Source organism: Neofelis nebulosa, chromosome 6, assembly GCF_028018385.1.
Source record: "Neofelis nebulosa isolate mNeoNeb1 chromosome 6, mNeoNeb1.pri, whole genome shotgun sequence".
NCBI classification, from domain to species: domain Eukaryota; kingdom Metazoa; phylum Chordata; class Mammalia; order Carnivora; family Felidae; genus Neofelis; species Neofelis nebulosa.
In genome coordinates, this window is record NC_080787.1 from 118,092,723 (window position 1) to 118,164,811 (window position 72,089).

The following is a 72,089-nucleotide window of genomic DNA, read 5'->3' on the forward strand; positions in this document are numbered from 1 at the left end:
ACAAAAAACACTGGAGTATCTAAAATAAAATTAATAATATTGCAAGTTTGGAGTGCAAGTAAGTTCTAAACCTCACTACTTTTCTATATATATAAAATATATATACATACTCTTTTTACTTTTACAACTTATTAAGGGGGTAGAACCTATGCCATATCACTATTGTGCACATAGCACTTAGCATACCCACTGCCATGATACAGGAGTTCAATAGACATTATATTAATTAGTTAATCAACCTGTATTGCATTCCTAGTCTGTGCCTGAAACTACTATGTACAAGCAGCAACTAAAGTTATGAGACATTTCCCATTGTCTTCAAAGAGCTTACAGTTAAATAGGGGTGACAAGGCCTCTCCCATAAAGCTATTAAGATTCCATTAGAGAATAAATATCTTGAGATAACAATGCAAGATGATAAATATGAGGTTAGGTGTGAACAACTGCACTTAATAAAAGAATCAGATAATGGTGTTATGTTTCACAAACTGTAGCATCAGAACAGCTCTCTTCCTCCTGTATCCAAAACAGAAGTGTCCATATTACATAGCTATTAGCACAGTTAGGGCAATTCCAACCTTGAAGTAGAGATGACTGAACCTCCACTCAAGCCACAACATGCTTCTTTGCTAATGATACCCAAAGTCTTGATTGAGACAAACAGGTGTCACAGTACTTTTAGTTACTGTCTGCCTCATCTATGAGGTTAAAATGCCTTCTGATATCTTTAATACTGACATAATAGCTAATAATATAAGCAAACTGAAAGACTATCCCATTGTCCTTGCATGGTATTGAGCAGAATTTAGTGAGCCATACAGCTGGCTATCAAGGTCTTTTTCTAAAAAGGGTCAAAGGTTCTCAAAAGCATATAATACAGAAACTACCCAATTTCCATGAGAAGTTTTATAAAAAAATTAAAGAACACATTAATTTAAAATTTGGTGAAACCATAGTAATTAAAGATAAAACAAGAACAGGCAATAGCATGGAGAATATAAGTTTTATATTCAAATGAAATTGCTTTGTATCCAAAATAGTTTTGCTGAAAGCAAAGTGCCTTGAAGAGTTCCCTTTGTTTAATCTAAACCAGTAGTTTTCCATAGAAGCCTATGGAGAAGCTTCAACAGTCACACAAATGTTTGATAGAAATAAAATTTCAAATCCTATTTTGAGTATTATTTTTTACATTTTCTTTTTTTAATGTTTGTTTATTTTTGAGAGAGTGCAAGCAGGGGTGGGGCAGAGAGAGGGGACAGAGGATCCAAAGTGAGTTCTTCACTGACATCAGTGAACCTAATGTAGGGCTTTAACTCATGAACTGTAAGATCAAGACCTGAGCCATAGCTGGACACTCAACCGAGGCATCCATTTTAACACACTGGAGAAACGGTGATACTAATCTTGAATTTTAGGCTAACATCATTTTCATGCAGATTTTGGTACAAAACTTCTTCTATCTCGATGTATATTTTGAACTTCTAGCAAATGTGGCCTTGACTAGAAAGTTTATAACTCTGCATTGGTCTTTTTAGATGTTCAGAACTATGCATATCTATTTCTAGAACACTGGCCAAGTGGAGAGAACATCACAATACAGTGCAATCAAAACAAACTATTGAGCGGCTCCTGGGTGGCTCAGTGGGTTAAGCGCCTGACTTGATTTCAGCTCAGGTCATGATCTCACAGTTTGTGGCATTGAGCCCCACATTAGGCTCTCTGTTGACAGCTTGAGTCTGTGTGGGATTCTCTCCCTCTCTGCCCCTCCCCACTTATGTGCATATGCTCTCTCTCTCTCTCTCTAAAAATAAATAAACATTAAAAAAACAAACTATTCAAATAAATGGCTAATGATGATATAAAACAGTAACCATTAATTTGAACCACAAATTCAAATTTCAAATTTTTATTTTCTTTAAAATTGTCTTATTCTTCTTGCATATTTTATTTAGAAGTTCTGTAAATTTAAATGTATCAGATAAATTTACACATATATTTTATAACATAAAACAAATTCACTTTACTTACAAATTTTATCATTTATAAAATAAATTTCTGTTAGTAAAACACACATTAGATTTTTGTTCCTTTTGCTTTTAAAAGGGTTTGAACATTGGTGTTAATAGTCCAAAGTACTATAATCCTACTAAACATGTACCCAAACCTAATCTCATTATTGGTCCAATTTAGTTTCAATATTTACTCTAATAAAATTGCTCTCTAGGGGCCCCTGGGTGGCTCAGTCCATTAAGCACCCGACTTCAGCTCAGGTCATGATCTCACAGTTCATGGCTTCAAGCTCTGCATAGGGCTGTGTGCTGACAGCTCAGAGCCAGGAAACTGTTTCGGATTCTGTGTCTCCCTCTCTCTCTCTGCCTCTCCCCTGCATGCACTCTGTCTCTCTCTCTCAAAAATAAAATAGAACATTAAAAAATAAATAAAATTTCTCTATACAAAATCATTATTAATCTCAACAAAATGAATTATCTTCACTGAACTTGTTCTGTCTGCTGCACATATTATTCCCACTGCCCCTTTTAATATCTTGCACTTGAGTGGTAAAACATTTCTTAGTTTAATTCTGGTTTCTCTGACTGTTCTGTTGCCTTCTCAATATCTGGGGTATTTTCCCCCTAACCATTCATTCATACTGGTATGTCTCAACCTCAGACCTTGACTTCTGTATTTTCTAAACTTTACCTTCAGGAACCTCACTTGGTCACCTGACTTTGATTGTATACTTCCAATATTTTAGAATATCACCTCAGATGGATGGCATATGTGACAGGAATCTTGCATTGACAAACTGTTCCCAAAACTACACAATGGCATAAAACAACCATTTTATTTGGTTTATAATTTGGAGCTAAGGTGTCCAAGAAGGGCTCAGCTAGATGTTTCTTCTTTAATCTTCTTGACATCAGCTTGGATAGCTAGAGTAGCTGGAGAATACACTTCTTAAAAAATGTCTTTGCTCATATGTTTTCACCTAACTGCTCCTTGTGTGTATGATGTCCCTCTCCCTCTCTTTGGGGTCTCTCCATGTGGCTTGGACTTCTCATAGCATGAAGGTTTCTGGGTAGTTGCAGTTCTTACATGGAAGCTGGCATCCAAGAGGCAGAAAATAGAGGCTTCCAGGATATTCAAAGGTCTGGAACAGCATTACTTCCTTCATATAATACTGTATTGCCATCTGCCCATCTTTATTCCTCTGACTTGACTATCTTCTTCCTCCCACTCCTTCAATTCATGTGTCTCTTCCTTTAGAAAATATTTTTCTGTGACTTCTTTCAAGATTAACTTCGTATCTGTGACTACCTCTCCCTCAGAATTTAGACACTATCTTCATATATTATTATGTGTAATGGACATTTCTTACTTTTTGAGTGTTCATCATTAAGGTCTTTCTTTCCTATTAGTGATCCAAATTTATTTAGGTAATCCCTCCTTTTGTAGAAATCTGAATGTTTCAGCCACCTCCTACAAAATAAGCTGTGTTAGGGTTCTCCAGAGAACTAGAACCAATAGATGTGTCTGTGCGTGGGGGGCGGGGGGGGGAGGGAGGAAAAGCAAGAGACAGAGAGAGAGAGAGAAGATTTTTTAAAGGAATTGGCTCATGTTATTATGTGGTTTGGGACTCCAAAACCTAACAGGGTAGGCTAGCAAGCTGAAGACTCAGGGAAAAGTTCACTTCAAGTCCAAAGCAGTCTGCTAGCAGAATTCCTTCTTGCTGGGATAGGCTCAGTCTTCATTCCAGGAAGGCCTTCAATTAATTGAATGAGGGTCATCTACATTATGGAGAGTAATCTATTTCATTCAAAGTTTACTGATTTAAATGTTAATTTCATCTAAAAACACCTTCATAGAAATATCCAGAATAACATTTGACCAAATATCAGGGCGCTGTGGCCTGGCCAAGGTGATGCATAAAATTAACCATCACAGACACCAAACAGACTTATTCCTCCCTTGCTTCTCCATAGAGTGGACACCTAATATAAATTCAGTAAATCAGATGCTTTTTCTTGGTTGTTGAATCTTAAGCAACTAATGCAATGATACCAGGAAAGCAGGAGGTCATATTCATTATAGCATCAGGAGTGGCAGTGCCATGGCATCAGATTTTTTCTGAGGTATGACTACAGCTATATTTCTGTTGCCCAGTCTCCTATAGCTCCCTTGGTTTCTTCTAATTGATAAGCCTGGTCCTTTGTACTCCCACAGAGGCCAGAGACTCTAGATATATTTCCAATAAACTCATTGTTTTCCTGCAGATAATTAGGGCTGGTTTCTGCTGCTTAGGACCATGTTACACTTGTGTTACACTTGATACTACATTATGAACATAAATTGAGAAGAAATGAGTTAATAAATGAGAACCATAATGAAATTCATAACACAGTAGGATGATCAATAAATTATATTAATATCTTTCCTCATCACCATCATTTTATTTTTCCTGTTCTTCATTATTATTCAAATTATTAAAATAATTATTATTGAACTTTCTATATATATGTTTTGAACAAGAAACATGACTCCTAGCATAATACTCTGGACAATGTAGTGCCCAATTCAATTCATGAGTATGCTTGGCTCATATGCAATAAAACAAAAACTTAGAGATGCTAACAGACTTAGGTAGTTCATACAAAAAGCTATCCAGTTCAGTACTGAACTCTCTAAACTACTACATTTCGCTGCATACTTGAAATATTTTTGTTATCTACAGAAAAAAAATCTTAATAGCATGGAAATTGGAGATGCAAAAAATATCAAAGTTGACTTTTCATAACTACAAATGAACCTTTATTCAAATTGAAAGTTAGAAAGTACTAGTTTCCTGAAGTTTCCATCAGTAAATTCCACAAAAGACTGCTAATAAGTACAGTGTTTCTTTTTGAGGCAATGAAAATGTTCTAGAATTAGGGGTGACTGTCTGGCTCAGTCAGTAGAGCATGCAACTCTTGATCCCAAAGTTGTAAGTTTGAGCCCTGCATAGGGTGTAGAGATTACTTAATGTTCTGGAATTAGAAAGAAATGATGGTTGCACAACTTTGTGAACAGACTAAAAACGACTTAAATTGTACATTTGAAAATATTGAATTTTATGGTAAGTGAATTGTATATCTCAGTACCATAAATATTAAAAAGAAAAGTTTTTTAAAGCAATTAATATGCTGTAAATATCTAATTAGTGATTCAAGTTATAGGTGTCCACTTTTTAGAAATCTATTCTTTATTGCACAACCAGGATTCCTGTATTACTAGAGGAAATTTCTAAGTCACTGTTATTTATTTCTTGGGCAGTTTTTAAACCTGTCAACCTATGTATTCACTTTAAATGAAAACTTCATCATTCAGATTTCAGGTGAAATCTACTTGTGGAATTCAGTCATTCCTAATGGACACATATTTTATCATATCTGGAGATTTATCTGGCAGGTACTTAGTAAAGTAAGGAAATGGATTGATTCCAACAATATTTGAAGTAGTGCGGTGGGCCAAAGCATCCAACACACATGAATAAATCAATAACACCTTTCCATTTCTTCGTCATAGCTGAAACATTCAAGCATGCTTAGGAGTGGTTGCATCTAAACATGTTTAAGAAGAAATATTCATCATTCTTTTGTTTTACTTCCAAGTACATAACTGGACAAATAAAGTTTGCATGATAATACTACTGATGGCTACACATAGCACATCAGGACCACACCAACTACATATTATTTGCCCATATTGCTTTGAGGAACAGATAGGGAAATACTTCAAAGTCCTCAACTCCTTCTCAAGAAGAAACATTTTACAATAATTCACCTGCTTCCATTCAAGGAATCGATGTATCTCCCAAGACAGTTCAATAGAGAATATCTGAAATCTCACTGTAACATGCATGACAAGAAAAGAAAGGAGGGGGTGGGGAGAAGAAATAGTTGTTAAAACTGGCAACATACCAAGATTCATGTTTAGTTCTCCACTATATGAACCATTTTATCTTCTGAGGCGTGCTCGCTCTCTCTCTCTCTCTCTCTCTCTCTCTCTCTCTCTCTCACTCTCTCCCACCCTCCCTCCCTCCCTCACTCCCTCTCCCCCTCCCTCATTCTCTCTCTCATCGGACACCCTCACCCCTGCCACCACCACACCCCACCTCTCCCTCTCAAGCAATCTACTTATCATTGTGCCCAGGCTTGATTAGATTTATAGTTTGTTTATCTGAGAGCTCAATGCTTTATTGCATCCAGAAGCCAAAATACGTGCACCTCCACAACCCAGCTGAATAAAACAAACTCATTTTGATCTTTGTGTACAAAGCCATCAGCACTGGTTCAAAGTGTAGTGCAGCCAGTTCTGGACGGCAGATGCAGAGTTCAGCTCTTCTCCTGGGCCCTTGGTTTCAATTAGGCCGTCTGCCAAGTGGCCCATGTGCCTCTGTGTGCTGAAACATTTCTTTGAGGCAGCTTTTTTAAATTAGGAAATAAAGACTTCCCATGTGATTTGCTATATATACAATTTATGACAATTGATTTTTATAGTTAAAATACATACATTTTTAACATAGTTTTCTTTCTGCAAAATAGCAGCTTTCTAACAAGAGAAGAAAATTAGCAAAATGTAAATATTGCATTTCATTTACTCTTCCTACTCTAAAATTAACTCAAACATACATCGAAATTATACTAAAGACCATTGGATTTCTAAAATAAATGACTTCTTTGTCTTAAGGTGGTGAGGGGGGACAGTGGGATATAGGCAAGCACTTTCTAAGTTCTAGGAACTGTAAATAGGGGAAAAAATAAATATGAACAAAAAAGAATGTATAATTACTTGAGATTGACCAGTTCCTCAGCCAGAGTAAATGATATTTTCCTTGCTTTTATTACCATTTGGGCCTTTTACCTCCTGAACTTTCAAACACAAGTTTGACCTGGCACTAGATATAACAAATTCCAAAGCCAACTTCCAATGTCTAGCTGATTCCTGGTAAAAGCGTGAGCTAAATGCACAGCAAATGTCTATGATTCACAGACCCAAATGCACACATATGTATGCAAATATAATTCTCACCAAGGACAGCCTCACGTGGCAAAAATCTAGAAACTTTTGAAAGCAGTTATCTAGTTGCCCCAAGCTATTAATAATACCCTCCTGTTGCTACTTAGAGGAGGCGACCAAATCCTACCAGCCCTGGAGGAGCCTGGAGGGGCAGCTACCATCACAAAAGGAAGGTCCAGGCTATGTAAAACCCAGGAAACCATGACAGCTTGCAACCTTTTGCAAGGATTCAGGTCAACTTTGAAGAAGCTCCCATACAGGCCTAGATTGCCCTTTTAAATTCAGGGGCATTTAAATCCTAAAGACCTGGATCCACAAATTGAGCCATCACTTAGCAGATGTTAGCCACTGTCAGTGCCAAGCCAAACCTAAAATAACTGGGCACCAACAATAGCAACTGAATGGTAACCAGCTGTTAGTGGTGATTTTAAGCAGGCCCCATACCATGCTAGGCCACTCATACAACAGGGACACATAAGTGTGGCATACGCTTTTTTTTTTTTTTTTTTTTTAGTGACCAGATGGTTTTATTGAGTCATTTTCCTGTTTTCCATAAAGCTGAATTACTACATTCCTAAAAATCTTCTCTATTTCTATTTCTAAATTAGAACATTGCCCATTGCCTCAATGCTTGATTTTGAAAATGTACTGAAAACGATGGTACGATGCCTGCTTGATACAGGAAACTTCAATAACAGAGAAAAAAGTAACTGAAAAACATTGTTGAAGAATTCTTTGGTAATTTTTTAAATAATCAAAGATGGAAATATATGATTCATGTCAGTGTTAAAGATATTTTGATTTATTTTCCCGTTCTTAAGGTGTCATCACAATCAGAAGCTTATAAATTTTCTGTATATATCTTGCTATGTTCAGTGTAGTACCAAGAAAATGAGATAATCTTTCCTCTTTAGCACTTACTATAAAACATACACAGACTTAATGCAGCTGAACTAACATTTACCAGGTATCTACAGCATTGGCCTGTTTTCTTTTTTCTTTTTATTTATTTATTTTTTTTTAGTGTTTGACTCCCTGAACCCATTTCTCCCATCTCCCATTTCTCCATCCTCCACCCCATGCCTGTGGCAACCACCAATCTATTCTCTGTATCTGTGAGCTTGGTATTCTGTTTTTTATTTTTATTTTTTTGTTTTTTAGATTCCATGTATAAAAGATATTGTATAATACTTGTCTTTCTCTGTCTGACTTATTTCACTTAGCACAATGGAGCCCTCAAGCTCCATCCATGTTGTTGCAAATGGCAAAAATTCATTCATTTTTATAGTTGAGTAATATTCCATTATATATATCTAATATATATACATATATATACATATGTACATATATATGAATAAAGAAATTGTGTTATATATACATATATATACATATGTACATACAAATATATGTATATACATATATGTACATATATGTACATATATATACATATATATACATATGTATGTACATATATGTATATATATGTATAACACAATTTCTTTATTCATTCATCTACTAATGGACACTTAGGTTGCTTCCATATCTTGGTTATTGTAAATAATGCTGCAACAAACATGTCGGTTCATATATCTTCTTTTTTATTTTCAAGTTAGTGTTATCCTCTTCACATATGTACCCAGAAGTGAAATTCCTGGATCGTATGGTAGTGCTGTTTTTAACTTTTTAAAAATCCTCCATACTATTTTCCATAGTGGCATCACCAATTTACATTTCCACCAACAGCACACACAGGTTCCCTTTTCTCCACATCCTTGCCAACACTTGTTATTTCTTGTCTTTTTGATAATAGCCATTCTAACAGATGGGAGGTGATGTCTCACTGTGGTTTTGATATGTAACTCCCTGATAATTAATGATGTTGTACATCTTTTCATGTATTTGTGGTCATCTGTATGTCTTCTTTGGAAAAAAATGTCTATTCAGGTCCTCTGCCCAATTTTTAACCAGATTGGTTTTCTGCTATTGAGTTGCATGAGATCTTTACGTATTTTGGATATTAGCTCCTTATCATATATAGTATTTGCAAATACTCCTTTCAGTAAGTTACCTTTTCACTTTGTTGATGGTTTCCTTTGCTGTGCAGAAGTTTTTTAGTGTGATGCAGTCCCACTTGTTTATTTTTGCTTTTGTTTCTTTTATTTTTTTAGTGTCAGATTAAAAAAAAAAATCATCACCAAGACCAATGACACAGAGCTTACTCTCTATTTTTTCTTCTAGGTCTTGTATGGTTTCAGGTCTCACATTCAAGTCTGTAATCTATTTTGAGTTTATTCTCATATATGGCTTAGGATGTGGTTGCATTTCATTGTTTTGCATATGACTGTCCAGTTTTCCCAGCACCATTTATTGAAGAGACTGTCCTTTCCTCATTGTATACTATTGGCTCCTTTACCATATATAAATTTATTCTACATTCATGGATTTATTTCTGTTACATTGATCTAAGTGTCTATTTTTATGCCAATATTGTTTTAATTACTATAGCTTTGTAATAAAGTTTGAAATCAGGAAGCATGATGCCTCCAGCTTTATTCTTTCTCAGGGTTGCTGTGGCTACTCAGGGGTTTTAATGATTCCATGAAAATTTTAGAATTGTTCATTCCAATTCTATAAAAACTGTCATTGGAATTTCGATAGGGATTGCATTAAGTCTGCAGATTGCTTTGGATAGTATCAGCATTTTGTTGATTTTTCCAATCCATGAGCATGGAATATCTTTCCATTTATTTGTGTCTCGAATTGATTTAGTTAATGTCTTATAGATTTCGATATGCAGGTATTTCACCTCCTTGGTTAAATACGGTCTTGGGTATCTTATTCTTTTCGATGCAGGTGTAAATGGATAGTTTTTTTTATTTTCTCTTTCTGGTAGTTTGTTATTAATGTATAGAATCACAACAGATTTTTGTATATTTATTTTGTACCTTACAACTTTACTGAATTTATAAGTTCTAATAGTTTTTTTGATGGAGTCTCTAGGATTTTCTATGTATAATATCATATCATCTGCAAATAGTGACAGTTTTACTTCTTTCTTTACAATTTGGATGCCCTTTATTTTTATTTTCACTTATTCATTTACTTTGCCTAATTGCTATTCCAATACTATATTGAATAGGGGTGCCTGGGTGACTCAGTTGGTTCAGCATCCAATTCTTGGTTTCAGCTCAGGTCATGATCTTACAGTTAATGAGATGGAGCCCTCACAGGCCTCTGTACTGTCAACATGGAGCCTTCTTGGGATTCTCTCTCACCCTCTCTCCCTCTACCTTGCTCTCTCCCTCTACCCTGCTCATGCTGAAATACAAGCTCTCTCTCAACATAGATAAATAAACTTTAAATAAAATACTCTGTTGAATAAAAGTGGCAAGAGCAGGCATCATTGTCTCGTTCCTGATCTTAGAGAAAAGGCTTCTCATCTTTGAGTACAATGTTAGCTGTGGACTTACCATACAGCTTTTATTATTTTCAGGTACATTCTCTTTATACTCACTTTGTTGAGAATTTTTATCGTAAATGGATGCTAAATTTTGTCAAATGTTTTTTTCTGTATCTACGAGATAAGCATGTGACATTTATCCTTCATTTTGCTAACGTGGTGCATTATATTGATTGATTTGTGAATGTTGACCCATCCTTGCATTCTGGAAATAAATCCCACTTGATCATGGTATATGATGCTTTGAATATATGGTTGAATTTATTGGCTACTATTTTGCTCAGGATTTTTATATCTATGTTCATTAGGGATAGTGGCCTGTAAATTTCTTTTCTTGTGGTGTCCTTGTCTGGTTCTGGTATCAGGATACTGCTGGCCTCATAAAATGACTTTGGAAGAGTTCCCTCCTCTTCTATTTTTTGGAAGAGTTTAATAAGGCTTGGTATTAACTTACTTTTGAATGTTTGGTGGAATTTGCCAGTAAAGCAGTCTGGTCCCAGACTCATATTGGAAAGTTTTGGATTACTGATTCAATCTCTTTGCTAGTAATTGGTCTGCTCATATTTTCTTTTTTTTTTTTATTTTTTTTTTAATGTTTATTTATTTTTGAGACAGAGAGAGACAGAGCATGAACAGGGGAGGAGCAGAGAGAGAGGGAGACACAGAATCTGAAACAGGCTCCAGGCTCTGAGCTGTCAGCACAGAGCCCGACGCGGGGCTCGAACTCACGGACCGTGAGATCATGACCTGAGCCGAAGTCGGACGCTTAACCGACGAGCCACCCAGGCGCCCCTGTTCATATTTTCTTTTTATCATTATTCAGTCTTGATAGGTTATTTCCAGAAATATATCCATTTATTCTAGATTGTCCAATTTGGTAGCATATAATTGTTCATTAGTTTCTTATGATCCTTTGTATTTCTTTGATATCAGTTGTGATTTCTCTTTCTTTTTTTATTTTATTTATTTGATCTTTCTCTTTTTTTTTTCCTGGTGAGTTTAGCTAAAGGCCTGAAAATTTTGTTTCTATTTTCAAAGAACAAGTTTTTTGTTTAATTTATTTTCTCTATTGTCTTTTTAGTCTCTATTTCTCTCTTTTTTTAGTCTTTATTTATCCTCTAATCATTGTTATTTCTTTACTTTTACTAACTTGGGACTTTGTTCTTTTTCTACTTCTTGAGGTGTAAAGTTAGGTTGTTTATTGGAGACTTTTCTTGTTTCTTGAGGTAAGCATTTATCACTATGAGCTTTCCTCTTCAAACTGCTTTTGCTGCATCACACAAATTTTGGCATGTGACATTTCCATTTTTGCTTGTCTCCAGGTATTTGTTTTATTTCTATTCTGACTTCTTTGACCCACTGATTGTTCAATAGCATTTTTTAATCTTCATATATTTGTGAATTTTCCAGTTTTATTTGTGTAATTAAATTCTAGTTTCATGCCATTCATAAAAGATGCTTGATGTGATTTCAATTATTTTAAGTTTATTAAGACTTGCTTGTGGCTTAACATATAATCTATCTTGGAAAATATTCCATGTGTACTTGAGAAGAATGTATATTTTGCTGCTTTTGGATGGAATGTTTCGTATGTATCTATTAAATCCACCTGGTCCAATGTGTTATTTAGGTCAATGTTCCCTCTTTGGTTTTCTGTCTGGATGATCTATCCATTGATACGAGTGGGGTATTAAACACCCTTACTATTATTGTATTGCCATCAATTTCTCCCTTTAGGTATATTAATATTTGCTTTACATATTTTGATTGTTCTATGTTGGGTGCCTAAATATTTACAAATATTATATATTCTTATTGGATTGACCCCTTTATCATTATGCAATGCCCTTATTTGTCTCTTATTTTAGTCTTTGTTTGAAAGTCTATTTTGTCTGATATAAGTATTGCCACTGTAGCTTTCTTTTCATTTCTATTTGTATAGAATATCTCTTTCCATCCTTTCACTTTCAGTCTCTATGTGTCCTTACATCAAAAGTATCTATATGTTACCTACAAGATAAGTGTTATTTTAATTAATTAAACCACTTCTTATCTTTTGACTGGAGAATTTAGTTCATTCACATTTAAAGCAATTATTGATAGGTAGGTTCTTACTGACATTTTGTTAATTGTTTTCTGGCTATTTTTGTAAATCCTCTGTTTCTTTCTTCCTCTCCTACTCTTTTCTTTGGTGGTTTGATGACTTTCTTTGGTGATATGCTTATATTGTTTTTTTCTTGTCTTTTATGTATGTACTATAGATTTTTGCTTTGTAGTTAACACGAGGCTTATATAAAACAACTTAGGTCTATAACAGTCTATTTTAAGTTTATAACTTAAGCTTAATCCCATTCTAAAGTTCAACATTTTTACTGTCCCCCAACCCACATTTTATGTTTCTAATGTCACATTTTACATCTTTTTGACTTATGTATCCCTTAACTAATTATTATAATCCTAGTTATTTTTACTGTTTTTGTCCTTTAAACTTAATAGTAGCTTTAGAAGTGATATATATATATAGATATATATATAGATATATATATATATATCACTTTATAATATAGCTTTATACATGATTAATGCACTATATTTACTATATTAATTTTTATAGTGAGATTTATTCTTTCACATGTTTTCTTGTTACTAATAGCACCCTGAATTTTCAGCTTAAAGAAATACCTTTAATATTTTTTGGCAGGCCAGTTTAGTGGTGATGAACTCCATTAGCTTTTATTTGCCTGGAAATCTTTTTTTCTATCCTTCACTTCTGAATGATAACTTTACCAGGTAGAGTATTCTTGATCAGAAGTTTTTTCTTTCAGCATTTTTAATATTTCATGTCACTCCCTTCTGGCATGCAAAATTTCTGCTGAAAAATGTGCTGATAGTCTTATAAGGGATTCCCTTGTGTGTGACAAGTTGTTTTTCTTCTTGCTGCTTTTAAGATTCTTTCTTTTATCTTTGACTTTTGACATTTTAATTATATTGTGTCTTGGTGTGGGTCTCTTTGGGTTAATTTTTTTTGGAACCCTCTTGGCTTCCTGGATCTGGATGTCTCCTTCCCTCCCCGGATTAGGGAAGTTTTCAGCCATTATTTCCTCAAACAAGATTTCTACCCCTTTCTCTCTCTCCTGGGACCCCAATAATGCAAATGTTAGTTTGATGTCCTATAAGCTCCTCAAGCTATCTTCATTTTTTTTTTCATTCTTTGCTTTCTCTTGCTCTGATTGGTGAGTTCACTGTCTTTGAATTGACTAATATTTTCCTTTGTTTAATTTAGTCTGCTGTTGGACCCTCTAGTGTATTTTTCAGTTCTAATTTTGTATTGTTCAGCTCTGTGCCTTCTATTTGCTTCTGTTTCAAACTGGTGATGTAGGGAAAATCCTGAACTCACCTTCCACAGGACCCACTGAGTTTAGAGCTATATATGGAACAATTTCCTCTTAGAAGAAAGCCTAGAGACTTGCTGAGTGATAGCCCCACAACAGGCACATGAGAAGAAAACCATGTCAAAGTAGGTAGGATAGGATGGGAAACAATCTTGCCATAAACCCCACCTCTGGTGTGGTGATCCACACTAGGAGAACACTCAAAACCCAGAGCTTCTCTCTGAGGAGAAAAGGGATCAAACCCCACATTGGGCACCTCAGCTTTTAGGACTTGATCCTGAGAGATGAACCCCCAAAACACTGAGGCCCATGCACTCAGACTACCTGCTGGAGAGCGTAGCTCAGAAGGAGCCAATTGTGCCCAGACTTAAAGTAAAGGAGACTCACCTGCTTATATTAAAGCATTGGAGCAGGCATCTAATTTAACACACACATATAGGTGTCTTCTGGAACACTTTCTGGAGGTGGAGACTGGCAGGTGCCATCTTCTTGCTCTCCTTTTGCCATGCTCTAGAGCCCCCAGAAGAGCTTTTACATGCATCTGATGCCCAGTCTTTACAGCTGCTGCCCAAGGAATGTCTCTTGACTGCCTGGATATGGAGGCCAGAAGATTTTGCATTCCTGATCCCATGGGCCTCTAATAATCACAGTCATCCAGAAAGGAATTCATACCCTAATCTGGCATCCTGATTTTTATGGCTGCTGCCAGGGGATACCTCTACCTTGCCTGGCTTTGGTGGTCAGTGAGGCTTATGCTTCTGTGTCCCATGGGACTGTAATCAATAGGAAAAGAATTCTTAAAAAGCCGTGACCATCTCCACTCAGGCACAACAAGAGGTAACAGACCCAGGAGCTTGATATTTCTGTGAAGCAGGCCTGTTAGCTAATCATAATGGCTGAAACCTGAGGCTCCTAATTAAACACACACCTAGGGGTAGACAGTAATCCTTTCCAGAGACCTCAGAGGGTGGGTGCCATCCTCACACTTTCCCCCTACCTCATTCCAGGACACCAGTGTCTTTTGCAGGAAAACTTTACACATAGCTGGTGCCTGATTTTTATACCTGGTGCCCCAGTTTTTGTAGCTGCCACCTAGAAAATGTTCCTTGATCATCTGTCTCTGGTGGCCAAGGAAGTTTGCACTCCTGTCTCCCACGGCCTATGGCAATTGGAGAGTTGGTTCTTGGCAGGCTGCAATTCCCCACAACACTGTGCAGACAGCTGACTGAGGCATATCCTCCAATTTTTCTGTGAAAGAGACCTCTGGAGCTTTGCTCTGGGAGACAGGCTTCAGGCTTGGCATACATCTAGTGGACTACAAAACTTCTCTCAAGGAACATAGGTTGTAGATGTCGTCTTGGAACTATCCCTCTGCCCTACTCCAGCTTGCTGATATCTCCCAGAGAAGAGCTTATATACTCAACTGGCATCTAATTTTTGTGACTGCCATCTAGGGGACATGATCAGATGCCTGGCCAGCAGGGCTTACACTTGTAGTCCCCCTGAACTTTTGCATACTTTTAAAGTATTTGCATACTTTTAAAAGCTGCTGCCTGAGGATCAGTTCTTCCTAACAGCCTGAATGCAAAGATCTTCCCCTTAGGGACACTGATAGGTCTTGACATACCCTCAACTACCGGGAGCTATTAAAACTATAAGAGGCTGCTTGGACAAGCATAAAGATTTGAGAGATGACAAAAGGCTGGGGCAGGGTTGAATAACAAGGATAATCTACAAGAGGCCATGCCTTCAAGACTGGGAGAGGCATTGTTTTATCTACTGTATACAAACCAACACAGAAAGTCAAGAAAAATAAACAGAGGACTAAGTTACAAATGAAAGAACAAGATACAACCTCAGAAAGAAACCTTAATGAAATGGAGATGAGTAATTTACTTGATAAGAGTTCAAAGTAATGGTCATAATGATGCTCACTGAACTGGAAAGAAGAATGAATGAACATCGTGAGAACTTCAACAAAGAGAGGGAAATTTTAAGAAAGTATATTTTTTTTTAGTTGAGAAGACATAACATTCGAATAGCCATTTTTTAATACTCATATTAATCTATGGTTTATTCTCTTTCTATAAGGAGAAAGGTGAATACGCTTGTATAAAAATAAATCATTTTTAGGTAGATTAATTTTGATGTAATAAAATATTCACTGTAGGTGAATATCTATAGATCTGGGACAGAATCATAAGTATTTTTTCCTGATTTGTCAGGATTGTTTTCTAGTGAATTATATCTTGGGATTAAGTACTTTTGGAAACTGCAGAATGAATGAATGAATTTATTAAATGGGACTGAAAAATGAATTTATTAAATGGGACTCAAGTAACATCAATTAATAAGAGATTAATGCAATATCAAGTATATAGTGTTTGCCCCGAAGAACTAGACTTTTGTGCACCAAAACACCATTAACATACACACACACACACACACACACACACACACACACTCACTAATACCCAGGAAACTGGAAGAACTTGTCTAGAATTAAAGAATCATGGTGCCCCATCTTCTCAAGGCCCTATACACATGGAAGACTCACTTAACCTGCATACCATGCTTCAGCAAGCATTAAACCCTACCTTCTAACAATTTGTGTCTCAGACAAATGCCCTAGCCTTCTGGAATTCAACCTAATGCTCTTCTTCTTACAAATCTTACTTGTAGATTTTGGCCTCAAATCTATTGGTGTTTTAGCTTTGGTGATCCATTCAGAATCACTTTATTGGCCAATGGCATATTGGCTTTTCACTCAACATTGAGCTTAGCTCTCTTCTCTGATTTTAACACTGACTGAAACTTTATGTGAAAGTCTTTACCTCAATCAAGCCTGTGGAAGCCTGATGGCTTGAACAGAGCACATGCACTGTGGAATGAGATCTCTATATATGTAAACAAACAAAAAAAGATAAAAGAAAATGTGCTTAAATGTTCACCTTTTATTGTCTGAGATATAATGACATTGCTATTGAACTTAATCTGCATTAGTCTTTTGAAGAAGATGTTCTTAGGCAATTATAAATAATATTATGCTCAATAATAGATATCAAGTGTTGGTCAATTTTCAGATCCAGATAATTAAAATGCATCTCCTGTCATCCAAAGTCAAGTCTGACTTGGAATCAGTTTTCACTGCTACATCAATGAAAAAAATATTAGCTTCTATGAACCCGTAAAATGTTTCCTTTAGGCTAAGAGGTTCTAAGGTTGAGAAATGGACCATAAAATCCTTAATATTTTCCTGAAACAGTCAAGTCCAAGTGAAATATAAATACAAAAACATCAGTTTTAAACCATGATTTATTATCACCTGCTGTCTTTGATCCTAAACATCAACATGGAACTCTAATTTAGCTGATGAGTTAGGCTGAACTAAATGGAGCTCAACGTAAAGCCATGGCCTAAAATCACCGCTTCAGCTTTCCATGAGCCTTTCTGCCACTACCTAGATGGTTCCTCAAAAAAGGCAAGCAAACAAAAGATGGTCCTACTCTACCCACCTCAAGCTTGCTCAGGATAATCATTCCCTCCTCAACATAATCATAAAACTTTTTTCCACAGCACATTGGAAGGAGACAGATACCCTAATAGAAACAGCCAAATAGAGGATGTCACTATCTCATGAAATAAGTGTCCTTAGCCTGGATTTATCCATTTGTGTTGCCAACACTTTTTACCTTAAGTAGATTGAAAGTACTCAGTAGAAGCCAACATTATGGTGCATTGGTGATGTTAATGGCTAGTTGTGGGGGCTTATTTAGGTATAGAGTAGAGACTGTCATTAATCTGGAATTTCCTGGCAAATACAATGGCAGCAGGGGAGCCTCTGGCCTCTACAGACTACATTAATCATAAAGGAATCCTGCACCTGACCTGTAACAATTTCTGGATCCCTAGAAATTCTCTTTTGAGAGACTCTAAAGAAAGACCTCAAAAGGAAGACCAGGGACTTGAAGAAATTACATAGGAATGCAGCAAAATAGTCACCAAAGAAGCATGTGGACACACAATAGGGAAGTCAAATTTTGACCCATAAAAATATCTTTTTGTGGAAAAAAAATCAAAGTACAGTAATACTTAGCTATTTGACACTATTTGTGCAAAAAGAAAATTATATTACCTAATATTATTGAATACAAACAAAAACATACAACGTGGCTGTGAAGGCCAACACACATGACATAACTAACAATAAATAACATGGTGGAAATTTGTAAACAAGAGTGAAATAATTAAGAATAGTGAAGTCTTGACTATCCAGATGTTTTAGACAATCATCTGCTAGTTGATTTTTCCAGATAGCTGAATTGTATTCCTTTCAGAATCCAAAAGAATTTCATTTTACTCATTATCCTTTCCAAATTATTTATGCAATCCCTTGACTTTTTAAATAGAGTTAGCTAACATGATGCAATCTAAAATTCACTTTACCTAGAAAAAACACAAAATGATCCTTTAATCTCACTAATGTGACTATTTCTTTTTTTAATTTATCAATACATATAGTAATCCTAAGTACCAAGCACTGTTCTTAGTACTTAATATATATGCTATATCATTTTAATTCTTATTCTTATAGCAACCATATGGACAAGAGAATCTATCCTTGTATATCAGATGAGTAAACTGAGGCACATGGGTTTCATAATTTTCTCAAGGCAAATAAAAAGTGGCAAATCTGAAAACCAAACTCAGGCTATCTGGCTCCAAGTCTGTGTACATGACCTGTATGATGTGTCATTGACTTTCCATTTCTGTTGTTTCATCCTAATCTTTATTGACAAATAAGCTTTTAAAAATATTGTAACCAATCAGATGTCTACGTAATTCTTTTATCAGTGTTTCTACTTACCAGTGTTAAATTATTGTGTATTTTATAGTCCTCACAATTATCACTTAAATGACTATATAAGATTCTATTGGATTGACAGACCATCTTTAAGTAAGTCTTTCCCCATTGTTAGAACACTTAGATTTCTTCAGCTGTTTTGATATCACTTGTATTTGTTCTAAGCATTTTGAGTCAAATTTCATGAACTCTTTGACCTCAAAGATAGTTATGTCTATCTCTAAAAGTACTTTGTACCCCTCAAACATCACTAAAGAAAAATAAATTATAATTATTTAACTTATTCTTAAAGACTCAAAGCCATTATTACAAATATCAGTTATTTAACTATGAGGTACCACAGTGCTACCTTGGGATCTATTAAAGGTACAGGCTGTTTACACCTATATACAAAATGAACAAAGGCCACATTGCCTTTTAAGTTATAATTGTTTCATATAGATTCATTTTAGTATCTTCTTCTGATACAAAGCTGGTAGGCCTCACTTCTGTTTTCAGAGTATGTACACTTCCCCTAGTTTGAATTCATGGCAGATAAAATGTTTTATATTGTACAAACAATGAATAAATAAGATCTGACTGAAGGTTGGTAGCATACTTTTATGAATTAAATGCATGGATTTTGCCACACCTACTTCACTTGCTATGGCTCTTTAACATACTTGCCTCCTTTGTTTCACATAGGAAAGGATATTATGCAGCAGATCTATCCAAAAGTGAGTTATGGCAGCATTGCAATAATGAATGAATACAGAAAATGACATTGAGGTAGGGAAAGATAAAAGAGTGAATTTCCTGAGACCTATTATTGATATATGAAATATGCAAGTAAGGATCCATGACCTAAGGGGTTTTCTTTCTTGGAATTTATAATTGAGACCCGAGGTTAACTTCATAAGCTACTGTATAAAGTTACCATACTAAAGTTAATATTTATTATTGGAATCAATTATATTGTAGAACTATACAAGGTAGTGAATTAGGTATATGAAACATGTATATAACATGATACCTGCTTTTACGAATTTAAATCATTTCATGGATGGCCACATGAAAAAACGTAGGAGAGCCTACAAACACCAACTAATAAACAGTATTGGCATGGTTTTCTAATGAGAGGGCTTGATGTTACGAATGTGTTTAACTGTTTGTTTACATTGAAATGTGACTCTATAAGTTACTTTGTCAAGTATAGTTGCTCTTCTCTTTGAGACAAAAAAAAAGGACAATATGTACTTTCTTGACTTGCAGAAAAGAGAAAAATCTCAGAAAAGAAAAAACTGCTCACAATTCTCTGAGAACCCAGCAGATTGGTAAAGTTTTGGCTGTGATGGATTACATTAATGTGGGAAGAGAAATACCATGCATTGTTCGGCGGCATTTTTCTTTTAACTGCCCCTTTCCCATTTCTTTAATGTTTGCCTTATATTGATAGTGACTGATATGAAATAATTAACAGACTTGTGCTGTAAATCCAAAGAGAAAATTGCAAAGAACTTAAAGATTTGGCCTCATATATAATTCTGCCAGATACATAGAAAAAAGACAGAGAAGTAGGATAAAGTTAAAGGAATACTGCAGTTAAACTTTATGCATTATGTCTTTATGTAATATTTTTGCTGACAGAAATATGAAAATATACACAAAAAATACACAAAACTTAGCTGTCAGCAAGAGTGAATTACTAGTAAGTGCCACTGAGAAGCAAAAGAGAAACAACATAAATTATTATAATCATCATCATCATCAAGATTCATGTATTAAGCTCACATATTTTCATTGCACTAGGTTAGCTGCATTAAAAACAAATTAAATTGGCATGGTCCCTGTTCTATAGGAACTTATGATTTAAGAAGACTACATTACCAAGACAAATGTAAGAGAAGCATAGACAGGTACACGCACCTCCAAAAAAGGCTTAAATTGAGTGAATGAAAGAATAAACAAACTAAATTCTTTCTATTATTTATTGAGAAAAGGGGGAATGGTAAGTCCTTGGAGTTCTGAGTTTGGAGTTTAACCACCAGTCGGTCTCACAGGAATAATTTTCAGAAGGTACTGTTGCAGTAATGGTAGAAAATTATCTGAGCAAATTGAAAGACTAGAAAGCTAGAACATTTGAGATTCTAAATTAGGAGTTAGGAAGCATTGTTTTGCCCACAAATTCTTGAATAGGATTCCATAAATAATGATTCCATATTTTAGTATGATGGGACATCTTTGGACTATTAAAAAAAAAAAAGTAACGTGATGAAATGATGGGTAGAGAATAAAATATAATTCCTCTTATAAAATTTTAAAATGTCACCTATTTTCCCACTCAAAATTATTCTATTTGTGCATTATTTTAGAGATCATTATATTAGAGATTATTTTTTTCTTTGTGTCTTGTAATGGTCTTTGTCCAAAATCCAAACTGTTCTGATCTGACCAAAAGAAAATTTCAGAAAAAGCTATTATTAATAATTAAATTAAAATTTTACTAATCCTGAAATTCATTTTTTACGTATTTAAAATGTCTTCACTAATAAAAAGAGGGCTGAATTTTTAAGATACTAGTTTTCATGGGGCGCCTGGGTGGCGCAGTCGGTTAAGCGACCGACTTCAGCCAGGTCACGATCTTGCGGTCCGTGAGTTCGAGCCCCGCGTCAGGCTCTGGGCTGACGGCTCGGAGCCTGGAGCCTGTTTCCGATTCTGTGTCTCCCTCTCTCTCTCTGCCCCTCCCCCGTTCATGCTCTGTCTCTCTCTGTCCCAAAAATAAATAAAAAACGTTGAAAAAAAAAAAAAAATTTAAAAAAAAAAAAAAAAAAAAAAAGATACTAGTTTTCATGACTCAATAACTTTGATTCAATTATTTATAAATAGAAAGAAACAGCACAACCAATACGGTTCTTTAATATTTTAGCAATGTAAAAAGTTATTGTAGTAATTATATAATTTTAATTTTTAAAAACACTGTTGGTGTTATCCAGTGTTTCTTAGTGAAACCCATTTTTATGTTGTTTATTTTTAATTTGTTCTTCATTGCCTGCTTTGTAATGGAACATGTGTTTGCAATTGTATTTAGCAAAATTCATGATCTTAACATTGTACACCAAAGTCAATGTGTCTTCCTGGCAAAAAACAACCAGTACTCAAACACTTTTATAATGTTTGGGGTTTCTGTCTCAATTGACAAAATTGAAAAATATGTATTAGCCAAGCAAAACCACTATCTCAAAGCCATGTTGAAAATTACTCCAACCTGTCAAAGCCAATTGAAATTCCCTTCCCAGCCCAATTCCCAACTTCATTTTGTATGTGAAATAGGAAAAGTTGGATTTGATTATAACCACATGCAGAAGGAATAAAAAAAAATCACATATATCTTATATTTCTAATACTACATACAATTTTCTTTTCAGATTTGTTGTCTTTCTTTTCCTTTTCCATTATTTATCCCATCTCACCTGTTCTGAATAAGTCACTTGTAGGTAGCATATGCATATGAGTAGCTTAATTAACAGTCAGGATAGCACATTTTAAAAATCCTTGCTGTACCACATCATCCTTACCTGGAATATGGAATAACTCTAAATTAAGAGATCTAAGATCTGTTTCTAATGCAGATCCAGTAATTTGGGATGTTGCTTAATGTCAATATATATTCTTTTATTTGTTACATTTATATACCAACTACAATGGTTTTCCAACTATGGTGTCTAATTGCTCTTAATCCAGTTCTAACAAAAGGGCATGATTCTGTCCTTAAAGTTCACTATAGAAGTAAGTTCTCTCCTTTAAAATGAAACACAACTTCAGGGGCACCTGGGTGGCTCATCTTTTTAAGCATCCGACTCTTGATATCAGCTCAGGTCATGATCTCACTGTCGGAGACAGAACCAAGCGTTGGGCTTAGGGCTAACAGCACTAGAGCCTGCTTGGGATTCCCTCTCTCCCTCTCTCTCTGCCTCTCTCCTGCTTGCACACCTGTGAGTGTAAGCACTCTCTCTTCCTCTCTCTTTTAAAATAAATAAATAAACTTTAAAAAAAGTCAACTTCTGGGGCACCTGGGTGGCTCAGTGGGTTAAGCGTCTGACTCCAGCTCAGGTCATGATCTTGCAGTTCGTGCGTTGGAGCCCTGCGCAGGGCTCTGAGCTGACAGCCTGGAGCCTGGACCCTGCTTTGGATTCTGTGTCTCCTTCTCTATCTCTCGGCCCCTCCCCTGCTCTCTCTCTCAAAAATAAACATCAAAAAATTAAAAATAAATAAAAAATAAAAATAAAAAAGTCAGCTTCATTTCACACCAGAATAAGCCATGATCCAGAATCCAGAGGGGCTAACACAGGTTATGCACAAGATGAGAAGCATGACTAAAATATTATCTTTGCCTCAATCAATGATGGGCAATACAAGCTACTTGAAATTTAGAGCCCATAAAATCCCTGGAAAACTTATGAGAACAACAAATACAAAACAATGACAGCCAGTGGGAAAAATAAAGGCAAGTCACTTTAAATAAACAACATAATTTCCATCTATAAAATCACTCCAAAGTCCATTGTATTTAACATTTATGAGTATTATTTAAAGGAAAAGCAAAGTGTGTCCAAAGAAGTCTAAGAGACAAATATAAGCCATGTATCACATGTTCACAGTTATCTATTGATGAAATATTCCAAAATTTTTATCAAAGCATTGATATAAATATTTCTTTCTCATTTTACCTAGGGCAATTGAGATTCTGGTAGCATACATGGCACATTCAATATTTACCAACACATTATTTCCAAGGAATGAAATGAATTGGAAGCTAATTTGGTGGCACTAAAATGATTTGCAATATTGAACTCTTTGGGGTGAGTGAAGTTATGGATTCTAGGTTGAGATACTTAGGCTGTTCATGAGGTAACTTGTTTATGGGTAAAATAAGAATTCAGAGAACACTACCTGTAGGACTATGCAGACTCTCTCTTCACTGCCACAGCAATCATGGAAGAACTTGTTATGGACATGCCACGTGATTGAATTAGCCTGAGGTTCTGAGCTCCCACATGGAGGACAGCTGTCCTGGAAAGTTGCCTGTACCCTCAGCAAATCTTGAGAGAACAAATAAATAAACTGTTGTGTATTAAGCCACTGGGATTTTAGTATTGTTTGTTTCCAAATCATAATGTAACTTATCTAGATTGATATATCAACCACTATTAAAAAATTGTTAATACATTTGTATTTTGCTTTCTAGTAATTATTTTCTATATATAGATATATATAGAGAGAGAAATTTGGATCATGTTGTAAACTTTCTTTCCCAAATAATAGTGAACATTTTCCATCATTAAATATTTTCTGAAACACTTTTTAATAGCTACAGCGTATTGAAATAAAGTTGTACCATATTTTATCTAACCATTGCTAAAATTGGAAATTTTTGCTCAACAACACTATACTAGATAACCTATTCCATGTTCTTTGTGTATACTTCTCATTACTTTGATGAGATAAAGTTTCCAAAATGGAAATAAATACTGCATTAAAACTTATTCATATTCTAAAGGCTATCAATACACATTGCCATGTTACCCTTTAAAAATGTTGTACCAACTTGTAATTTTCCTAAGAATGTATAATATATCACTGTCATCACTGTCATTCTACCCTTGATGACTCTGAGAATTATAGTTTCTTAAAACTGAAACTCTGATACGTAAAAACTATCTCACTTCTTAATTTATGGGCAAAGTTATTAGGAGTAGCTGGTTTCAGGGAGAAGATTAGGAGATTAGGAATTTGGCTTTCATAAGAATGAAAGTATTTGATGCTATATATTTGATTCTGTATATTTGGCCTCATTCTGAAAATGTTATTATGTGATTATTCATTATCATTGTTTTATATTGATTGTTGTTTATTGATTACAAGTTTTATTAACTGATAGTCTGAGATTATGACTTGCATAACAGTTTTTTAACATTAAAAATATATTATTTGCATCCAAATATATACCAATTTTTTTAAAAAGTTTCAGTTTATGGGGCACCTGGGTGGCTCAGTTGGTTAAGAAACCTACTAAGGCTCAGGTCATGATCTCATGGTTCATGGGTTCAAGCCCCACATCATGCTCTGTGTTGACAGCTCAAAACCTGAAGCCTGCTTTTGGATTCTGTGTCTCCCTCTCTCTCTGTTCCTCCCCCACCCCTGTCTCTCTCTGTCTCTCTCTCTCTCTCTCTCTCTCTCTCTCTCTCAAAAACAAATAAACATTAAAAAAAGTTTCAGTATGTCTCATGGGTGTGGTAGACATGGTGAATTTGACATTCAGCATCCATTCTATTTCTAGGCAATCTTTCTATACTACAGAGGCTGTAAAACTAAAAACCAAATTTCCAAAGTTAACTGGCAATTCAGTATGTAGATGCGAATTAGATTACACTTAAGATACCCCACTCCACCTCTTGAGATTTGGAAGGTGCAAGTTTGCCAGTGGGAAATGGCGGGGGGGTTGGGGGGGGAGGGCGGGGGAGTGGCGGCACAGAGGAGACAACCTGATTTGAATGAGGACAAAGATGGCACCACTCAAGTGCCCAGTTGCTAACTTCAAAAGCACTTGCAATGGAGGCATCAGCAGCAGTTTCCTGGTGCCTAGATCACAACCCCAGTGGTGTGTTCTTGAACTTGATAGTTCAGGTTGTATTCACCTGATTGCCCATTTTTGTGATTATGGTAAAGGTAGCTGCAACCCTGAAGGTCTATTTGGCAGTGTCATTCTGGGAATCATTCCTGGGGATCATCCCACAGCCTACTTCTCCGGCATTCCCAACCATTTTGTATGAACTAAGTTATCTGTGTCAAATGTCTTACGCTTAAAATAGCTAGAGTGATCTCTATTTCCTATAACTGAACCACTGACTGATATAAATAGTATTTAAGACTTAGCCCCTCTTTGCAGTTTCTAAATTTGACATATAGGAATGTTTAAAATAATGTGATTAATTATATTACTTAGATTGTCTATTTCTTTTTCTTTTACCTACCTGCATTTAAAATAACAGTGTTAAAGTCTTCAACAATTGTGATTGTTTCTTTTTTCATTATTCCCTTGAGTTACAATCCTTTTTCTTTAATCAATTTTGATGGTCTACTTGCCTTGTAAATATTTTGTTTTGTTAAAATTTCATTATTTGATATTCTCACCTACTAAAAAAAAATAGCCACTTTGCTCACTTTTATGTTTTTCCTTTTTTTTTCTTGAATTCTTTCTCATCTGATACCAATAGTGAGACCTAGAACATCATCTTTGCTTTGCTTTGTTTTCATTTTTCTTTTTTTTTTAGAGAGAGAGGGAGAGGGAGAGCACGCGCATGCAAGCTAGGGAGATGGACAGAGGGAGGGAAGGAGAGAATCCCACTCAAGCTCCATGCTCAGTACAGAGCCTGACTCAGGGCTTGATCCCACAACCCTGGGATCATGACTTGAGCTGAAAACAAGAGCAACACTCAACCAACTAGGCCACTCACGTGCCCCTAGAGCATCGTCTTGATTGCATTTGATATAAATTTTTTCATATTTTATTTTTAACCTTTATAACTTACTTTGATTTTATGCATACAGAGTTTATGCATACAGAAATGAAGAATTGGTTGGTTACCTGAGGTGAGATGATAAATTGTATAGTAATGCAAGCACAGTTGAAGTGACAAAATATATAGTCACACAAAGCATGATTAAAGGAGGAATTAAGAATGAATTCAACTTACAACTAGTTCAACTATTTCTCAACCTTAGTAACATCAATCTGATGTAACAGAGACTAGTTTAAGTAAATTTTCTAAGGTAACATTATCAACATGTAACTTTTGCCTTATGCTATGATATAAAACCTAACTGCCTTAAGACACAAAGACACAACTCCACAGTTAATACTAGACATGGCTCTACCATGGCTCTGGACACATATTGTGAGCAAAAATAACTGTGGTCCATGACAAGTAACCTTCCACATAGACAAAAAATTTTCACATCAATGCTGCTTCAAAACACTGGCTTTATGAAGACATTTTAAACAACGATTAAGGATATATATTTCATTTATAAAGCAATGGCTTGTATGATCATGATGTAAGTCAGATGAACTGACAGTTATAAAAACATAAAACACCTACAAATCTACGTGCAGGCAATGACTTCTACAAAACAACTCAGTCCTCTGCCTTCAGGAAGCAAGTTTCTTTTGATGTCAATTTCAGCATTGCATCCCAATTTCAGAAACAAACATGATAAAACACAGTATAGTCAATAAAATATGCAAATACATTGGGGTGTTGTTTACCTAATGGCAAATGGTTCATTGTATAAAATCATTCATTTGTAAGGAATGTTGTATTTTCAGTAGGAATTCTTGGGAATAAAAAACAAAAAAAACTCAGTAATTTTTAAGACACATGTCCAAACTAACAAAACACACAGTGCAAGTGTAAACGTGGCACAGGTAAGCACCACTTACAGACTGTTGCCTTGCTATACCAGATGTCAGCTTCAGTTTGTTGCTTTTCCATTACAATAACCATCTTGATGGCTTGTTTGGAGATTGATTCATCATGTAAGACCCTCTGCTACTGTTATAATATCAATGGCAGAAGGAGAAATTAAAGGAATACAGGAAAGGTAGCCAGATCGTATTAGATTTTATTGCTGCCTAACAAATTATCACAAATTTGGAGGCTTAAAACCGTATCCACTTTTTGTCTCACAGTATCTGTAAGTCAAAAGTCCAAGCACCCTGTAGCTGGGTTCTCTGCCTAGGGTCTAACAAACTTGCAACCAAGATATGGGCCTAGGCTGTGTTCCATCTGTGACTCAGGGTTCTCTTCCAAGCTCATTTAGATTGTTGGCAGGATTCAGTCTTCTGCAGTGGTAGAACTGAGATTCTTTAGGACTGCTCTCACCTTCTAGACAGAAGTCTCAGGTCCTAGCAACATAGCCCTGTCACAGTACTGCAGCTCCTTCTTTAGAGTCAGCAGGAGAATCTCCCTCCAAACTGTAACAACAGTCTTATACAGAACAACCTAATCAAGAGAGTGAGAGTCCATCATATCCACAGGTCTGATTCACTCTCCAGTTGAGGGAGTGATGCAGTTGTATATACCAACAGGCAAGAATTTGGAAGCCATCTTAGCATTCTGCTTACCATGAAGTAGTAAAAAGGAGATTTTTAATACAGTGTTAAAAGCACAGTTTATTGCCCTTTATGTGTCATATGAATGCATAGAAGCCAAAGTTTCTGTCTTGAAGAACGGGAATTGAATCTTTAGTGAAAATATAAAATAGATATGAAGTAACTCAGGAGAAATGAAACTAAGGCATTGAGCAGTTTAAACTAAAATTCAGCTGCAATGTAATAGGAATTTTTTCTTCAAGTCAGAAGTTAGTACTCAAAAAATTGTGATTTAATATTTTTGAAGCAATATTGTAATATTTTAAATTTTAAATACACTGCACAACTATGTAACAAATAGTCAGCATAGTATGCTTTGTGACTTGCCAGATGGGTAATCCAATCCAGACCATCTCCTCACCTTCAATTTCTCATCTTCAAAAATGAACCACACTGGTGGAAGTGACCTGCAAGTGGCAGTTTTGACCTATGCTGAAAAGCACAGTGTTAGCACTTAATCCATTAACAGCTCAACTCAGTGATCAATAAATGTCTTTGGTTAAATAACTTAATGTGTCCAATTAAATAATTTGAAATGATTGTTCTATAAATCTAATTTGTTTCTTCTTTTTGACCTGCTTCTTATTTTAAAGTGCAACATCAAAGGTTGTTAGCCTGATTCTCATACCACTACATAGTATTTTTGATAAAAGCCTAAAGATTAAAGATCATCTCGGCTCTTAAAGTACATTTTAATCCCTTTCTGGATGATACAGTTTTCTTAATAATTCAAATATTTGCTGGGTAATTATAAATTTTTAATAGTCAATGTTTCCCTTTTTTTTAAATACCAGATATGTGAAAGTGTATTCTAGAATATGATTTGGTTTAGCTGCCTTTTTCTGTATTCTCTTTTTTCTGAAACCACACCGCCAAAGTATTTTTGATAGCTTAAAAAAATCCCTCTGTATGACAGTGTAGTACTAGAATATCAAATAACTTCTGCTTTTATTGAAAAGAAAATTAAGACATTAAAATACAAAGTAACATAAAACTGAACATATGCGCAAAATCACCACTAGAAAGGATGTAAAACAAAATGTTAAATCTGTGTGTATAACATGGTGTGTTATACTTCAGTTTCCATAGCAACTTTCTTGACAGATGTTAACAGGGATATTATTGTGAAATATAAAATAGCATAAAACAAAGTTATGCATATTTTCAGTCAGTGATTAGCTTGTTACACGCAGAATTGCAGAATCTAAACCACATATTACTGAACTAAACACTAAAGATTTTGACAAATCTGAAAGGTTTATAACATACCATTAACAAGAGCTAAATTGGGGAAAATTATTCAAATGTCAAATTGTACAGCTCTTAATAATGGTACCAGTTATAAGGACAAGGAATTTTGATGAAAAAGAAATTTTTTCTGTGAGTTTTTCTGTGAGTTTTGTTTTTTTTTCCCTATGAGCTCTGAGTATCGTTGTTTGTAACTGTTACAATGGAAATCAGCCAGTAACCTTTCTTTAAAAATTAACTGGGCCTCTTGGGCTATCACAAGACAGAAACCCAATTCTAAATAGCTTCATTAAAAAGGAATCTTTTCTTAACTTGAAAATTCAGGCTTCTCTTTCATTCACTCTTGAGCATTCATCTCCATTACCTTACATATATCACTCTATCAAGGTCACAAATGACCTTCACATTGAAACCAATAATCAGATTTTTAAGCTTTATATTATGTTACCTATTAGCACCGTTTGTCATGATTGATCATTCACTATAGCTTGAAACCCTCTGCTTGTCTGCCTAAATACTGCTGTGGCAAATTATATTTTTGGTTTTGTTTTTCAAAATATTCAGAGTCTTTAACACCTTTGACCAAATCCTCTAAATATTTTCAATGTCATTCAGAATATAACAATGAGCCTACAAACCCTGCATAGTCTGTCCTCCCCTCCTCCTCATCCCCCACTGTCTTCTGTCACTCATTCTGCTTCAGTCATACAGAACACCTTGCTCCATCTCAGGACCTTTGAAGTCACTGTTTCCTCTGCCAAGATCTCTTCCCCAGATATCTAAATTACATTCTTCCTCACTTCATTGAAATTTCTGCCCTAATTTCTGGTTGAAATGACCTGTTGCTTAACAGTACGATACACCCTAGACATTCTTGTCTTGCTACTGACTCTGTGTTCTGAGTGCCAATATCAGCTCATAAGAATATTTTGAGGGGCACCTGAGTGGCTCAGTCAGTTAAGTGACCGACTCTTGATTTCAGCTCAGGTCTTGATCAAGCAGTTGGCGAGATCGAGCCTTGTGTTGGGCTTTTTGCTGACAGCATGGAGCCTGCTTGGGATTTTCTCTCTTCCTCTCTCTGCCCCTCCCCTGCCTGTGCGTGTGTTCTTGCTCACTCTCTCTCCTCTCTCAAAATAAATAAACATTTAAAAAACAGAATATATATTTTTTAATTAATTTCTTTATTTATTAAATGTTTATTTTTGAGAGAGAGAGAGAGAGGGCACATGTGCAAGCAGGGAAGGGGCAGAGAGAGAGGGGGGACAGAGGATCCAAAGTGGTCTCTGCACCGTCAGCACAGAGTCTGACACAAGGCTTGAACTCACAAACTGTGAGATCATGACCTGAGCCTAAGTGGGACACTTAACCAACTGAGCCACCCAGGTGCCCCTAAAAAAAAGAATATTTTGAGAATAACTATAATGAAGAATATGATAATATAGTTTACTGTAATAAGAATACAATTACTCTAAGAATATGTTCTTGGCTCATATTTTCAATTTCTAAAGCGCATCTCCAAAATATTCAGTACTGTCTCTAAATTTAAGCAAAACTGAGTTTAATCAAACTCTGCCACTAACTAGCTGTGACCTCAGGGATGCTGTTTTAAGCCCTCTAGGCCTGGGGTTTCTCACCAGTAAATGAGAGCTAACAGTAGTACCTAAACTTCAAGGTTGAAATGAAGATTAAATGTGATCATGCCTATAAAGTATTTGAAACTACTTTGCAACTACTATATACAGAAGATATAAATTACTGTCATACTCTAAATCTCACATTACCCATGGAAAAGCTTACCTGTACCTCTCAGTTTCCTTGCTAAGTTCTCCCTTAAGTGTCATTGTATTTGAGGTTGGGTTTTTGTTTTGTTTTGTTTTTACTGGAATAACATTTATTCCAATATTTACAACTTAAAATCCTGCTAATCTCCCAAGATTCCTATCAAATATCATCTCTTAGTGAGACTATCCAGTCTTCCTATTCAGGATTAATATCTCCTTCCAATGGACTCCCACAGTATTTTAAACATTCTGCCCAATAAGTTGTATTACTTGGCTGTGTTACTAGCTTCTTTTTTGGCCACTCTAGGAATTCAGTGTGGTGTTGAATTTAATTATATACATATCAATAAGGGGAATGGCCTTTTGTTGATAAGAGGATCAGTCTCATTTGAGTCCTCCATGTTCTTATAAAATTATGTTAATAAAGTTATGCTTAAATCCACAAGTGAGAAATTGGTTCAAACTACCAATAACATTCCTTTAAGATTATTTTGGTAGCAATTTGCTAAAAGCATGTTAAAGGAAAAAAACTATTCTTCTTCCTCCAGTAGTTGAAATAAACGTTTTAGAATGGCAAATCAACAAATAGAAAATCACATAAAATTTATCAATATTCAAAGGTTCTAAATCCATATAATGCAAAGAGGTGGTATATAGAGAATAATTTCTCATATATCTGGATATCAAAATATAATCTGAAGTAGCTTTCTTACTATCTTTAAGCTCTTCTTTTGAAACTGAATCTGGGTGTCATACAATTGATAATTCCCTACTACTGCCCTCATTCATTTCTTTGTCAAGAAATCATGTGATGTCTCATTAGGATAGAAAGAAACCATAATTGCAAATGCTCTGTTCATTATAGAATGAAAATATCATAATCTGCCAGGCAGTTTCTCCCATAGATCATAATAGTTCTGTTCTTTAAGAAAACTCTGAGAATGATATCAATTTTAACTAAATTCAAAAAACTTTGAAATGTTATTTTACTGATCACTAGCTACTTATCTAGCATTTTATATGTGTTAGTAGGTGATCACAAATGCAGAAGGAAGAGAAAGAAGATTTTCAGTATCCAAAATAGATGCACGCAACTTTAGGAGGACCACAATCCTTCTGTTAGAAAAAAATATTTTAGTCACTATTTTATAAAAACTCTATCAAGTATGGTTGTACAATTCCCACTTCCCAGCAAAACATAAATACCAGATGAGACAGTACTAGAGAAGGAAATAATAAAATCATGTAATTGGGATATGAGCCCTAAAACATAGCAATCTGTGGCTATTTAGCATAAGAACAAATATACCTAAAGGAATTTAAAGAACATCACTATAGCCATCACATTGATTCATATTCATAAAAGGGAACCCACAACACCAAAGGCATGTTAAACTGGCTTTAATACACTTTATTTCAGAATAGGGAAAAGTATACATTTAAGAATGGATTATATAAAACTATTTGAATTTGGAAAAATAGTTGTTCTGCCCAAGAGGGGTAACATTGGAAATATTTTTTTAAAGTCTTCTCTGAAATAGCTTATTTCCTAGTGCCTTAATCTGTTTAGGCTGCTATAACAAAATATCATAAACTGGATAGCTTGTAAATGACAGAAATTTATTACTCAAAATTCTGGAGACTGGGAAGTCCAAGATCAAGGCATTAACAGATTCAGTTCCTAGTAAAACCCTCTTCCAGGTTGTAGACTGCCAAATTCTGTACTCACATAGCAGAAGAAGTGAGAGACCTCTCTGGAGTCTCTTTAAGGCATTAATCTCATTTATGAGGGCTCTTCTCTCATGATCTAATCACCTTCCTAAAGTTCCACCCTAATAACCATTAGCTTGGGTGTTAGGATTTCAACATACAAATTTAGGGGGGACAGGGACATAAACTTTCAGTTCATTGAACCATCTGGGGTTACCATTTTCTAGATACTAGTCCTTTTTCAGATATATTATTTACAAATACTTTCCCACAGGATGTAGTATGTCTTTTCAATCTCTTAACAAGGTATTTCACAGAGCACTTTTTTTTTGAGAGAGAGAGAGAGAGAAACTTCATGCCCAGTGCACACCCCAATGTGGGGCATAATCTCATGACTGTGAGCTGAAATCATGAGTCAAACACTTAACTAACTGAGCCACCCAGGCACCTCACAGAATTTTTTTAATTCTGATAAGTTCTAACTTATCAAATTTTCCTTTTATGGAGTCTACTTTTGGTATCAAGTTCAAGAACTCTTTTCCCAGTCCTAGATCCCAAAGATTTTTCTCCTAATTTTTTTCTAAAAGTTTTATAGTTTTACATCTTATGTTTAAGTATATGCATCTACAATCCATTTTGAGTTAAGTTTTGTATAAGGTTTGAGGCTTAGGAGGAGGTTTTGTTTTTGTTTTTTGGCTTACAGACCATCAATTCCTCCAGCACCATCTGTTGAATTCTAGCCTTCCTTCACTGAATTGTTTTTGCACCTTTGTCAAAAACCAGTGGAACATATTTATTTGAATGTATTTCTGGATGTTTCCATTCTTTTCCATTGACTTATGTGACTATATACCACATGACCTTTATTGATGTAGCTATCCAGTTAGACTTAATGTCAAGTAAAGAGTGATTCCTTCCACTTTATTGTGAAGATAGTTGTAGTTATTCCAGGGTTTGTGCCTTTCTATATAAATTTCAAAATAAGCTTGTCTATATCTACAAAAAAGAAAAATCTTTCTAGAGTTTTGATAAGAATTGCATTAAACTTAAATATAGATCAATTTGGGGGAAAATTCACTTCTTCACTATAATGAGTCTTTTAATCTATGATTACAATATGTCTCATAATTTTGTTAGGCTTCCATAGGTCCTTGTAAAGAATGTATATTCTGCAGTTGTTTATCAGGGTATTCTGTATATGTCAATTAGATCCTGTTGACTGATTCCATCATTCAAATTTTTTATATTCTGTCTGATTTTTTTGTCTAGTATTTCTATCAGTTGGTGAGAAGTTCCCAATGATAATTGTAGATTTGTCTGTTTTCTTCTTTCAACTCTTTCAGTTTTTCCTTCATGTACTTTATGGTTCTGTTGTTTGTTAGCTATACATTTAATATCATTATGTTTTTATAGTGAATTAATCCGTTTATCATGATTGTAATATCCTTCTCTGTTTCTAGTAATTTTCTTTGCTTTAAATTCTAATTTATCTGATACTAATATAGGTGCTCCTGTTTTTTTTTTAATTAATGTATGCATAATACATTTTTTCCATCCATTTACATTCAACTTGCTACATCATTTAATTTGAAGTGAGCTTCTTGAAAACAGCATATTTGGAGTTCTGATTTGTTATCCCTCTCTGCCTTCTAATTGGAGGAATTTAGACCATTCATAGTTAAGGTAATTATTGATATCTTTGAACTTAAGTCTGCATTTTATTATTTGTTGTCTTGCCTTTTTTTCTTTGTTTTTCTGTCTGTGTCTCTGTGTCTCTGTCTCTGTCTTCCTATGGGTTCAACATTTTTTATCATTCTGCTATTTTTTTTTTTTTGGTTTTGAGTGTATCTAGCAAAGTTATCTTATGGGTTGCTCTGTTTTATTATCACAGTCTACTGGTGTTAACATTATACCACTTAGAATGAGGTACAAAAAAGTTTCATTGGGACCCCTTTACCCTCCCCACTTATAAAGGTCATTGTCTTGAGTATTATAAAGTATTATATATTTTTTGCAATTATCAAACATGATTTATAAAACTCAGAGGATAAGGATAGTCTATCGTATGTATCAATGTTAGCTCTTTCTATTGTCTTTATTTCTTCTTCATGATCCAAGATTCCTTCTTTCATTACTAATCTCTGTTTAATGAACTTCTGTTAGCCATCCTTTAAGGGTAGGTCTGTTAGTGACAAATAGTTTTCCTTTGTCTGAGAATGTCTTTATTTTCTTGCAATTTTCAAAAACCAGTTTCCCAAGATATAGAATAGTTACCAGTTCCTTTCTTTCATAACTTGAAAAATTCTTTCACTTATTTTAATCTCCATGGTTTCAGGTAAAGAATATATTGTCATTCAAATTGGTGTTCACCAATTGGTAATGTGTTATCACTCTCTGGCTTATCTTGTCTGGACTAGAATTGCAAAAGTGTTTTTTTTTTTTTTTTAATTGAGGCATGTGACAAAAACATTATACAGTAAAACCTTGTTTTGTGAGTAACTTGTTCTGTGAGTATTCTGCAAGACAAAAAAACATTACTGATACATTTTAACTTCATAAATGAGCAAGGTCTTGCAATACAAAGTAGTATGTGATGCCAAACATCACATGGTCACAACTGAGTCAGTGGTTTACTCTCCCTCTCACTACAGGATTGTGGGTGCTCAGATGCTCAGTCACAGGTGGTGGTATTTGACAGAAATCAGTGATTTTAAAAATGTTGGACGGTGCCCACAACTGACACTAGTATCAAAGCACCTATGGAGAGTCCTTTGCTTTTCCATATAAGAATAAGCTTAGGAATGGTTTGCTTTATTCTAGGTTAGGCTGCCTGCAGATATAGATCCTTTCCTCTTCTGCCTTAGTGCCAGTTACATTAAATACAATATATGACAAGAGTTTAATACTGTACTGTAGCCAACATCTGTGCAGGCATATACAATGGCCCCTATGCAGAAAAAGATTCCATTAAGCCAAGAGATAGCAGTGATTTTATTAGTGATAGTGAAAGTTGTCCACACAATAACCCTCTTTTCTCTTGTCTCCCTCACACCAGTCATGAAGGTTTTCAAAGGTAGGTGCAGGTTAATTTGTTTATTTTTCTTTATATTTTGTATTTTAAAAATTATTTTGTATTCTATTACAGTATTATAATCATTTTTATGTGAATATTTTTGGGTTGTGGAATGAATCACCTGAGTTTCCATTATTTCTTTATTTTTAATGTTTGTTTATTTTTGAGAGAGAGACAGCATGTGAGTGGCAGAGCAGCACAAAGAGACAGAGACACAGAATCTGAAGCAGGTTCCAGGCTTTGAGCTGTCAACACAGTGCTCGACGTGGGGCTTGAACTCATGGATGGCAAGATGATGACCTGAGCCAAAGTCGGACTCCCAACTGACTGAGCCACCCAGATGCCCCTCCATTATTTTTTTAAAGGCAAATTCACTTGGATATACAAGTACTTTGGATTACAGGTATGTTTCCAGAATGAATTATGATTGCAAACCAAGGTTTTACTGCATTAGTTTCAGGTGTACAATATAATGATTTAATATTTTTATATATTGTGAAATGATCACCACAATAAGTCTAGCTAACATCCATCACATACATTGTTCTTAGGATGAGAACTTTTAAGATATATTCTTTTAGCAACTTTCAAATATACAGTACAGTATTATTTACTATAGTCACCACACCATGCATTATTATTTACTTATGACTGGAAGCTTGTAGCTTTTGACACCTTTCACCCATTTCACACCCACCCCTGGCAACCACCAATCTGTTCTCTGTGTCTATAAACTAATTCTTGGGGCACCTGGGTGGCTCAGTTGGTTAAGTGTCCAACTTCGGCTCAGGTCATGATCTCACAGTTTGTGAATCTGAGCCCCACGTCCGGCTCTACGCTGACAGCTCAGAGCCTGGAGTCTGTTTCAAATTCTGTGTCTCCCTCTCTCTCTGCCCCTCCCCCTGCTCATGCTCTATCTCTCTCTCTCAAAAATAAACATTAAAAAATTTTTAAAAATAAATTATACGCTCTTTTTTGTTTTGTCTGTTTTGTTTTGTTTAGATTGTTTTGTTTTGTCTGTTTTGTTTTGTTTATAAGTGAGATCATACATTATTTGTCTTTGTCTGATTTATTTCACTTAGCAAAATGCCTTCAAAGTCCATCCACATTGTCACAAATGGCAAGCTTTCTTTTTTTTAATTACTGAATAATATTCCATTGTGTATATACCACATTTTTTTACTCATTCTTTTTTTTTAAGTTTTTAATGTTTACTTATTTATTTTTCAGAGAGAGACAGACAGAGCATGAGTGCGCAACGGGCAGAGAGAGAGGGAGACACAGAACCTGAAGCAGTCTCCAGGTTCTGAACTGTCAGCACAGAGCCTCATGTGGGGCTCGAACTCACAGCAGTGAGATCATGACCTGAGCTGAAGTCAGATGCTCAACCAACTGAGCTACCCAAGGTGCCCTATTCACCCAATTTTTTAAAAAATGAATCAAGTACACGAGAGGTTGGATTGCTTTGCCACTACTTATTTTCAAAACCTCATCTTCTGAGGGAAATTAGTTCCTTTATTGCTCTTTCCAGTTGATCTAATGCAACAGAGCCATTTCTAAGCTTTTCAAAATGTGGTTTAGAATATTAGAAAACAAACACTAATGATTGTTTAAATTTATTCACATTTGGAAAAACCTAATTGTATACCATGTACGTGTATACATCCAATTTCTTCCTGAGATACAATTTTCTTCTTCCTGAGATACATCTTTTCAGAAATTTTTAAGAGAATCTATGAATGGAAAAGTTATTCTTCTTTGTTTTAAAATTATCTTCCTGTTGTCATAATATATGAATAAGAACTTGGTATATAATTTTAGGTCAAAAGTTATTTTTTCTTCACTATTCTCAAGCTATAATTCCATTTTTGTATGGTATATTAGTTTCTTAGGGCTAGTGTTAACAAAGTACTACAAACCAAGCACCTTTAACAATAGAAATGCATTGTCACACAGTTCCCGAGGCTGGAGTGCAAAATCAAAGTATCAACAAAGTTGGCTTCTTCTGAGAGCTGTGAGATAAGGATGTGTTCCAATCCTCTCTTCGTGGCTCCATCTTTTCCACACATCTTTTCACACCATTGTCTCTCTATGTGTACCTGTTTCTAAATTTCATCTTTTTATAAGGGCACCAGACGTATTGGATTATGGACCCATCCTACTCAAGTATGACATCAAACTTACTTAACTAATTATATCTGCATTGACCCTACTTCCAAATAAGGTCACATTCTGAGGTACTAGAGGTTATAATTTCAACATATAAATTATTAAGGGAAACAATTAAATGTATTACATTTGGTCTTTTCTCTGTTGAGAAGTCCAGTTGTGTTTTGTGTACTATATATATATTTTACTTCGACTACTTTTATGATTTTCTTGTAATCTCTGGCGATTCTATATTTCATTACAATATATATAGATGTAGACTTATTCTTATAAATTTTTCTTGGGACTCAATAAGCTGTTATTTTTTAATATAAAAGTGTTTATGATTTTCATCACTTCTGAGAAACCTCTTCCTATATTGGTTCTATCACACTGTATGAATACTGGATCTATCTCACTCTTATCCTCAAGTATCTTAATCTGTCTTCCATGTTTTTAATCTTTTTCTGTGTCCTGCATTCTGGATAATTCTTCAGATCTATATTCCATTTCAGAGATTCTTTTAACTGCACCTAACCTGGGGTGCCTGGGTGGCTCGGTTGAGTGTCCAACTGTTGATTTTGGCTCAGGTCATGATCCTGGAGTTGTGGGATCGAACCTTGCATTGGGCTCTGAGCTGGGCATGGAGCCTACTTGAGATTCTCCTTCTCTCTGCCTTTGCTCCTTGCCCCCTCACTCTCTCTAAAAAAAAAACAAAAAAAACAAAAAAAAACAACTAATAATAATAACTGCATCTTACTTGCCTTCAATAGACTTTTAAAAAATAATAATAATTACATTGTTTTTTCTAGAGGTCCTGTTTCATTATTTTTCAAATCTTATTTTTTCATGACATATTATACTTTTCAATTTATTTTTGTGTTGATATTATAAACATAAATATAAACACAGTTTACAGTTCTTAGCCTGTGTTCTTAATTCTGTATTCTAAAGTTCTATGTGCCTAATTCTGCTGTCATATCTTTTCATAGTAGAATTTTCCCCTCTCATATGGTTTGTAACTTATTGTAAGCTCATCTGTAGAGGAAATTACTTTCTGTGTTAACTGCGTGTGGCCAGGAGTGTAAAAGTGTCCTAGTTCTTCTCCTAAATGGTTTGCGATTGTCACTGGTTCAAGATAATTTATTTCATTAATTTACCTTAGGTGTATTCCTGCAACTCAGAAGTAATACAAATTAACATTACAAATTGATAGGTTTTTTTCCCTCCAGAGTCTAGATTAAAAAGAACACAAAATTCTTATCTTCTCCCTGAGCAAACAAGTGTTTTTTAACTTAGATTTTCTATCAAATGTACTTCTAATATTGTTTAGGGGTAGTAATGTTTTTCTGCCACTACCAACCAAAGATTTCTTCAAAACACTATGCAGGTAAAACCACTGTCGTATAATTTTTACTGACAATTTGGTGATGACGGTAGGAAAGTGAGGATAGTGATGATAATATAACAGCAGAGCAGGTAACATAAAACAGAATTAGACATTTCTTAAAATATATTAGTCTTCACCCATCTCTAGCCTGTTAAGAAAAGGAAAAGTCTATATAATTAAGACTCCGTCTTTTCATTAATTAATTTTTTTCATGTTTTTTATTTACTCTTGAGAGAGAGAGACAGAACATGAGCAGGGGACAGGCAGAGAGAGAAAGGGAGATACAGAATCCAAAAGCAGGCTCCAGGCTCCAAGCTGTCAGCAGAGTCTGACGTGGAGCTTGAACTCATGAACCCTGAGACCCTGACCTGAGCCATAGTCAGATGCTTAACCGACTGAGCCACCCAGGCACCTCCATTTTTTCATTAATTATTTAATTCATTCTGCTGACAGATATGTAAAATTCCTCTATTTTTATTATGCAAATAGCTTATCTTCTTCCATCTTCTCCACTAATTAAATTCTGGGTCTCCTTTGGTACAATCAAAACCTCATTGAGTTGCCCTATTAGCCCTTTTAGCTTTCAAGTTACAGTTTTCTTTATTATGAACATGATCTAATCATAGAATAAAATAAAGTCTAATTTTTTAGATAAATTCTGAGTAGCTTTCAGAGTGATAGGTTAATTTTCATGTGTGTAGATAAGCATTTAATGATTCTGTGTGGTTATAATTATTCTTTATAGTATAAATTGATGAGACACTGTTTTTGTTACAGTGTGGTTTCTAGTGAGAGACATATACTTAAGCTATCTCAGGAAAATTACAGACATATACATTGATAAAGGTAGAGAGAAAACTTTTATTGTTTTCAGTAAATAACTTATATTAATGATTAAGATAATTTCTTTCTTTTCTTCCAAGTTCTTATTTAAATCCAAGTTAGCTAATATACAGTATAATATTAGTTTCAAGTGTAGAATTTAGTGACTCATCACTTATATACAACACCTGGTGCTCATCACAAGTGCCCTCCTTAATCCCCATCACCTATTTAACCCATCCCCCTACCCACCCTTCCTTCTGGTAACCATCAGTTTGCTCTCTATAGTTAAAAGTCTGTTTCCTGGTTTGCCCCTCTTTCCCCCCACCACCCATGTTCACTTGTTTTATTTCTTAAATTCCATATATGAGTAAAATCATATGGTATTTGTCTTTCTCTTAACTGATTTATTTCATGTAGCATAATGGAACTCTCTAGCTCCATCCATGTCATTGCAAATGGAAACATTTCTTTTTTTTATGGCTGAGTAAAATTTCGGTGTGTGTGTGTGTGTGTGTGTGTGTGTGTGTGTATACATATATATATATATATATATATATATATATATATATATATACACACATATACCACATCTTCTTTATCTATTCATCAGTCAATGGACATTTGGACTCTTTCCATAATTTGGCTATTGCTGATAATCCTACTATATTCCTGGGTTTCAAGTTGGTTGAATATTTACAAATCAATAAATGTGATATACTACATTAATAATAAAAAAAAAAAGATAGGGGCACCTGGATGGCTCAGTCGGTTAAGCATCCGACTTCAGTTCAGGTCATGATCTCACAGCTCGTGAATTTGAGCCCCACATCTGGCTCTGTGCTGACAGCCCAGAGCCTGGAGCCTGCTTCAGATTCTGTTACCCTCTATCTCTCTGACTCTCCTCTGCTCACACTCCATCTCTCTCTCTCTCTCTCTCTCTCTCTCTCTCTCTCTCAAAAATAAACATTTTTAAAAAATAAATATTTTAAAAAACAAAAAAAGATAAGAACCATATGATCCTTTCTTTTTTCTAATGTTTATTTATTTATTTATTTTGAGAGAGAGAAAGAGAGAGCACTAGTGGGAGAGAAGTAGAGAGAGAGAGAGAGAGAGAGAGAATCCCAAGTAGGCTCTACACTCTCAGCTCAGAGCCCAACATAGGGCTTGATCCCATGAACCATGAGATCATAACCTCAGCTAGAGCTGGACACTTAACCAACTGAGCTACCCAGGCACCCCAAGAACCATGTGATCCTTTTAGTAAATGCAGAAAAAGCATTTGACAAAGTACAGCATCCATTTATGATAAAACCCTCAACAAAGCATGGTTAGAGGGAACATACATCAATGTAATAAAGGCCATATACAAAAACCCCATAGGTAATATCCTCAATGGGGAAGAATTGAGAGTTTTTCTCTACAGTGAGGAACAAGACAGGGATGTCCACTGTCAACACTGTTATTTAACATAGTACTGGAAGTCCTAGGCTCAGCAATCAGACAACAAAAAGAAAAAATGCATCCAAATCAGCAAAGAAATCAAACTTTCACTATTTTCAGAAGATATGATAGACTGTATAGAAAACCCAAAAGACTCCAAAAAATTTCTAGAACTGATACACAAATTCAGTAAAGTCACAGGACACAAAATCAACATACAGAAATCTGCTGCATTTCTCTACACCAGTAATGAAGCAGTGGAATAATTATAATAATTTCTAGGGGCACCTGGCTGGCTCAGTTGGAAGAGCACGCAACACTTGATCTCAGGGTCATGAGTTTGAGCCCCACATTGAGTGTAGAGATTACTAAAAAAAAAACTTTTTTAGGGATAATTTCTGTTTTATTGCTCTACATGGTTTTATGTGATATTAGGTGGTCTATCTTACAAAGTAGGTTTTAGTGTCATCCTTTTCAAGCATCTAGCAAGAAGGCCCATGTCTAGTTCTATAGTGTAAACACCCTTGCTGTCATGTGTTTAGCCAACTTTTCCAGATATTATGCAAATAAAAAACAGGACTTCCAAGCATTTAAGAAGACTAAGTCTCATTGTGACTGTTTCTGGTGGGTTTCTGGCAGGTAGGCTTATCATCATGCATGGACTCATTCTGATGCTATTGGGCCTAGAGCCAACTCACATGATATTATCACTTGGGTGATAATTTCAGTCCTGATGTTTTCTTATGCCACAAACATGACACCCTAACTGGCATGACAAGAACAAATTTTGTATCTTATTTCGTAAAATTCTGGCTTTCCAAATCACAACAATGACAAGATGGAAAAATCAAGTTTATTCAAGTGTAAAATTCTAAATTGTTTTCCACACTGATATATATCACAAAAATGTTAATTCACTTCATAGTCATATAATTTGCTGCATTCTACTTATTATTAAATGGGTATAATAATGCTGGTTACATAACCTGATCAGAGCTCCTAGAAGTTCAATGCCTTTAATTCATATAAAGTGAGAAACTAGTCATTATTTAAATAAGGACTGGTGGACAAAATCTTCAAACAGATACAGTTCAATAGTGATGGGGTGGTTAGATATAATTGATTATAATTTGAGTTACTGTCATTAAAATTGAAGAAACTATAATTCAAACTCTGATAATATGAATACCTTTAATACAGCCTGACTTAATTCTATAAATGTTACTGCATCTTGCAGCCTAGTTGGCAGTCTTTACCGAGGTTTTGGTAGCTTCATACCTAAACTTCTGCAATTTTTCCTTGACTGTGCATATAGATACACATACACACACATGCATGGTTGCATCTCATTTTGGGGTGTTTCTGTTCAATCTCATATCTAGTATGTATCTATCTAGCCAATTGCCACAGTGATATATAACCTTGGTTAATGTTTATATATCTCATGCTACTCTATGCCACTTATCTTTGTGTTCCCAGTATGTTTCATTGGCACACAACAGATAGTAAATACTTGGAGAATGAGAAAATCTGTCCCTTCTATATTGTTTTTTTTTTAAGTTTATTTATTTTTTAAAGAGAGTGTGAGCACCAGCAAAGGAGGACCAGAGAGAGAGAGGAGATAGAATCCCAAGTAGGCTCCACGCTGTCAGCACAGAGCCTAATGCAGGGCTCAAACTTAAGAAACCACGAGAACATGACCTGAGACAAAATCAAGAGTTAGACACTTAACCAACTGAGACCCCCTGGTGCAACTATTATTTTTATCTTTTAAAATTAATCGACCATTTCACCACTAGCAACTTACCATCTTGATGCAAAATGCATGTCTAGTTTAACCAGAAAAATTGCAAATCTTTTGTCCTTTTTCACCCTACTCCTATTAGCAAATACTCTTTTTTAGTTGATAGTACTAATCACCACCTAGTGGCTAGGATGGGAAACTATCTGATTTGATATATGTTACCTGCCACTTTCAAGACATTTGGGATGTCCAAACATTTGGAATTAGAGGTTATCAATGATAGCTGGAGCTTCAAATAAACCCCACTGGACTACAATCTAGGCCTTGGATAATCTTACACCTAGATCTTCTTGTCTTGGGTTTAGACCATTTAATCCTCTTGGATTCAGACTTCCACAGTCTGAATCTCAAATCTGCCACATACCCTCTGAATGATCCAAAAAAAAATCATTTAGCCTCTCTACATCATAGTTTTTCCATCTATAAAATTGGATTTCTCATCTATAATATGTTACCATATACACCTTCATGATCATAATATCACATTGAGATTCTTGTGAAGAATAAGTACAATAACTCATGTGAATGAATTAACACAATATCTGGCATTTAATTACAACTCAATAATTGAGTACTGTTTCTGTATTGAGCTAGTTCATCTTCCTTGCTGGGTTTGAAACTACCCTTGATTATTTCCATGCGTACATGCAATTTTTCTCTAGTCTAGCTCCTGGTTTGCATTTTCTTTCTCTGTCTCAACTGCTGACTGCTTCTGGCCTATCCTAGCCTGTCTCCTTCTAAGTCCAATGCTTGACTCATCATCTTTTCCTCACGAACTACCTCCTTGCCTGAGAAGATTTGTGTCTGCAGTGAAGTTCCTATATTTTCCTTTTTTAGGACAATAGAGATCATTCCATCATGGGCAATTTTATCTTGCCTATAAATATACCACTTTGACCACCTATACCTTTTATACATCTCCCATTACATACTCAGTCTCTTGAGAAAAAAAATTAATCATCCCTTTCTCCTACTCTTTACTCATATTGTATTCTCATCGCTAATAATACAACTGAAGATCTGTGAAATGACCTGTACCAAGGAAAGAGAAAGCTTAGAAAGTTTTAAAATAAAATTAGGCCTAAATTATAGGAATACTAATAATCTTTAAAGACCTTAAAAATGCCAATGAATCTACCTAAAAACCTGCACAAATTTGCCATTTTCTAACTCCTCATCTAATCGAAATGTACTTTTCTTCAAACACCAACCTATGGAGAATTATGTTAAAACACTCCTTATATAATATTATTGTGAACAACTGAAAACATTTTCTTTAAATATTTATATTTCAAGCATATGTTTTATCATATAAAGTGGGTATTTGTATCAATCCTGGAAACCTAACCCCCACCATAACTATTGTTATTATAGAATAATTTAGACCAAATGAGCTTATGATACATGATTCATTTCTAAGTTAGGAACTGAATAAAAGAAGAATGAACATGATATCTGATCTGAATTATTTGGGCCTATTCTGCCAGCATGTCCTCCTGTTATCTAAGTTATTGAGTAATTTGGTCTTGGTTGTTTTTTTTCCCCCCTCCCACTTGAAACAACTATGCTTTGAAATTTAGAATAATCAGAACAGCACAATCAGATACTTTTCAGTCAGATTCCATCGATCATATTCCGAATATATTACTTAGTGATGACAGTCTTTTGTTCAGTGGGGTGTTCACAGTATGTAGGGCACTGGAAACATCACTCACTGTGATATTGTATGTCTCAGAAACAGGTCAGACTGTGGGAATTCCCTGGTTTGTTGCCCTCGATCAGGTAAGATAATTTGTTCTCATGCATGTGGCTGAAGGTGCAGTTATCCACTTATTGATAAGTGCAGCTGTACAGACATAAGGTCTCATTCAGTTCATTCCATTCTCATACTGGACATTTTTCTCCAAATTATAGACCAAAAGCTAAAGAGGTGAAAGAATAGATGCCAGTTCCAGTTCCTTCCATCATGGTTTGCTAGTCTTCCCTTGGTCTTCTCAGAATGCCTTGGTAAGTGGCTCCAGAACCAGGCACAGAGCAATCAGCCAGAGGTTTGTCCGGATCATAAGAGTTGAGACTCACTTACAGTACAGTCTCTTTGGCTTGCAGCCCTTACTTTTGAATATAATATGGAGTTTGGGAAATTTTATTTTGTGACTTAATTGATAATTTAGGTTTCTTTATTTTGCGATTCTAGATAAATCGTTAAAATCATAAAGGGAAGAAATCCTTAATGCTGGCACTATAACCCTTGTGCTGTAAAAAAGGTTATCAAAAGTGATTTTAGTCATAAGGTTTTTATAATGGTGGTTTTTTTTAAGTGTCAGAATTTTGCTCCCAAGGTCTCATACATACTTCAGAAACAAAAGAAGGAAAATGAAAATTTAATGATATTTCTGTTAATACCTATGACAAGAAGTGTCTTCTGAGGTGCTTGTAATTAGTTTATTCAGGTTCTACAGGTCCTATTAATTCATTGATTATTAAATAAAGATTTTTTTAGTTGGTCTTCTTTTCTAAAATTACAAAATGAGGGGCACCTGGGTGGCTCAGTCAGTTCAGTGCCCAACCCTTGATTTGGGCTCAGGTCATGATCTCATGGTTTGTGAGATCGAGCCCTGAACAGGCTCTGTACTGACAGCGTGGAGCCTGCTTGGGATTCTCTCCCCCTGCCCTCTCTGCTCCTCCTCTGCTTGTGTTCTCTCTCTGTCTCTCAAGAATAAATAAACTTAAAAAGAAAATAAAAAATAAATACAACTACAAAAGGAAATGAGTGCATTTACCTAGAGAATTCTCATTACCTTTAGAAAAATATTCCAATTAAATTTAAGTCTGCTTTAGAAATAATCACATTTATGCATTCATGACACATATGTATCCATTCAAAACACTTTTTCCTAGATGTCTGTCAAACTATGCAAGTTTTAAAAGTAGCCTGAGTCTCATTTTTAAGGGTAATAGCACAAAAACATGTGATGGAACCAGACAGCAATTATAAGTTAACATAGATGTAAAATAAGATAATATAAAGCTTTAATCTGGACAGAATATTCATTTTCAGAAAATACTGTAGAAGGACAATTAAGTGGTATCCAGGTCAACATTGGACCATATGAGATTTAAGTAATCTGGGAAAGAGTATCTGGGAAAAGGAAGTCATGAAGTGTAAGACAGTGCATCTAGGGAGTAAAATACAACATGTTATAAGACCAACATGTTACACTCAAGGAAAGAAGTAAAAAACATGTAAGATAAAGATTCCATTAATTAACATAAAATCCCTCAAAATCAAGTTCTTCAAGAAAATTACCATTGGTCTCAGAGTAATGAGGTACTATTCATTATGATCAAGAGAAATATTTCATTACTTGAAATGTTGTAGGCTACTCAGAATGATATAAAATAATATTGAAATAATAATGAAATAAATAATGAAATTTTAATCTGTTGAATGTTCTAAAAAGTTTGGTAGGTGAGGGTTCATTACTATATTAGAATCTGATAGTAGAAAAGTTAGACACGAATATTTAATCCTGGAGACTAAACATTAAAAGACATGAAACTAAATTTGAGAGAAATATATTAGGATATTATGAAAATTAAGGAAGGAAATAAGGCTTTTGGCCAATAATAAATAACCAGTAAAATAAACAGAACCGTTAAGAGATTAAGCATGCTGTTATAACTTTTGTGAGCATAGTAATATTGACTCGCCTAACGATAAATTTCTTCTAAAGAACTTAGGGAAAAATCACTTGTTATTCAAAGAGATTTCCAGAAAAGGAGCTAGTAAATACTCTGTTTCAATGAAAAGAAATATAAAGATCTGAGGAAACATTCACATTAGAGCCCAAAGAAAAGCAACATACTATAGGAAAAAATTCAATCATTCTGGCTTTGATCCATTCGATGTAAAGTGCCTATATTTAAGACAGTGATTTCTCAAATCCTACAAAAGTTGCTGCTCTTACATTTGTCTTGGTAGAAAACTTCTTTGAGGGCTCTTGATTCTCATTACTTCATCACCCCCACCACCCAACAATCCAAAGAACAGTTACCTCATCTTTGTTCCACCTTGAATGTATCTGTGTCATAACATAATTACCCATCATTACATATTAACAACTAACAAATGAACTCGTAATAGACTGGAAGCTCCTTGAGGCCAATGTTTATTATACCCCTATTGCCTCACATAGTACTAGCATCTACTAGGATATAAAAACTTAAAAGTATTTTAAAGTTGTTCTCGAATTAATACTAGCAGTTCACATATAGTTTACTATATTCCTTCACAGTATTTTGGACTTTTTTTATCATAATCTTAACACATTTGTGAAATAATTACCTGCTATAACATAATAATTATTATGCAACATAGGATATATATTATAAATTATGTAGCCTGGGTTAACCACATAATTTGCAGGGCTCAGTGAAAAATGTAAATGTGGGATTCCCTGTTTGTAAAGCAGAAAACTATGCCATAAGTTACAAAATATAAAGCTTTTTCCTTTCTTTTGTGGTTTGTATTTTAAATTGTCATGGTGTTTTTTATTTCCTATTTAATGTCATTCTAAGTAAAGAACTTGTAAATGTTAAATTGTTATAGATTTTGCTACTCATTTCATATTGTGCAATGCAAGTTTTAAATGCAAATATAAAAATCTACTCTCAGAAGAATTATTGAAATTATATAATTTCTATTTCTAGCTTGTACATGCATATGTATTTTGTTGCTGCTAGAACAAAGGATACTCTGCATAAAACTAACTCAAGTATTTTGTTTCACTTCTTGATACGCACACATTCTAACAACTCTCTCTTTGCAGCTTACCCATGAGTTAGGAAGGACTAAAAGGAAAGGAGCTATAGATTGCCTTATCTTTCCTTTCCTTTTATAACATAGCAGTTTACATAATCTGTTTATAACATGTTTACTCTGTACTTCTTTGATTCTTTCTGAACTCTGGTGCATTGGAAATACAGTGGAATTCTGTGTTGGTGGGATATCACAAAGGTTCTATGTAAAAAGGATGGCAAGGAATGGTGGTCACATATACAGCTCAATATCTTCTCTGCTCACGTGCATGTTCTATTATCCATCACACTCTGCTTACAAAACACAAGTTCTAAGATAAAACTTTTAAGAATTGAAGATGTGACAACAGGGCATTAAATTTAACACAGAGTCCTTCTGAGGGCAAAGCCTGTTGACCTGCACAGGCCATAAACCCATGAAGCCAGCCCTGTATGGGGCCTCCTGTAAGTGGTCAAACACAATTGGCTTGTAAATGTCACTGGCATCAGAGGACAGGTGACAAGTTTTGCTTTAAGTTGGAACTTGAAGACTTAGATTGTTGATTACTTTTGTTTGTCTCCAAAAATAATGTTACCTTTCACACTGAAAGAAAAGCTAACAAGTTGAGTGCCAAAAATTTTATAAATTTTAAACTTACATAGATGCTATTTGTGGAAATACAATCAGACAAAGTCTCTGTTACAAAGATACTTCATACCTGAAGTAAAAAAAAAAAGGTTTTCAAGCTGTGGGGTAACACTGCATTAGCAGATATTAAATTGAAATCACTAGGTTGCAACCAGAATTTTTTTTTTAATAATGAAATAAACAAGAATAGACAAGATTGGAATGCTCCACGTAGAGCAAAAATATGTATCATTTTATGAGACTTTGCTTCAGATATACATGCACATACATATAATACATACACACATGTATATACATATGAACGAAAGTAATGGGCAGCAATATAAGAGGTATTTCTTCCTCTAGGTCATCATTTAAAAATCCATTGTCATAAAAATCTGTGTCCTCATATGATGTCTTAGTTTCTAAGCTCAGGAGCCATCTTTCTATAGTATAACAAAGATTAATTTCAGAAAAGGAAGATCAAGTTCATGTAAGTCATCCTGACAATCATTTTCTACACAATGCTGCCTTCCCAAGCTCAGATCCCCATGGATGATTATGTTCTCCAGGATTTGTAGATAATGTACTCAGCAGTACAAAATTTGCAACATCCACCAGAGACTGGGCATTTAGAAGCAAAGAAAGAAAAAACACACTTATTAATTTCCAATATGTGATTTAATCATCAGAGTAATCTCTAAAACTAATAATATCAGCCTTCCTTTATAGGTGAGAAAGATGAAACTCAGAGAATTTAAGTAATTTGCCCAGTCACATATCTTATTAGTGGCAAATGGGACCTGGAACCTAGGTTGTCTGTGTCAAAGTCCAGCATTTAAGTCTCCTGAGGTGTTATAATCTTATAAAAAATGTTGAAAAGATTAAAATTAAGAGGGGAAATAATATAACTGATGCACAAAAATCAAGGTTTGATTGTGTTACAGTCTAGTGAAATATAATTTAATTTTGGACTCCATTTTCCCATTGAACCATACCGTAACTAATAGGCAATATTCTTTTGTGAATCAGATCCTCAGCATTTGCATTTTCTTGTGGTTACATTATAAGAAATAATGTGCAATGTTTTGATTTCTTTGTACCCACAATCTAAGACATTCAAAAACAACAAAATTCCACAAAGGAGGAGGAAAAAATAAATCTTAGAGAATTTTGGAAAGAATAGTATCAACTTTTTATAGCAATCATAAGAAAATCATCTACATTCGTATCAAATATCAGGTTTCCAGCACAGGAAAAGAAAACTGCAGTACCTGCCATTTTAAATTACTCCCTGTCATGTTTTTATTCCTCCTTCTCCCCTGGGATGTTAACGTCTTGAAGAAATATGTGTGCACTCTGAAAATATTTCCTGAAGTCAGTGGATTCCATATGTTTCTAGGGAAACAAATTATTCACTCCGTGGGTCATTCCTGGTGACATTTAGATCTTCTAATCAGTACATTTAGGCCCTATGTACTTTGTATTTTCAGAGCTCTCTTATGTAGACTACATAGAACTCAAGAAATATTTTCATTTGACATGAAATTTTCATTTCATTTTCATTGACTCAAACCTTTCCTTAAGCTAAAAGAGCACACGTGAACACACATATACACTCTCTTTCATACACACTTACGTATACAAATACATACACAAAGACACACAAGTATATGTTCTTTATAGTTTAACTATATTAGACATTGAGTTAAGAAAAGTAAGACAGCCATTTCAAGCTAAGTAAGTCCCAAATGCAAAGGAAACATTACAAATGTACATTAAAATATACTCAATATCCTTGGTTCATAGAGTTGATCAGAAGAAGGGAAGCAAAAATTAAAAATTTTAAGATTGTATTTGTTTAGTTTGTGTTTTGTTTTGTTTTACAAAAATAAATATCAAGCATTAGAGTGCAACTTTTGCTTTTCTTTGAACCAAAACAGAAAACAAAACGTGCAGTTCTTGAAATACTTTTCTCATTTGGTTTCAGGGTACTGCCTTTTTCCTGTTCTCTGAAATCTTCGTTAATGATTCTTCTCTTTACTGACTCTGATGTTGGAGCTTCCCCAAAGTATTCCATTGATCCTTTTTGTTGTTGTTGTTATCCTTGGAAGTTTCAATACTATCATAGGCTTCAATTGCCATCAATATGCTATAAACTCCCAAATATATATTTTACTCATTTATCATACATATATTTGTTGATCACTTATATGTCCAGGAATTTTGTGTTATCAATTGAGACAAAATAATCATGGTCATTACCATCTTACAACTTAAAGTCAAGTACTGGGGCCATATATTAAATATGTTTTAAAAAAAGGGAGGGGGGAGAAAAAGAATGCAACTAAATAACAATAGTGCCAGCAAGAAAAAAAAAAAATAGGACACAAAGTAAGAGAATAAACTAGGAAGACAGGAAGTGACATTTGAGATCTAAAAAATAAGAAATATCCAACCTAACAAAGATCAAGGACAATCCATTTGAATAGTATATAATGTCTGTGATTTTAAAATGTATTATAACTGAACTCTAGTTTCCACACAAATCTAGGTACCCCGCTTTTTCTCTCAGCTATTTCTGTCTTGGTTAATAGCACCACCATTCACCCAAGCTAACCACCTCAGAAGAGTCTTGAAAGAATCTTCCTTGTCGCTTTGCATATGTACATATTCCTATGTGTACATTTGAATGTGTATATTTGTACATATTCCTATGTACTTTGCATAATCCTTCACCAAATCCTGTGAATTCCACTCCATATAGGAGGTGTTTAATAAGTGTTTCTTATTAATGAATGAGTGACTTGATCAATAAGCCAATGAGTGGAAGTATCTTTGGGCTCCTGCCTGCTGATGAAACGTTTCTAAATGCCACCATAAATCCATCTTAATAAAATAGAACATGTTTCTTCTTCATTTAGAATGTATACTCTGCCTTTCAAAGCAACTTAAATTACTTTTGTTGAACACATCACAATATTGAAAGGAGAGAAATTAGTTCCTATCTTGATACCCAATCTAAAAAAGTTTATTAATAAAGGGGATTTGGTAGAGGTCACATTTTTATTCTAGAAAGTATTGCTGCTGGGGAAGAGCATCAAAAAAGAGAAAATAATGCTCATCTTTTACTATCTATATATAGAAAGCTCACATATTTATATTCCCACCCATGCCTCTGCCCTGTACTACTTGTCTGTAGACTTATATATCCAACTGTCTATTCAGAATTTTCACTTAAATGTCCAATTTATGTCTTGGACTCCTGATATTCTCCCCCAAACTGTTTTCCTCCAACAGTCTTTATTATCTGTGTTAATAATAATTCCATTCTTCCAGTTGCTCAGGACAGAAACTTTGGAGTCATTTTTAACCCCTTTCTTTTCCTTATATCTCACATTCAATTTTACAGAAAATCTTGTTGGCTCTACCATCTAAGTAGATCCAGAATCTGACCAGTTAACACCACCCCTGCCCCAATGACCTTGTCCTAAATCAACTTGTCTCTCTCTTAGATTATTGCAAAATCTTCCATAGGGTTTCAGCTTCCATACTTGGTCTGTTACAGTCCTTTCTCAAAAGAACAATCAAAGAAATACTCTTTGCTCAAAACTCTTCAATGGCTGGCTTCATTTTACCTGGAGCAAAATCCCCAATCCATACAGATGTCTAACGTGACCTGCTAAGTTACTGTTCTTCCCTGAAATGTACTTATCTCTGAATACTCTTCCTTCATTCCCTTTCTTCTTACCACACTCATCTTTTTGTTATTTCCTGAGCATTCTAGGTAAGCATTCCCCTCAGCGCCTTTATACTCAGACTGTTGCCAGAGCCTCGAAAATGATCCTAGATTCTCCCTCTTTTACCCCTGCGCATAGTTAACCCTTTATCCCCTTCTTAATTAGTCCTCCTCTGGCTACCCTACTTAAAATTGCAAACCCCCTGCCTGTCTCACACTCCTTATTCACCCCGCTATGCTATATCTCTACAGCATTTTAAAAGTCTCAAATTCTATATAATTATTTTTTTTCTTTTTAGACTGTTTCCACTAACTGAAATATAAATTCTTCAAAGGCAATATATTTTGTATTCTTCATTGCTATTTCACCGGTAACACATAGCAAAATCAAAAATATAAATGAAAAAACAAAAGGATAAATGAATAAATGCGAAATGGATATTTATATGTTGGGAATTGGCCTGGAATAAAGATGGGAGATTGGTCCTATACTTACAAAATTAAAAAGAAACCCATCCTCTTTTATGAATATCCTGAGAAGAGATTTTCTACTCTAAATGAGTTTGGCCAAATGTCAATTGTGGATGAGGTGGAAAGAGACAAATGGGAGGCAAAATAAGGATTGACTTGCTGTGGGGTAGATAAAGGGAGAAATGTGCATTTGACTAATCTGGATATCTGGTTTAGGAAATTGAGGAGTTTGCACTCAACTATTTCCAAATCCCTAGCCAGCTATAAGGTTCTAACATTATATAAAGAAGACAGCTGCCACCAAGCATCAAGAGAAAGATGCTTATTAAAAATCTGGCATTAACATTACCTCTGAATTCCCTGAAAGCTAAGGCAAAAAGCAAAACGTGTTGAGTTTAATGTGTGTCTGTTTGTCTTGTCTAGGAAAGCATGCAATTCACTCCACAAAGAAATTTATCTTATAACTGAAAAACTGAAAATTGACTCCTTAGGTTCTCTAATGAGGACCTACAGATAAGAGAGTGAGCAACATCTTAAAACATAATTTAATGAAATATATATATTTATACATAAATAGGCACATATTTATATAAAATTCATAATTCTTTTATTTATATTTACATAAAATTTATAATTCGAATATATTTTGTGTCTCACAGGACACTTAGTAATGTACCTTGCATGTTACTTTAATACCAATCAAATCTTCAGCATTTTACTTCATATATCCTTACCTCAGCAACATACTTATGACCTACTTTACCATGTTAAACAATTACATAGCATGAAAAATTACTAAATAAAAGGAGTGAGGGGGTGCCACAAATGGGTTGGTATTGCTTTTGGAGGAAAGGTTGTTGAGATTCTATCACACCTTTTAAAATATTTTTAGGGGCGCCAAGTATATAATACTGTATTATCATTTACAGTCACAATGCTACAAATTAGATCTCAGAACTCATTCATCTTATAACTGAAATTTTGTACCCTTTGACCTATATCATCCTACATTTCCCCCTCTTCCAAGCTCCTTGAAACCACCATTCTACAATTTGCTTCTATGAGATCAGTGTGGGTTTTTCTTAATCCCACAAACGGCAGGATTTCTTTGTTTTTTATGGTTGAATAATAATTCTATTGTACATATTCACACCACATTTTCTTTATCCATTCATCCACTGAGGGGCATTTAGGTTGTGTCTATATCTTGGCTACTGTCAATAATGCTGCAATAAACATGGGAGTACAGATATCTCTTTGAGATCATTGATTTCATTGCCTTTGGATATATACCTATGAGTGGAATTGCTGGATCATATGGTTGTTCTATTTTTAATTTTTTGAGGATCTCCTTACTGTTTTCCATAGTAGCTGCACCAATAAGCATTCCCACTCACAGGGTAATTTTCTCATTTTTAATCAGATTATTTGTGGTTTTTTGGTTATTCAGTTGCAGGAGTTCTATATATATTTTGGATATTAACCCTTTATTAGATATATGATTTGCAAATACTTTCTCCCATTCCATAGGTTTTCTTTTTGTTTTATTATTTCCTTTGTTGTGCAGAAGCTTTTTAGTTTGATGTTGTCCCATTTGTGTATTTTTGCTTTTGTTGCCTATGCTTTTGGCATCATATCAAAAAAATCATTGCCAAGACCAATGTCAAGGAGCTTTTTTCTGTTTTCTTCTAGGAGGTTTATGGTTTCAGGTCTTACATTCAAGTCTTTAATCCATTTTTAGTTAATTTTGTGCGTGGTATAAGATAGGGATCCAGTTTCATTTTTATGCATGTGGATAACCACTAACACCACTTACTGGAGAGATTATATTTTCTCCATCATTTGTTTTTGACATCCTTGTCAAATACTGGTTGACTGTATATTCACAGATTTGTTTCTAGGCTCTCTATTCTGTTCCATTGGTGTATGTGTATATTGTTATGCCAGTGCCACACTTCTTTGGTTATTATAACTTTGTAATATAATTTGAAATCAGGAAGTGATGCCTCCAGCTTTGTTGTTCTTTTCAAGATTGCTTTGGCTATTTGGAGTCTTTGTAATTCCATATGAATTTTAGAATAATTTGTTCTACTTCTGTGAAAAGTGCCATTAGAATTTTGGTAGGGATCTCATTGAATCTGTGGATTGATTTGTGTAATATAAGACTTTTAATTTTCATAGATTCTGTATTTGCAAATTTGCCTACTCACTAAAATTTACTTATATCCCCCAAATCAATATCTGCATTGCTTTCCTTGTCATTCACAGACATGTACAGAAAAATGAAAAATATGAGTCCCCAGCTGACAGTCTCCCAGCTGAGGTTAAAGAGGAAGATCTCCTGTCTTCTTATTTTAGCTCTCATGTGGTAAGCAAGTACTTTTTCCCTTTCTATTTAATACTTTCTTCAATTTTATCCATTTTTTGGTGATCTTGCCACCTTATTTTATTTAAGTTTTCCTTTTTTACTTTTTTTTTAAGTTTATTTATTTCAAGAGACCAGAGAGAGAGAGAAAGTACACATGAGCAGGAGAGGGACAAAGAAAGAGACAGAGAGGAGAGAGAGAATCTCAAACAGGCTCCATGCCGTCAGCACAGAGTTATCATGAGTTAGAGTGATGTTGACCATGAATTCAGTGTTAATAATCAAGAATATACATTAAATAAGGTGTCTTTAAATAGAAATGTGAAGAAAACAAGATTATATGTTGATCAATTGTCAAAAATATTGTGACCAGAGGAACCTAACATTGTATTTCTCCTAGGAGGAATGTTCAGTATTTGCTAATTCCATGTTTGCCATGACTTTACAGAACATAGCTACCATGTATAACAAGTATAAATATATACAGTCAAAATATGCACTACAAGCTTTGGAAAAGATTTCTGACTGTAAAGCTTATACTATGTCACTAGAGCTGGCTTGCTAGATACAGTCTAACTAAAAGATCTCATAAGATAACTGCATCTCCCTATGCAGCTAATCACTGATGTTTCTAATGAATCAAAAAGAACATGTATGTAACTCCCCCCTTATACTTGGACACTCCCCTTCTATTACACAGCATGACAGAGTGGTATCTTTCTAAGCAAAAGTTGCAAACTTCTTTGTAAATTATGTCTTTGAGAAAAACTAAGCCACTGGTAAAAATATATTACATGTAGTTCTGCAGGTATTAGATATGTCAGTATAACTGGAACCTTAAATGATTTTTATTTTTATTTTCATGGATTTTGGAAAAGGAAGAGGACTTAAATTCAGAAGACTTATGTTTAGAATCTTTCCTCCACCACTTTCTAGCTATAGTTACTCTATTAATCTGAGTTTCTTTATGCAAGAGAGAGAAATATCTTTTTCACAAGCTTATTGTCAACATAAGAGGAAATTATATAGGGAGTACTCTGAGAACTATAAGAGTTATACAATCATGCCATATCTGATCTAATCTAATCTAATGAATACTTGTGTCATAGTCATATTCGAAGGTCTTTTCTTTGTCTTCATCATTCTTGATTTGGCTAAAACATTTTACTCTGTTGATTAACTTCTTCCTGAAACAATCTCCCTTGTTTTTTAAGAGACTGCATCATCACATTTATATTCTACCTTTTCATCATTGCACTTTGTTGGCCTGTTCTGAAAGGATCATGATTTGAGGGAGGAGAAAGGATAAGGGGAAGAGAGAAAGAAAGAAAAGGTTTCTGAGTCAGCAAACCCAAGTTCATATAGAACCTTATACAAGTTACTCCTTGGTTTCTAATGAAATTTCTTCATCTATAAATTTATACTAAAAAAAATGTACCTTATAGTAGTCTTCTGAGTGTTAAATAGGTAACAGAAATTATGTTTCCAATGACATGACTAAGTTGAATCAGATCATGCCCTACATTCTGGTTTACCTCAGTCACCACTCGCAAGCCAGCCTCCCTGTGCATCAGTAGATGCACTAATTTAGAGTAGATACTCTAATTTGGATCTATACATCCCCTAGTTGAACTCAGGCTTCCACATCTTGTCAGTACTCAACTCTTTCACTGTGCTCTCTGAAGCTCATAGTTTGTCACCATCAATAAATCCAATATTCTCAATCTCTTCTCTATTACTAGTTCTTCACCATCAGATCCAGTCTACCTTGCATGTGTCTCAATTGATGCCTTTTTCTTCCACTCAGGGATGAGATAGATATTCTCTCTGTCCTTTATTGCTTTTTCCAAATTCCCCAAAAAGTTATAGCTACTTCCAAGTACATGCTATCAGACTCTAATATGTGATAACCCCTCCTTGCTGCAAATGTCTATAATCTTCCAGTTCACTCCCTCTCATTTACTGAATACTTTAACATTATTCTCTTTACCACTAGGTCTATATTATGTTAGGTGATTTCAAAACCTACCCAACATTTGGACACTTGGGTTCATTGACCTCCCACTCATTCTAAGCTATTCCTGTGCCATAACCTTGAACTAAGCCAAACTGTGCAATGTTTCCCAAATATGCCTTATGTCTTCCAGTCTCAGAACATTTGCTTAAGCTCTTTTTTTCTGTTTATGGAACACTATCCCTTTTCATCTCTATCTGACAATTTTCTACTTATCATTCATTGTTACCCTAAATGTCATTTTCCTCATGCAGTCTTTCTTGATCATTGAATTTGGCTGTGAACTTTCTTTTCCTAAAATCTTATGTCGTTCTTAATAGAGTTAGCCTTTAATTACACTCTTCTGCCATCTTGTCTTATTCTCCTATATCCCATGCAGATTTTTATTATCATGATGGTAAGTCCTTAGATGGCAGTAGGAGATACTTCTTAACCATGGTAGCATCACTTGAAAAATCTAATACAGCCATTTTTTAAGTATATGCTCAACAATCCCTGTTTAAAGAATTATAACCTTTTCACTACTATTAATAATTAAAATGTTTTTAATCTCAATAGACTGCTGCTTTCCATAAAGAATATGGAGCCAGGCAGAGGGCTAGAATAGCATCTTTTTTGGATTCTGAGTGCCTACAACAGTGCTTTTAATTCAACTAATTGTTGTTAATTAAATAAACCCTGTTCTGTTTTGTTGGTCAGAGTTCCCATGTTTAAACACACTTGAAGTAAGACACGTCCACCCAAAAGGCAAACAACCTGCAAAAGTCTTGGATAAAAACAAGAATCCTGAGTAAAAGTAGTGGCAATTCTCTAAAACTGTAATTCAAAACCCTGACTAATTAAAAGAATCATCTGTAGAATATTGTAAAAAAATATAAATGCCTAAGTAGCATCCCAGATATACTAGTTAGAATTTCTGCAAGTGAAACCAACCACCTCATATATAATATGGGGATGAGATGGTTTTGGAAGCATCTCTTGTCAGAGGCATGGCTCAGAGCTGGTTTCATTTCTCACTAGTAGATATGACTTCTGTAATACTCCATCCAAAGCAATATGTACGATATATTTTTAAAAATCTGAGTGTTTATAATATATACACTGAATAAGCATCTGGGAAATATAACTGAGGCAGAATAGTTGACAAATCTACAAGTCAGTGATAATTACAGGTAAGTACTTTAAAGGTAGATGATATGGACCTACTTCATTTAAATATATTTATATAATATTTATAATGCAATTTTGATATATGAAAAAAGAATTTCCAGGTTAGTGTTTTTCCTAAGATTGGTTGAATACAAAAAGACTAAGAAATGTTAGTTCATATGTATTTGATATTGTCTGTTCTTGGCTTGTCATGTATAATTGTGTCATATAAAAATGTCCAAGCCAAGCAAAGATAATTTAGCTATGTAAAAGTAGCATGAAAGCTAAGAAAGATTATTTAAGGTCACATAACATAGCCAATTGGAGTTTCTGTTTGTCAATTCTGGGGTTAATCACAGTGGAATAGCACTTTTACTTAGCTAATCCACATCGCCTCCATTTTCAAAAAAAAAATGAAAAACCACACCTTGTTCTCAGAAAAGATTTAATAACTAAGAGCTGGAATGAGATTGAAAAGCCAAGTTGTATTTCTCATATTAAAATTAAAAGCATTAGACAAGGGGCAAAAACACTAGACTTTGTTGAATCAACTATCTAAATTCTTGTGTTAATTCTACCACTGAACTCCTCTGGGGAAAACAAAAGCTGTCTTTTTAAATATGCCTATTTAAACGCTAACAATATTTTTATTTAAACAGTAATTAATAATAACAACAATTAAATACAAAGGTGAGAACATGCTTCATATGTGCTAGGCATAGGAAACTCTGACCTACAAAGACAGCAGAAGTAATTCATTCAACAAAAATAATTTGAGCATCAAAGCATCATAGGAGACACTCAGAAGGAGAAAAGAAAGAAAAAAAAAAGACTCAACCTTAGCACTTTAGATTCATGGTCTAACAGAGAAGGAAGGAATATTAAGAGATAAAAAAATGAATATATTTATTAACCATCTATGGCTAGTTATCTACTATGAGATGAGTTCTTGGCTGGCTTTTGAAGCCATAAGAAACTAAGAAAGAGATGGGGTGACTGGGTGGTTCAGTCGGTTGAGTGTCCGACTTCAGCTCAGGTCATGATCTCATGGTCCGTGAGTTTGAGCCCCGCGTCGGGCTCTGTGCTGACAGCTCCTAGCCCGGAGCCTGTCTAAGATTCTGTGTCTCCCTCTCTCTCTGACCCTCCCCTGTTCATGCTCTGTTTCTCTGTGTCTCAAAAATAAATAAACATTAAAAAAAATAAAAAAAACAACTAAGAAAGAGAGAAAATGTAGCTTGAAAAATAAATGGAAAGATGATGAGCCGTGGAAGGCATTCTAAGTAGTGTGCTGAAATAATAAACATAATTTTTTGAAATCAAAAGACTTTGGGTCAGTTAAGATCTTTGAAATCCAGTTAGCCTTTTTGAACCTCAGGTTTCTCATCTGAGAAATGGGAACAATAGTAATACCTACCTCTGTCTTATAATTGTAGGGAGGATCAAATGAAATAATGCCTGCAGAAAGGCTCTGGAAACTGCAAAGAACCATGAATATGCTACAGCCTTGAATACACATTTAGGTGGGGAAATGACATGAGTGGAGACCCAGAGGCCCTGTGAGCCTGGTGTATGGGAGGAGTGCTGACAGTAAGAAAGCTAGTTTGGCTGTACTGGAAGACTTACTGGGAGTAATGTGAAGTCAAGTTAATAGATACAATTGGGGTCAAATGGTCTTGTTTGCAATCTTAAAACACTATTTGGCGTTATTTCAGTGGCCAATGTAAAAGCACTCTAAGCTCTTACAGTTGAGGGGAGAGAGGGCAAACAAAGCTAAATTGTTTTCTGCCAAAACTATGCAAAAGGACCAAATAAGGAAGAACAGATCATATGGTAAAAAGAAAAAAAAAAGCTACAGCATTTTAGAAATGATTTGATAACAATTTGTGCTAGAATATTGTCTATGATCATGGAAAGGAAGGACTTTGTGATGACAGAATTAACTTGGCTGAATAGTTGACTTGTTGCTAAAGTGAAATATTCCAGAAAAACACCCAAAATCTCATATTGTTGTTGGGCCACAAATAGCAATGGAAAATCAAAAAATAACATTATGTTAAATGCTTAAGGGAGGAAATATATTCCATATTAATGGATTGGGAGAATTAATATTGTTAAAATGTCCATACTACCCAAAGCAATCTACAGATTCATTGCAATTCCTATCAAAATACCAACAGCACTTTTTACAGATTTAGAACAAATAATACTCAAATTTGTACAAAACTACAAAAGATCTTGAAAAGCCAAAGCAATCTTGAGAAAGAAGAACAAAGTTGGAGGTATCATAATTCCAGATTCCAAGATACACTACAAAGCTGTAGTAATTAAAACAGGATATGGGGTGCCTGGGTGGCTCTATCAGTTAAGCATCTGACTTTGACTCAGGTCATGATCTCATGGTTTGTGAGTTCAAGCCTGGCATCAGGCTCTCTGCTGTCAGCACACAGCCTGCTTCAGACCCTTTGTCCCTCTCTCTCTCTGCCCCTACCCTGCTCACTCTGTCTCTCTCAAAAATAAATAAACATAAAAAAAACAGTTTGATACTGGCATAAAAATAGACACGTATATCAATAGAAGAGAATAGGGAGCCCAGGAATAAGCCCATGCTTATATGGTCAATTAATCTATGTCAAAGGAGGCAAGAATATACAAAGGGGGGAAGACCATCTGTTCAATAAATGCTTCTGGGAAAATTGGACAGCTATATGCAAAAGAATAAAATGAACCACTTTCTTATACCATACACAAAAATAAACTCAAAATGGACTAAAGACCTAAATGTGAGACCTAAAACTATAAAACTCCTGGAAAAGAACATAGACACTAGTTTCTTTGAGTGCAAATCAAAACCACAATGAGATATCACCTTATACTTGTCAGAATGGCTAGAATCAAAAAGATAAGAAATAACAAGTGTTGGAAAGAATGTGGAGAAAAAGGAACCCTCATGAACTGTTGGTGGGAATTTGAATTGGTGCAGTGACTGTGGAAAATAGTATGGAGATTCCTCAAAAATTAAAAATAAAAATTCCATATGATCCAATATTTCCACTACTGAGTATTCACCCAAAGAAAACAAAAACACTAATTTGAGAAGATATATGCACCCCTATGTTTATGGCAGCATTATTTACAGTAACCAAGATATAGATGCAACCCAAGTGTCCACCCATAGATGAATAAAGAAGACGTGGTATATATACAGTGGAATAATACTCGGCCATACAAAAAGATGACATATTGACATTTTTGACAACATGTATGAACCTACAGGGTATTATGCTAAATGAAATAAGTCAGAGAAATACAAATGCCATATTATTTCACTTTTATGTGCTATCTAAAAACAAACAAACAAATGAATAAACAAACAAACAAAAAAAACAGAGTCAGACCTATTAATACAGAGAATAAACTGATAATTGCCAGAGGGGAGCATGGTGGTGGGGAGGGCAAAATGGATGAAAGACAGTGAGAGATACAGGCTTCCAGTTATGGAATGAATAAGTCACAGAAACAAAAAACAAAAGGTTCAGCATAGGGAGTATAGGCAATGGCATTATAATAGTGCTACCTGGTGACAGATGGTAGCTACAGTTGTGGTGAGTACAGCAGAACATATAAACTGGTCGAATCACTATGTTGCACACCTGAAACTAATGCAACATTGTGCCAGTGATACTCAAAAATAAATGAATAAACAAACAATTAAGTACATACATACATACATACATACATACAAAGCTTAAGGGAGTAGACAGCTAAGAGTCAGGGAACAAGAACTGGAAAAATAATAGTTTGTTTTAATTAAATTGAGATACTTGCAAAAATGAATATAAAGTTTGAGCAAAATAAAAGTACTGAAGTCCTGGGGCGCCTGGGTGGCTCAGTCGGTTGAGCGGCCGACTTCGGCTCAGGTCATGATCTCGTTGTCCGTGAGTTCGAGCCCCGCGTTGGGCTCTGTGCTGACGGCTCAGAGCCTGGAGCCTGTTTCAGATTCTGTGTCTCCCTCTCTCTGACCCTCCCCCATTCATGCTCTGTCTCTCTCTGTCTCAAAAATAAATAAACGTTAAAAAAAATTTAAAAAAAAATACTGAAGTCCTTAAAAAAATTGATGTCATGAGTATGGAGTTAATAAAGGAAATGCTGAAAAACTTTGACTTATTAGTATGAGAGAGAAAGGGTATAGGATATGTCTAGATAAAGGGGAGTTGGTAAGAATGAGAACACTTACAAAATAAATGATGAGAAACAAGGAACAATAAGTAAAGAATACTACTTTTTCAGTTATTTTAGTAAGTAGAAAAATTTTATAATACTAAAATCATTAAAATGTTCATAATTAATAAAAAAGAAGCCCTTGAGTGAATCTTTAAAAGCACTGAGATAACAAACTGCAATGTTGTTCATTGTGTGCATAGACAAAGATAAGGAATCAGGGAAAACAGGAAATTAAAGAAAGAAGTTCCCAGGAGGCACCAAAAGATGAGATCAATTCTTCTGATTTGTTTTGTTTGGAATATAAAAGTTCCCTGTTCCTTTCTCTCTTTCCTGCTGAATAATGCCCTTTTTTTCACAGTGGCACCTCAAGGTGGGTAGGGGCATTTGAAGAAGAAACAAAGCAGGCATTGCCCCCCTCTTTAGCAGAGGGGGACAAATCCACAATGTGCCCAGGTAGCATTGATCATTGTGATGGTCAGAGGACAGGGGAGCTTGGTGAGGTGGAACTTGGGGCTCTCACAAGGGATCAGATATTTAAGTAGGAGGAGACCTAATTTTTATAGAATGCTTATTATACATCCAACATCTTCCTACCAGCTTTACATATATCTTAGTGAGATAAAGAGTACTATTCTCATTCTTTGAAAAACCTCACAGAGGTTAAATAACTTGCCAAAAGTCAAGTGCTTAGTAAACAGCAAATAAATAAAGATTTAAATGTGGATATGTCAGACTCTAAAGTCTTAATCTTTCTCTATTCCACTCTTTCCTTAACTATAAAATAAAATTGTGAGACCAGATATTCCCTAAGACCCTTTCCAACTCTGACATTTTCTGCATTTCCATTGTCTAACTATGTCATTGGACAACTCACCTTATTCTTTCATTGCTGGAGAAGTAGGGTATTAAAATGGGCCCTTTGACCCATACTTCCAGTGCCTGATTTTCCTCAACATCCTTTACTTTCTCCTGAATGCCTCATCATCACACTTCTTTCATTTAAAAATGCATTCTTGGGGTTCCTGGGTGGCTCGGTTGGTTGAGCGTCCAACTTCAGCTCATGTCATGATCTCATCGGTTCATGAGTTTGAGCTCTGCGTTGGGCTCTGTGCTGACAGCTCGGAGCCTGGAGCCTGCTTCAGATTCTATCTCCCTCTCTGGCCCTCTCTGCCCCACCTCCGCTTGTGCTCTGCCTCTCTCTGTCACTCAAAAATGAATAAATGTTAAAAAAAATTGTTTAATGCATTCTTAACTTAGTAAATACGGCATATTTAATTTTGAAAAAAAAATTGTCTGAATCTTTGCCTATTCTGGGAAAAGGACTAGCAGGCTTAGACATTAAATGAGAAATGATTCAAACAGTAATGAACATATGTTGGGAAATTCAAGTGATATTATTTCCTTTTTTTTTCTTTTACTCCAGAGGTATAGAATACCCAAAGTATGTTTTAGGATTCTGTATTCTGCAAAACAATTTTAAAAATAAATCAAATCTACAAAATTATGGAGTCAGAAGAAATTTCATGAGAATCTACCCTAGGCCTTGCATTTATAGAGGAAATGACCAAGCCACAGAAACTTTGAGGCAATAAGTATTCAGTAAACACACAGGCTTTATTTAGAATGAGAATGTCAAAAATAAATTTTGGCTTTTAAATATTAAAAACGGGGGGAAGGACACCTGGGTGACTCAGTTAGTTAAGCTTTCTACTCTTGATTTCGGCTCAGGTCATGATCTAATGGTTTGTGAGATTGAGCCCCATGTTGGGCACTGCACTGACAGTGTGGAGCCGGCTTGGGATACTCCTCTCCCACTCTCTCTTTCTCTCTCCCCCTCCCATGCTCACACTCATGAACTCACTCTCTCTCTCTCTCTCTCTCTCAAAATAAATAAATAAACATTTTTAAAAAGACTAAATTATGGCTTTTAAAACCAATGGTTTCTGTGTGATTCTCTGATTCTCAGTCAACTCATCTGTAATATGGGGATCATTATAGTACTACCTGATAAAGTAGTTAAGATGATTAAATAATTTAATGTATACAAAGCACTTACCATAGTACCTAACTGTGCAATAAAAGTTATTGTTATTACTACTGTCATCATTATTATCATCATTATCATCATCAGCCTTGTTATTCAGGGCTAGTCAGAGGCAAAACTCAAACCTAGGTCTCATGAGTCCTATTTCAGTATTTTTTTCACTTTAGTTCAAGATACTGCACAGAATTTTAAGTTAACAATATTGCACATGAGTATGGTTTGAAAACTATCTTCTTCTTGGGTACCTCTCTCAACACTAGAAAGTCTGTCTTCATAAACATCACCATATATGTACTTTCTACAATCCTACCCTTACCACAGTCAATGATGATGAATGTCCTGATGAAAAGGCAATAATTCTTCATCACAAGTGCAAAAAGCAATATTACAGAGCTGATATGAATAAATAAACAATAATTTGAAGACAAATTGAAGCTGCCATTTTTCAACAGTCTGGGTGTCTGTGGCACAACTGTTCTCTAATCCCACCCACCACCATCCCCCTACCGCCCCACTGTCTTCACATGGTAATAATGATAACTCCCATTGGCAAACTGCTATCCGGTTTTTAGAAGAGCCTTCATTCACATCTTCCCATATAAATCTCACACACTGCTGTGCTGTAGGAAGAGAAGGAATTATTGTCTCATTTTATGGATGAGTAGAGTAAAGCTAAGGAGTGACTTATACAAGGCAGCCCTTTTGGTAAGCAGCTGAGCCTGTACTCAAACCCAGATATTCTGACTCCTGGTGTGTATGTGCTCTTCTTGCTATAGAAAGCACACTCCCCTCAGTTTAACTACTTGCAAGACAAAGTGATTTTTATGTTCAGATAATGTTCAAATACAAAAGAGTTGCCAAGGGAATTCTTAGAGTAACTGACATGCACTAGCATCCTATGAAATAAGATAATAGACCTATAGAAATATCAGTCTGGTTATCAGGCTGGTAGTTCCATCATTGCTGGAAAGAATTAGGTACCTGTGAAGATAGCACTAAGAATCCTTCTTTAGTGCTTAGAAGCATACCTAGTAAACTTTCCAGTGAAAAAAAGAAACCTGACATAGCAAGCGAGCAATGGTCATCTTTCTAAGTTGTTATCAAGACTTCTGTGCAACATCTGATTCTGCAATCTGTCATTGCTCAAAGCCAAGAAATGAAGAGACAGTGGGAGTCAAGTTCTTTGTAGAAAGCAGTGCGGTTGTTGGGGGCTTTGTTCCCTTACTTCTGCCAAATGGGATGGGACTCTGGCAGCAACACTTTGGATAAATCGCGAAAACAGTTCTAAGGGCCAAGAAATTACTTCATAAGGGAGAGGGAAGGAGAAAGAGAAGGAGGTGCTGGATCCCTGGAGCAATCAATCTATGTGCTGCGGTAAGACATTTGATTAACTTTATTTGACTTTTATAACTTCAAATTCTATTGGTCACAAAATATACAGCATTTTATTTTACTTTTATTATACATATATATATTTCTAGAGACAGAAAGAGCATGAGTGGGGAGAGGGGCATAGGGAATGAGAGAGAGAATCTTAAGCAGGCCCCATGCTGAGCATGGAGCCTGATTCAGAACTTGATCCCATGACCCTGGGATCATGACCTAAGTTGAAATTAAGAGTCGGACACTCAACTGACTGAGCCACACAGGTGCCCCAATACCCAGTATTTTAAAGATCTCTGACTCACTTTCTAACCTGGTGACCTGTCTCTACATACTGGTTATAAGTTCAATTTCCCCCCCAAGTAATTCAGTATGCATTAGCTCCACATTCTGTAAGAGTATTATTTTGTCTTTTGCTAAGTAGCATTGGCTTTCATTTTTTTAATTCTTCAAGTCTAATTCAGTTTTCAATATCCAGATAAAATGATCACAGCAGGTTATAGGGAAGAAATGTTGAATTTGAATAAGGAGACTTGAATTAGGGTCCTGGCTTTGTTATTAATTAATTGACAGCTGTATCAAGTTTATTTGCATCAGGCTACTTTTACTCCCCAGGAGCTCAGTTTTCTCCTTTGTTCAGAAAAAAAAAATGTTCATTCCTAATTTCTAAAGCTTTAAAATTTTCTATAATTCTATGACTTTCTGACTTCCAAACAACCTGCAGGAATTCTTATGTTGGCAAACTGAGGTAGTATTTCTAAGTACAATACACTCTCCTTGCACTCTGATAGGAAAATAAAAGAACCTAGAATCTACAGCACATATAGCTAGAGCTGTGTGTTATTTCAAAGTATTCCAATCCAGGAGAATTAAATAAACAGAAACAAAATTAATGAAGATATTATGTATATGTTCATATCTTGCTTTAATTGACAATTTGGAAGAATATATAAAATAATATGGAAAAATTTTAATATAAAAAATTAACATAAGGAAATTGTGAGTATAAGGTCAAGACCCTAAGGAAAGACAGAGCAAATACATGCATAGATTGATAAAACCTATATTGTTATTAACATTGACCTTCATGTTACTCCCCAAACTATGTTTTCCCCATGCTTAACAATCACAAACTTTTTCATGGGGTAGTGAAGCTATATTTATTATATTCAAAGTCATATATTTTCAATTATTTGTAGTCTTTTCTTACAAAATATCCATCTCAGTCAGGAAAAGCCCTATCATACACTTATTTCCTAGGGCCTAGATCATATTTGAAGCACTCAGGATTAGACAATTCCACATGTCCTATGAAAACAATGTATTCTCTAAACTTTTTAATGCATATATCTCTGATCCACACTGAAATAAGTTTTAAATCCAAGGTCTGGATCTTTATTGAATTGGTTTTTAAAATATAACTCCCAAATGTATGTTACTAGCTGATTCTTTTGACTGTACTATTAATTTAGAAGATACAAATCAAGTAAAAGCTTGATGGCCATCTGGTGGAGATCTTACAGAAGGTGTTCACACTTTGGGCAGAGTCTGGCTTCTTTTCATAAAAGCTGGTGAAAACTGGGTGTGGACTTCAACCCTGTGAACCAGTTCTCAGGCATAAGAGAGAATCCAGGAGGCCTGGCTGGATCAGATTTGTTTTGCAGAGCACTGGACAACAGATGTAAGCCAAGGGGCAAGCACTAGTATTATCACAGGGATTACCAGTCACTACCAAAAGAATATTATTAAACAGAATATTCAAAAAATAAATGTAAAAACATAGCCAGGAAAGAAGGCAAAAAGTCAGGAGCTAAAGGGATCATGAATTGGTCAGAAATCAGAGTGGAAGGTGCGATGTAGTGAAATGTTTATGATATTGCTATATTGGATGTGAATGAATTAAGCAAGCCTGTCAGAATCTTCTTTTTTGTGTGTGGGGGGAGGGTGGGAGAGGTGGATCTTGAATGGTAGGTAGATTAATCAGTTTAAAGGAGCATTTGGCTGTATGTTGCCACTGTAGTTATCCAGTAGAGAAGACAAAAATGTCAATTCCTCTTAAGATGTTCTGAACCATCTGAGGTCACCTTAGTATCACTGTTTTGGCAGAAAAGGAAAAGGCTTCTCAGACCCTTCAATGATTTACGCATAGAATATCTAGAGAAGAGGCACAGTTTTGCCCAATTTTGTTTTGAGCTACAGGGTTTTGAGCTAAATGGGTCTCTTCCATTTTTCCATATCTTGAGCACAGAGGCACTTTCTATCATTTTTCCAGAATATCTTTTTAAGGATATTTGTAAAACAAAAAGCCTTGAAAGATGAAGACAATGTTTCCCACCAAAGCAAAGGGCTGATTTGGCTATCATCTTGTATAATAAAAAGCATGTTTATCTTCAGAGTAAAAGACAGGAATAGTTGTTATCTATTATAAAAGAGAGGGAGGGAGACAAACCATAAGAGACTCTTAAATACAGAGAACAAACTGAGGGTGGATGGGGTGGTGAGGGAGAGGGGGAACTGGGTGATGGACATTGAGGAGGACACTTGTTGGGATGAGCACTGGGTGTTGTATGCAACTGATGAACCATGGGAATCTACCCCAAAAACCAACAGCACACTTTACACACTGTATGTTAGCCAATTTGACAATAAATTATGTTTAAAAAAAAAAGATTCAGGTTCTCTATTCTCAGAATACCTCTAGTTTAAAACCAGCTGCTGCATGAACAGACATTACCTAATCTTTGCACTGTCTTTTGGGAACGGGGATATGAGGAACCAGCACAAGAAAATGCTGATACTCTGGTTTTTCTTATTGCTGATAATAAGATCTTTTGTTTCTGAACCAGGAGTCTTGTATCTTCTGCCAGAATCTATGTAACATGTTAGCTTGCAAGGAGTACAAAATCACAAAGAAAATAAAAATAATTAAAAATAACTTGCTTATAAAAGAGTTATCTTGAGAGGAGCCAAGATGGCAGAACAGTATGGAAGTTTTTGTGTGTCTCACGTACATGAAATATAGCAAGACCAACACTAAACCATCCTACACACCTAGAAAACTGACTGGAGGATTAACACAACAATCTGCACAACCTAAACCACAGAATTCAGCAGGTACGTGGTGCGAAGAGGTGAATTTGGGGAGCGAGAAGGCACGGAGGGAAGGGAACCGCTTTTGCAGACGAAGAGAGGAGAGAGACTGGGGGGGGGGGGGGAGAACACGGGAAAAGCACCCCTCCCCAAAAGCAGCTGGAGAGACAGTGGAAAATTGGAAACAGCCACAGGGACTAAACTAAAAAGGGAGAAAGGAGAAAGGAGAGGGTTTAAATTCCATTAAGACTGTAAACAAGGGGAGCACAAAGGCTGCAACTCCTCAGCTCAATACCTGGCAGTGCTCTGATGGGAAGGGTGAATCCCCAGGAACAGAGTGGGGCCAGGATGTTCTTGGGCTACATGGGGAAAAGTGACTCCACTGCTGGAAGGACATTTGGTAGAGACTATTCCAAGCCACCTGGTCCCAGCAGACCCCAGAAAATGGCCACATTTGCTGGTGCTGGAACAAAGTTGTTAGGGTGAAGCCTGGTGCCAGATGTGTGTTGTGATTTTCCATAATCCCTGAAACACTGCTGCTACACTATCTCGGGAACTTTTTCTGAGGCAGGCTGGCACCTGGCCACAGTCTCAGGGCACTGGCAACAACAGGGTCCAGCAGGTGTACCTGGGTGCAGCCGCTATTCGGCCATTGCTCATTCGGCCATTGTTCGGTGAAACCCTCCCACAGAGGGGCAGAACAGGTCAAAGCTGCAGTCCTTCAGAAGTAAGGGGCCGGGGAAAACCGCCGCATCTGAGAAAAATCTCAGGAGAGAGGTACTGCTTCAGGCCTGGTCATGGAGAATGAAAAAGTGGGGAGTGGACGAAAGTTGAAGACAGAGGACAAGTGCGCGATTGCTGATCCGGGAGAACAGACTGGGTAGCTAGGTGGCGCCATTTTCACTCCTCCCACGCATGCACATACACACTGACGAGCCCCGCAACAATCCACCCCAGTAGGATAGCAGCGCCATCTAGTGGACAGCGGAGCTGTTACACTGAGCCCCACCCAACTAGGCCAACTTCGCTCTTCAAGAACACAAGTCACACCGCCGGCTTAGTTTATAAAGTGCTACATAGACTGATTTCTAGGGGAAAACAAAGTAATTTCAGTCCTACTTTAATGGGTTAGCAGGTTCTTCAATTGTCTTTCTTTTTTTTTCCTTCTCTCATTGAAAACAGAAAGAGAACAAATTCATTTTTATTTTTATTTTTCTTGAATACAGAAAGAGAAAAAATTCATTTTTATTTTAAATTTTTATTAAAATATTTTTCTATTTTTATTTTTATTTTTATTCATTTTTATTACTATATTTTTTACCTTTGTAAGTTTTTTCAAATTCTATTTTACTTCCATCATTTTATTTTAGTCTACTTCAGTGTATTCACCTTTTCAAATTTTCAAACAATTTCTTTTTTTCTTTCTTTTTCCCTTTTTCTCTTTACGTTTCTTTTCATTTTCTTGAATGCAGAAAGAGGAAAATTTGATTTTTACTTTCAATTTCTATTACAAATATTTTTATTTAATTTTTTCACTATATCTTTTGCTTTTATGTAATTTTTTTCAAATTCTATTTTACTTCCATCATTTTATTTTAGTCTACTACAGTGTATTCACTTTTTCAAATTTTCAAAAGATTTCCTTTTTTTCTCTTTTTTTAATCTTTTCTTTTTGTTTCTTTTCTTTTTTCTTGAATACATAAAAAGAAAATAATTCATATTTCTTTCTAATTTTTATTAAAAATATTTTCTTTAATTTTTTTACTATATTCTTTACTTTTGTGTATATTTTTTCAAATTCTATTTTACCCCCATGATCTCATTTTAGTCTAATTCAGTGTATTCATTTTTTCATTCTCAAATGATTTCCTTTTTTTTTTGTCTTCCCCCCTTTTTTTCTCTAATCTGTCAAACCACTCAACACCCAGACCAAAACACACCTAGGATCTAGCATCATCTATTCTATATTTGTGTGTGTGTGTGTTTAATTTTTAATTTTAATATTTTTTAATTTTAATTTTTTTATTTCAATTTTCCTACCTCAGTTATTCTTTTCCTCCCTTAAAAATGATGAAATGAAGGAATTCACCCCAAAAGAAAGAGCACAAAGAAACAACGCCCAGGGATTTAACCAACGCAAACACAAGCAAGATGTCTGAACCATAATTTAGAATCACGATAATAAGAATACTAGCTGGAGTCAAAAATAGATTAGAATCCCTTTCTTCAGAGATAAAAGAAGTAAAAAATGGCCAGAATAAAATTAAAAACGCTATAACTGAGCTGCAATCACAGATTGATACAGCAGAGGCAAGGATGGATGAAGCAGAACAGAGAATCAGCGATACAGAGAACAAACTTATAGAGAATAATGAAGTAGAAAAAAGAGGAAGATTAAGGCAAAAGGCCATGATTTAAGAAGTAGAGAAATCAGTGACTCATTAAAAAGGAACAATATTAGAATCACAGGGGTCCCAGAAGATGAAGAGAGAAAAACAGGGGTAGAAGGGTTGTGTGAGCAAATCATAGCAGAAAACTTTCCTAACCTGGGGAAAGACACAGACATCAAAATCCAGGAAGCACAGAGGACACCCATTAGATTCAACAAAAACTGACCATCAACAAGGCATATCATAGTCAAACTCACAAAATACTCAGGCAAGGAGAGAATCATGAAAGCAGCAAGGGAAAAATAGTCCCTAACCTACAAGAGAAGACAGATCAGGTTTGTGGCAGACCTGTCCACAGAAACTTGGCAGGCCAGGAAGGAATGGCGGGACATATTCAGTGTGCTGAATCAGAAAAAT